This window comes from Bos indicus, chromosome 2 (genome assembly GCF_029378745.1).
Source record: "Bos indicus isolate NIAB-ARS_2022 breed Sahiwal x Tharparkar chromosome 2, NIAB-ARS_B.indTharparkar_mat_pri_1.0, whole genome shotgun sequence".
Classification (NCBI taxonomy): domain Eukaryota; kingdom Metazoa; phylum Chordata; class Mammalia; order Artiodactyla; family Bovidae; genus Bos; species Bos indicus.
Genome location: NC_091761.1, coordinates 57090955 through 57163043, shown reverse-complemented (window position 1 = coordinate 57163043; position 72089 = coordinate 57090955).

The following is a 72089-nucleotide window of genomic DNA, read 5'->3' as shown; positions in this document are numbered from 1 at the left end:
ACCAGAGATAAAAATCCTTGATCAGAAATTGTTTCATCCATAGGGAAAAAAAAATTTCAAAGACAGCCTAAGAAGAATCTTGATTCAGGCATTTTTAATATACGTCTCCTTTTTTATTTGTAATCTCAATGTCATTATTATGTTTATGTACATATACATATGGAAAACATTAATTTTCATTCCAATCCCAAAGAAGTCAAATGCCAAAGAATGTTCCAACCACTGCACAATCTCACTCATTTCACGTACTAGCAAGGTAATGCTCAAAATTCTCCAAGGTAGACTTCAACAGTAAGTGAACTGTGAACTTCCAGATGTTTAAGCTGGATTTAGAAAAAGCAGAGGAACCAGAGACCAAATTGCCAACATCCATTGGATCACAGAAAAAGCAAGAGAGTTCCAGCAAAACATCTACTTCTGCTTTATAGACTGTGTCAAAGCCTTTGACTGTTTGCATCATAACAAAATGTGGAAAATTCTTCAAGAAATGGGAATACCAGACCACTTGACCTGCCTCCTGAGAAATCTGTATGCAGGTCAAGAAGCAACAGTTAGAACTGGACATGGAACAACAGACTGGTTCCAAACCGGGAAAGGAGCACCTCAAGGCTGTATATTGTCACTCTGCATATTTAACTTATATGCAGAGTACATAATGAAAAATGCTGGGCTGGATGAAGCACAAATGGAATCAAGATTGCTGAGAGAAGTATCAATAGCCTCAGATATGCAGATGACAGCACCCTTACGGCAGAAAGTGAAGTAGAAATAAAGAGCCTCTTGATGAAAGTGAAAGAGAGTGAAAAAGTTGGCTTAAAACCATTTTGATATATGACAAAACCAATACAATATTGTAAAGTTAAAAAATAAAATTAAAAAAAAAAAACAAAACTCAACATTCAGAAAACTAAGACTATGGCAGGCAGTCCCATCACTTCATGGACAATAGATTGGGAGACAATGGAAACAGTGAGAGATTTTATTTTCTTGGGTTCCAAAATCACTGCAGATGGTGATGGCAGCCATGAAATTTAAAGACACTTGCTCCTTGGAAGAAAAGCTATGACCAACCTAGACAGCATATTAAAAAGCAGAGACATTACTCTGCCACCAAAGGTCCGTCTAGTCAAAGCTATGTTTTTTTTCCCAGTAGTCAAATATAGATGTGAGAGTTGGACTATAAATAAAGTTGAGCACTGAAGAATTGATGCTTTTGAACTGTGGTGTTGAAGAAGACTCTTGAGAGTCCCTTGGACTGCAAGGAGATCAAACCAGTCAATCCTCAAGGAAATCAGTCCTGACTATTCATTGGAAGGACTGCTGCTGAAGCTGAAACTCGAATACATTGGCCACCTGATATGAAGAACTGACTCCTTGGAAAAGACCCTGAAGCTGGGCAAGACTGAAACTGGGAGAAGGGGACGACAGAGGATGAGTTCGTTGGATGGCATCACTGACTCAATGAACATGAGTTTGAGCAAGTTCTGGGAGTTGGTGATGGACAGGGAAGCCTCGCATGCTGCAGTCCATGGGATCGCAGAGTCGTACATGACTAAGTGACTGAACTAAACTGTAGCCAGTGAGATTAAAGGCCTGTATATACATGAATGAGAAAGGCTGGGAGATGAAGACAGCTGAAATTCATACTAGGGAACCTGGACTTAGCGTATCTTTCTGCACAGTATTTATAGCTCTGCACATGCATGCATGCATGCTGTCACTTCAGTCATGTCTGACTCTGTGGAACCCTATGGACTGTAGCCTGCCAGGCTCCTCTGTCCAGGGGATTCTCCAGGCAAGAATACTGGAGTGGGTTGCCATGCTCTCCTTCACAGGATCTTCCTGAACCAGTGAATGGACCCACACCTTTTATGCTTTCTGCACTGGCAGGCAGGTTCTTTACCACTAGTGCCACCTGGGAAGCTCATACTCACTTCTCTACTCTTATTTTAGTTGGGCAAGAGGCAATCTAGACTAGCTACAGGCATATTTTCTTCAGAGTGGAAAGCTATAGAAACACTCCTTCCCCAACTGTCCATGGTGTTTTCTGACAGAGATGAGACCAGCTTATGTGATCTGTCTAAAGAACTGGTGGAAGCTTTCCCTTTTGAAAGTATAAGCACTCATTCATATGCATTATCTTCTTGAACGTATTTTTTATATTATAATTTTTATCATCATTATTAAAAACACTTCTTACAAATTTTTCCTATTCAAAGTAATATGCTGGAAGATGTATTTCTTGTCCTCTAGGGATATTTAGCAATTGATTAAAACTGTATGTCCTTACAGAACAGAAAAACCTCTTTTCTTCAAGTATACCAGTGGCCACTTTGAATATAGTCAAATATAAACTGTGAAAAACCAGATCAGAAGGCCTGTATACCATCTTACTATATCTGGTGGGTTTTGTCAATAGCACTCAGTGAGTCAGGAAATAATTTAATGTTTTCTGTAGTAGTATAGTGTAATTCTGTACAGCTCCTATTGAAGTTTGTCTGCCTTCTCAGTCCAAAGCAAGGATGACCCTAGTGCAGAATATTAAACACACACACACACAGAACATTTATTGGGCCATTTTGTCTCCTCTGGATTTGTACAAAACCAGCTTATTCAACAAGATAAGATCTTAAATCTACTGACTTAAAGTAGTTACAAACAAAGCTCCCTCATGAACATTTTCTATAGTTAATATACTGTATTGATGGCCACACAGGGTTCCATTTTCTATATCATATTGCTAGATAAAAGAGGTTTTGCAAATTCACACAGCTGGTTTTCAAACAGCCCCCTGTTTTGTCAAGTTCAATTTACAGAAGTAAACTCCAAGCATGGACTAGAACCGAACAACATTTTTTTGGAACCAACTTCAGCAATAAACGTAAAGGCAAACAGCATGCGCATATACATCTACAAAGGAAAGAAGCACCTGCTCTCCACCTGCAAAACAGAGCACTTTAAACCCAGGTCAGGGATACACCATATGATTTACAACTGACTGCATCAATTTAATGTATTTTTTCCTTCAGGAAAGAGGAGAATACAGTGCAGTTAAAATAACAGTTTTTTAGTGTTTCTAGAACTAAAACTCCAAAGGTCTCTTTAGCAATGTCTATCATACTGTTCCAAAATTAATCAGACCATCAACAAAGATGTATTAGCATTAATAAGTTTATTATTAATATTCTAATGTATCAACTGAATATTCATATACTAGGCATTGAACGGGAGAAGGGATATACCATCCCAAAATATGTCACATGGACAAAAGAATTATTGTGAGCCAAAGGTATTTAAGTTCCTAAAATCTCTTATTTTCCTAAAAACAGAACCTCCCCAAAGAATTCAGTTTTCATAAATGTCACCAGCAATTCTCTCCTTGGACATAAGAATCAGCACTAAAGCTAAACAGATGTTGTTAAAAAAAAAACTATTATAGCACCTATCTATTTTCCTAACAGACCATTATCTTTCAAAATATTTGCTTTTATTCCTGTAAGTGCCCTTCCCCCACCCTTCTAGGTTATTTTTTCTCATGGAAGTGCCCTCTGCCTGGCCGTCTCCCCAGTTAGATGACATAAAGACTCTCCAAACTCAGTCCTTTTGCCTATTCACTTCTATCTGTGATACCTCCATGCACATAAAATTTAAAATTAATAGATGTATATGCTTTTCCTTCTGTTAACCTGTCTGTTGACCTTTTAATTCATAGCATCCCTCTTCTTCCCCCAACTGTGGAGCCTAAAAGAGTAGTGAAGTCTTTTCTTTCCCTACAGTTTGTAACTATACTATATTCAACTACTATGGTCAGTTAACAGTATTCCAGTAAAAAAAAATTCTTTTCTGATTCTTACATGATTCACTTTCTCAGAGCTAGTTGGGTGAATAAAAAGCAAAAGAAACTGCTATGTAATTGAGTTTAACAACTAAACACACACACACACACACCCCTCAGATTTATTGCCTACTACACCCTTGTATAATTCTCTTAATTCAATAAGTTCTCAGTTTTCTCTCTCTAAAGGAAGTTATCACCCAAAATCAATGCATTCTTAATGATGTTAATTGTTATTCTGTAAAGTAAATAATTAAGTAAATATAGGAGATGTATGGACCTTAGAAAGCATCACTACGAGCAAAGCTAGTGGAGGTGATGGAATTCCAGTGGAGCTATTCCAAATCCTGAAAGATGATGCTATGAAACTGCTGCACTCAATATGCCAGCAAATTTGGAAAACTCAGCAGTGGCCACAGGACTGGAAAAGGGCAGTTTTCATTCCAATCCCAAAGAAAGGCAATGCCAAAGAGTGCTCAAACTACCGCACAATTGCACTCATCTCACACGCTAGTAAAGCAATGCTCAAAATTCTCCAAGCCAGACTTCAGCAATATGTGAACCGTACACTTCCTGATGTTCAAGCTGGTTTTAGAAAAGGCAGAGGAACAAGAGATCAAATTGCCAACATCCGCTGGATCATGGAAAAAGCAAGAGTTCCAGAAAAGCATCTATTTCTGCTTTATTGACTATGCCAAAGCCTTTGACTGTGTGGATCACAATAAACTGTGGAAAATTCTGAAAGAGATGGGAATACCAGACCACCTGATCTGCCTCTTGAGAAACCTGTATGCAGGTCAGGAAGCAACAGTTCAACTGGACATGGAACAACAGACTGGTTCCAAATAGGAAAAGGAGTTCGTCAAGGCTGTATATTGTCACCCTGTTTATTTAACTTATATGCAGAGTACATCATGAGAAACACTGGACTGGAAGAAGCACAAGCTGGAATCAAGATTGCCAGGAGAAGTATCAATAACCTCAGATATGCAGATGACAACACCCTTATGGCAGAAAGTGAAGAGGAACTCAAAAGCCTCTTGATGAAAGTGAAAGTGGAGAGTGAAAAAGTTGGCTTAAAGCTCAACATTCAGAAAACGAAGATCATGGCATACGGTCCCACCATTTCATGGGAAATAGATGGGGAAACAGTGGAAACAGTGTCAGACTTTATTTTTCTGAGCTCCAAAATCACTACAGATGGTGACTTCAGCCATGAAATTAAAAGACGCTTACTCCTTGGAAGGAAAGTTATGACCAACCTAGATAGCATATTCAAAAGCAGAGACATTACTTTGCCAAGAAAGGTCTGTCTAGTCAAGGCTATGGTTTTTCCAGTGATCATGTATGGATGTGAGAGTTGGACTGTGAAGAAAGCTGAGCGCTGAAGAACTGATGCTTTTGAACTGTGGTGTTGGAGAAGACTCTTGAGAGTCCCTTGGACTTCAAGGAGATCTAACCAGTCCATTCTGAAGGAGATCAGCCCTGGGATTTCTTTGGAAGGAATGATGTTAAAGCTGAAACTCCAATACTTTGGCCACCTCATGCGAAGAGTTGACTCATTGGAAAAGACTCTGATGCTGGGAGGGATTGGGGGCAGGAGGAGAAGGGGACGACAGAGGATGAGATGGCTGGATGGCATCACTGACTCAATGGACGTGAGTCTCAGTGAACTCCAGGAGTTGGTGATTGACAGGGAGGCCTGGTGTCCTGCGATTCATGGGGTCACAAAGAGTTGGACACAACTGAGCGACTGATCTGATCTGATGGAATTATAGTTAAATGTGGGAAACAGTGGGGAAGTGAAGTTGAATGTATTCATTACAATATGATATTCCAGCAACTGAAATATGTTAATAATATGTGTTTTGACTCTCTTAGATATGTTTAGTTTCCAAATTACTCCAAGGAACAATCCATATTGATCAAGAGTCTTTTAGCTTTTGCCAACTCCAAATTGGCACTTGCCATCTACCTGTACAAGGGATAAAGCCAATATAGTTGATGATCTTTGATATCTCCTGAAAGAAGTTCAGGGCAAAGATCGGGAACAAGGCTTTCTAAGCTCTAGGAAATACTAGTAGAAGAGGCCTTCAAATAATTAGACATTTTCAAGGGCTGATTTTATGACTCAGTTCCTGAATCTCCTCATATATAGAAAAGCACTAAAATCATCAATGGTGAAATCTGCCCCTTGTGGTCAGCAGCAAACTTCTGCAAAAATGTGTGCTTGACTGCATATAACCCCTTTCACTAAAATCATACAGAATACTGACCTTCACCTCTACCTCTCTGGAGCAGTTTTGCAGAGCTACCTGAATGCTGTCTCCCAGGTTATAGTCTTCATTTTGTCCCAAATAAAACTTTACTCACAACTGTCATGTTGTATAATTGTTTCAACTGACACTTTAAAAATGCAAAATTTTATAAAATTCCAAACCACTAACTTAGCTTCATGGGAACTTGGTTGACCTGCTTTCTGAAAGTAATTAATCATGACTTACATCAAGGTGAATGCAAGAAAAATGGAATGACCAACTGATGAACTGAAAATATTAGCACATTCTCAGAAAATTCTACCCAATTTTGTTTATTTGAATTAAAATATAAATAAGGACTTCCCTGGTGGCTCAGTGGTAAAGAATCTGCCTGCCAGTGCAGGAGACATGGGTTCAGTCCCTGATCTGGGAAGATTCCACATGCCCCACAGGAACAAAGATCCAGCACAGTCAAAAATAAATAAATAAATAAATGACATCATTAAAAAATAAATAGGCTATAAATAAGTTTAATTTTTAACTTAAAATGTATTATTTTACAATATTCTATCAATGACAAATTATTTCTTAGCTTAAACTCTAATATATAAAAAATATGTTTAAAAAAAAGATATACAGTCCATTTTTTTTTTTAACACAGTATAGACATCTACAATAGTAAGACCAATGAGTGGGCTAACCTAGCCTGATTTTGCAGTAGAGCAAACTGTTTTCACCACATTAATCTAATAATGATCATATCATTATTGAGCTTTATCAGTTAGGTACTGTGTTAAAAGTTTTGGATGTATTATAATTTTGAAACCAAGTTCCCATAAAATTGAGTTCCCCTACCTAATTTATGGTTAACCTCTCTATACAAAGCTTTTTTTCCCTTTCTTGTACAGTCCCTGTTCCCCTCAGGATTGAAGAGTATCAAACAAAAGGGGGAACTGAAACTGAGCAGGACCCTGTGATCCTTCTCAAGGACAAAAGGGTACATGTACCCTGTTTTTTATTTGTAGAAAATAGCTTTAGTCTCTGAGGCATTCCTTGAGTTCCAAAGAGCAGATTCAAGCAGTCAGAGAAGTCAAGAAATGCATAAACAAAGGAAAAGAAGTCAAGCAAGAAAAGTAATGATAGATTAAACAATAGTTCACCAATAAGACAGAGTCACAGAGTCCTATTCCTCCTCAGACATATACATAACAATATGACACATATGTCTGATTTATTTCACAGAAGCTATGATACCCACTCAGTAAAGAATATTGACTGTATGATGACCACAACATAGCAGACAGACCCCAGACTGGCTGGAATCAGGAGGGTGATGATTAAGATTCTTGAATCACCATTTTAACATCTCACCACCAACCAGTGTAGGATGGCCATGAGCTGATCATGTGAGTCCCTGTGAGACCTCTAATGTTGCCTGTTCCATCCCCTTGCCTGAAAGCCATCAGGAAGTTGGGTCTTTGTGGCATGAGCTGCCTGTTCTCCTTGCTTGGCACCCTGCAATAAATGCTGTACTTTCCTTCACTACAACCAGGTATCAGTAGATTAACTTTGCTGCACATCAGGAGAGCTGACTTGAGTTTGGTTTAATAACAATTTTAATTATTACACATGCCCTAAGAGATAGATAAAAAATTATTCTAATAAAAAAGCTAAGTTTCAGAAATGTGAAGGTACAAAAAGGGAGGAAAGAAAACTCTTCCCCTATCCTTCTAATTTCAATGACTGTGACATCAAACTGATAAAAACAGATAACAAAACAGAAAAAAAAAAATTAACTATGTGCATACACATAGGGATTCACAGTAGTAGTAGTAGTAGTAGTAGTAGTAGTAGTAGTAGTGTTAGTTGCTCAGTCACATCCAACTCTTTGCAACCCCACAGACTGTAGCCCACCAGGCTCCTCTGTCCATGGGATTCTTCAGACAAGAAGACTGGAGTAGATTGCCATTCCCTTCTCTATGGGATCTTCCCAACCCAGGTATCGAATCCAGGTCTCCTGCATTACAAATAGATTCTTTAATGTCTGAGCTACAGGGAAGATTAGAAATTCACAAGGTAATGTGATTCAAGAATAAAGTCAGAATTTGAGGGATGTATATGTTGGAAGAAGAGAGAACCCTGTCCAGGGCTCAAAATGGGCTCTTCTCTAACCCTTGGAAATCAACTATCTGAGGAAACACATGAGCTGACAAAGCAAGAGACTTTACTGGGAAGGGCCTGAGAAGAGACCAATAGGGTAAGGGAAACCAGAAGAACTGTTTCACCTCATGGCTTACAGTCTCAGGTTTTATGGTGATGGGATTCGTTTCCAGATTGTCTTTGGGCCAATCATTCTGACCTGGGGTCCTTTCTGGTGGTGTGCACATAACTCAGTCAAGATGGATTCCACAGAGATGGATTCTGGGAGGTTGGTAGGCCATATGGACTGGCCTCTCCTCTCTTCTTTTGACCTTTCCCAAGTTATTCCAATTGGTGGTAGCTTGTTAGTTTCACATTCCTTACCAGGACTTCCTGCTGAAAGACAAGTCTTGCAAGTGGTTACAATCCTGCCTGGCCAAGGTGGGCAGTTTCAGTCAGTGGTTTTCCTAATATATATATAGCATCTCAGGGCAGACAAATAAAAAGGGGGTTTGGGTTTCTGAGAAAAGGGAGCTAAGTTATGGAAAGGAGATCAGAGAATTTATAAAATATTGACTCAGAAGTTATTTAGTAAGGTTTGTAATGCAGATTTAAACCAGTGCCATTTTTAAAGGTTGTTAAGAGTCCTCCCCCACTCTGTTAGAGGAGCCAGAGACACCTTTTATGAATGGAAAATGCCTTTATAAACATACATTTTCTTTACAAAAGGGAATCTTATTTTCACCTGTTAGTTTTCCCTTCACCTGATGATTTTCAATTGCCTTCAGCTCAAAATAATGCTTATACCAAAGAAGCATAGTTTGGGCTGACATAGTCTTATCCTCATCATTTCTTTACCAAAGTCAGATAGGTAATAAGTTGTGGCACAATGATTTGACATCTGATAAGCTGTTTTATAATTAAGGATATTGTACTGTAAGCCAAGTCTATGCCCCAAACACTAATGCTGAAGAAGCTGAGGAGTCCTATGAAGACTTATAAGACCTTCTAGAACTAACACCAAAAAAAAAAAGATGTCCTTTTCATCATAGGGGACTGGAATACAAAAGTAGGAAGTCAACAGATACCTGGAGTAACAGGCAGCTTGGCCTTGAAGTACAAAATAAGGTGGGAAAATGGTTAACAGAGTTTTTCCAAGAGAATGCACTGGCCATAGAAAACACAATCTTCCAACAACCTAAGAGACAACTCTACACATAGACATCACCAGATGCTCAACACCGAAATCAGATCGATTATATTCTTTGTAGCCAAAGATGGAGAAGCTCTATACAGTCAGCAAAAACAAGACTGGGAGCTGATTGTGGCTCAAATATTGAACTCTTTATTGCAAAATTCAGACCGAAATTGAAGAATGTAGGGAAAACCACTAAGCCATTCAGGTATGACCTAAATCAAGTCCCTTATGATACAGTGGAAGTGAGAAATAGATTCATGGGATTAGATCTGATAGGCAGAGTGCCTGAAGAACTATGGATGGAGGCTCATAACACTGTACGGGAGGCAGTGATCAAAACCATCCCCAAGAAAAAGAAATATTAAAAGGCAAAATGGATGTCTGAGGAGGTCGTACAAATATCTGAGAAAAGAAGAGAGGCAAAAGAGAAAATGAAAGATATACCCATCTGAATGCAGAGTTCCAGAGAATAGCAAGGAGAGATAAGAAAGCCTTCCTCAGTGATCAATGCAAAGAAATAGAGGAAAACAACAGAAAGACTATAGATCTCTGCAAGAAAATTATAGAGATACCAAGGGAACATTTCATGCAAAGATAGGCAAAATAAAGTACAGAAACAGTATGGAACTAACAGAAACAGAAGATATTAAGAAGAAGTGGCAGGAATACACAGAAGAACTATACAAAAAAGATCTTAATGACCCAGATAATCACAATGGGGTGGTCATTCAACTAGAGCCAGACAGCCTGGAGTGTGAAGTCAAGTGGGCCTTAGGAAGCATCACTATGAACAAAGCTAGTGGAGATAATGGAATTCCAGTTGAGCTATTTCAAATCCTAAAAGATGATGCTGTTAAAGTGCTGCACTCAATATGCCAGCAAATTTGGAAAACTCAGCATTGGCTACAGGACTGGAAAAGGTCAGTTTCCCTTCCAATCTCAATGAAGGGCAATGCAAAAGAACATTGAAAGTACGGCACAGTTGCATTCATTCCACATGCTAGCAAAGTTATACTCTAAATGCTTAAGCAAGGTTTCAACAGTATGTGAACTGAGAACTTCCAGGTGTACAAGCTGGACTTAGAAAAGGCAGAGGAACCAGAGAACAAATTGTTAATATCATTGGATCATAGAAAAAGCAAGAAAATTCCAGAAACACATTTAGCTTTATTGACAACACTAAAGCTTTTGACTATGTGGATCACAACAAACTGGAAAATTCATAAAGAGATGGGAATATCAGACCATATTACCTGCTTCCTGAGAAATCTGTATGCAGGTCAAGAAGCAACAGTTAGAACTGGACATGGGACAACAGACTTATTCCAAATCAAGAAACGAGTACATCGAGACTGTATATTGTGACCCTGCTTACTTAACTTATATGCAGAGTACATCATGTGAAATGCTGGGCTGGATGAAGCACAAACTGGAATCAAGATTGCCAGGAGAAATATCAATAACCTCAGATAGGCAGATGATACCACCCTAATGGCAGAAAGGAAAGAGGAAGTAAAGAGCCTCTTGATGGAAGTGAAAGAGGAGAGTGAAAAAGTTGGCTTAAAACTCAACATTCAAAAAATGAAGGTCATGGCATCTGGTCCCATCACTTCATGGCAAACAGATGGGGAAACAATGGAAATAATGACAGATTTTATTTTCTTGGGCTCCAAAATCACTGTGGATGGTGACTGCAGCCATGAAATCAAAAGATGTTTGCCTTTGGAAGTAAAGCAATGACAAACCTAAACAGCATATTAAAAACCACAGACTTCACTTTGCCAACAAAAGCCTATATAGTCAAAGCTATGGTTCTTCCAATAGTCATGTATGGATCTGAGAGCTGGACAATAGAAATGGCTGAGCACCAAAGAATTGATGCCTTCAAAGTCTGGTGTTGGAAGACTCTTGAGAGTCCCTTTGACTGCAAGAAGATCAAATCAGTTAGTCCTAAAGGAAATCAACCCTGAATATTCACTGGAAGGACTGATGTTGAAGCTGATATTTTGGTCACATGATGCAAAGAGCTGACTCATTTGAAAATGCCCTGATGCTGGGAAAGATAGAAGGCAGGAGGGGAAGGCGACAACAGAGGATGCGATGGTTGAATGGCATCACCAACTCAACGGACATGAGTTTAAGCAAAGTCTGAGAGATGGTGAAGGACAGGGAAGCCTAGTGTGCTGCAGTCCACGGTGTCACAAAGAGTCAGACATGACTGAGCAATTGGAAAACAACAACACTGCAAGCATACACAATAATCTGACACATTTAGCAATACAGATTCTCACTATGATGTTTTGTGGCTTTGAGGCATAAAGAGCAAAGCACTTTCTCCAAGTAGCTATAAATTGGAATCATATTTATAAAGTTGAATCTCAACCTCACTCAATTTGATAAATTTGCTGCAAGCAAAGTCCTTGTCTAGTTTCTGCACTAATTCCCTGAGACTCATATAGTTAAGTCAATTAAAGACTTGGATAGAAGTCTTACAATTTTCCTTTTTGATCTCTTCATGGCCTGTAAACATTTTCAGCTGGGTCTCAGGTATTCTGGGTTTCAGAAGATTAAAGGCAACCAGACTCTGATTATAGGAGGGAAGGATAAGCTGTTTCTCCTAGTAACTCTACCAGAACAAGGCAGATTTCAGGAATAAAATTGTAATGATAAGAACTGACTAATCTGTCCTCATCTCTTCTCTGAACCTGCTTTTGAGGAGCCCCATCCAACTCATCTATAGCCTACTGACTCCAAGAACGACTGGCATTGGTTTAAAAAAAAAAAAAAAAAGGAGAAAGATCCTGACAATGCTATTTGAATGGATCACTCATAGTACAACTTGTGTACCAGAATACTGTTAAATAGATTTTAATTTTGGATTAAACAGCAGGGTGAGAATTTTTGTCCAGCTCTATGCTAGTGCTTAAATTTATTTTAATAAAAATATCAAATCCTCATATTTTATAGTTAGTGAGAAAGTACAGAAAAGAAAATACCTAAATGTAAAGACAACACAATGACTTAATTTTTAACCTAAAAAACTAAAGGCATCAGCAATTTTTAAGTGCAAATGATGCAACAGATCTCTTGAGAAGTAGCACACAGTCAAACTAGAGATATAGTCATACACTTAAGTACCTTGATAATTTACCCATAGATACAGTCAGTCAGTCAGTTCAGTTACTCAGTCATGTCCGACTTTTTGTGACCTCATGGACTGCAGTTCGCCAGGCTTCCCTGTCCATCACCAACTCCCGGAGTCCACTCATACTCATGTCCATCAAGTTGGTGATGCCATCCAACCATCTTATCCTCTGTTGTCAACCTGCTCCTCCCACTTTCAATCTTTCCCAGCATTAGGGTCTTTTCAAACGAGTCAGTTCTTCACATCAGGTGGCCAACGTACTGGAGTTTCAGCTTCAATATCAGTCCTTCCAATTAGCAGTCAGGACAGATTTCCTTTAGGATGGACTGGTTGGATTTCCTTGTAGTCCAAGGGACTCTCAAGAGTCTTCTTCAACAACACAGTTCAAAAGCATCAACTCTTTGGCACTCAGCTTTCTTTATAGTTCAACTCTCACATCCATACATGACTGCTGGAAAAACCATAACTTTGACTAGATAGAACTTCGTTGGTAAAGCAATGTCTCTGCTTTTTAATATGCTGTCTGGGTTGGTCATAGCTTTTCTTCCAAGGAGCAAATGTCTTAATTTCATGGCTGCAATCACCATCTGCAGTGATTTTGGAGCCCCCCAAAATAAAGTTTCCCACTGTTTCCATTATTTCCCCATCTATTTGCCATGAAGTGATGGGGCTGGATGCCATGATCTTTGTTTTCTGAATGCTGAGTTTTAAGCCAATTTTTTCACTCTCTTCTTTCACTTTCATCAGTTCTTCTTCACTTTCTGTCATTAGGGTGGTGTCATCTATATATTTGAGGTTATTGATATTTCTCCCAGCAGTCTTGATTCCAGCTTGTGCTTCATCCAGTCTGGCATTTCTCATGATGTACTCTGCATATAAGCTAAATATTCAGGGTGACAATATACAGCTTTGAGTTGCTCCTTTCCTGATTAGGAACCAGTCTGTTGTTCCATGTCCAGTTCTAACTGCTGCTTCTTGACCTGCATACTGATTTCTCAGGAGGCAGATAAGGTGGTCTGGCATCCCCATTTCTTGAAGAATTTTTCACATTTTGTTGTGATCCACACAGTCAAAGGATTCGGCACAGTCAATAAAGCAGAAGTAGATGTTTTTCTGGAACTCTCTTGCCTTTTTGATGATCCAAAGGATGCTGGCAATTTGATCTCTGGCTTCTCTGCCTTTTCTAAATCCCATAGATAAATTTTTATTCAAACACAGAATTTGTATAGTATGGTGATCCTTCGGGGTGCAGTGTTATTAAAACTTTTCCTGAGACTGCCATCATCAGTTTTTCATTATTCCCTTAAAATCTCAAAACTAGAATCGTGAAATATCTGAGGATTTTTCTCCAACCCCTTGGGCTCACATCCTGATTCACAGCTTTAAACTTTGCTGAAAAGATTTCAGCTATCAGAGAAGATTATATATAGTGTTTCTGAAATCTGAAGTGTCTAAAATTCACCTCGGAAGCTTATTAAAATGCAGGTTCCAAGGTCTGATCTTGGACATGATGAGTGATATTATTGGGTCTTGAGGGATACCTAATAACAAGCATTTTAAATGAGCATTACAGCTGAGACAGTCTAAAACATATATGAGCCACATACCACACTGTGAGAAGCAATACAGTTCTAGAGATACAGAAAGAAAATACAGAGGACAGCTTTAGCTTTTGTACTATTTGGGAAAACTACCACTGATCATCAACCCAGACTAGATAAAGAACAGGGGTAACACTAATGACACTAAAACTTCTGCGGTGGTTCTCCTGGGTGTCTGAGTGCCTTTTATTTACCTCAGGTAATCCAGTTATTGTCTTGAAGTGCTCTGAACTTGGAATTTAGCTTGGATTAAGTTAAACAACCTTCTCTTCTCCCTCTAAGCACATTGTTAAATTCAGCATGTTTCATGTAACTTAAATAACAAAGCAATTTAAAGGATAAAAGCCAACACCATTTCTGAGTGAAGGAAAAACTGTAAAGAGTTTTTTTAAGGAGCTGAAATAAACAAGCAGGTAAGAAGCTCTAGCAGATACAATACATTTTGAACTTTTTCAAAGGACTTTTGAACATCTAATACCAAAAGCGATGAAAATAAGGACACTTTTATAGTGCTAGACGGAACTCCTATAACACACAGAACACTGGATTAAGAGGAAACAAAACCATAGTGGTGACTGAGAAGTGTGTGAAAAGAGATGAAAACATACGAATTTTACTGGTTTTTCTTTATATTATCTAGCAAAGAGAGTATATAGTGAAATGTCAAGTTAAAAAAAGGAAACACACTTTTACCCTTTAATATCTTATCAAATTATGTTTCCCCCTTTGTAGGGTAGGTAATATAGATTGGTTAGCATTTTCAAATAAATGTCTCTAGAAAAAATTGCTGCCAATAAAATAGACAAAGCCAAAATGGATGTTTATAAACCCCTGACTATATCTTTTCATATTTATCATTGCTTCTCAAAATAAATCCCTATATGTAATAAATCTATGTTACAAATGATGAACATCCAGCGATTTAGATGACTAAAAGATTTACTCAAAAGTTTAACATGTAATCAGAACCAACCTGATAATTAATTATGTAGGAAATAATAATTGTTTGCAATCTATATAGACACTAAATAGAAACAGACCATTACCATAATAACCTTTATTTCACAAAATAAATAGCATGAAAATTAGATGAACTTAAGGAATACAATACTGAATTGATTTTTTTCATGTATGAAGACCTCACCGGCTCTATATAAAGTCTAAAACATCTTAAATTATTAAGTGAGTCATGAACATTGAGAAATTACTTTCTCATGAATTATTGACACTTGATTATACTAGTAACAAATTCACTTTACTGTTGTAATTCAAACCCAACTTTAACTAAATCTATGGTGCAGAGATAGACCTGCTGCAGTTCCAGATTTATTGATAGAGATTTAAGAGGTCTCTGCTGTATTCAAATGACTTTGTATCCATTTAACACATTTGCTCTAATTAAAAAGTAAGGCTTCACTTTATTGCTGATCTCCTTGTGTGTATGCTGGGTCCATTTAGCTCAAAGAAAGATCAAGTGACAGATCAAATGAAAATGTTAAAATATAAACTATATATATATTAGCTGTTTTCTCTCTATTTAGAAATGCAATCTGATAAAAAGTTTAAATTTTATTGAATGAATCCTGATTTTCTGTATATTCATTTCCCAAGTCAATAATACCTTACGTATAGGAAAATGTTGAGGACAAATTAAGAGGTACATGGGTTTTCAACTAGTTCTAATGAAAGGGAACGACCCCCCATTATCAAGCTACTCAACTGATTCGTAGAGTCAATTTGAGACTGTGGAATGTAAGTTCAGTGCTTTATTTCAAATTAATTTGTTTCTGAATTTAAACCTAAAGTTTCCCAGTGTGAGAGAAGATAACACAAACTCGTCATCTCATCTTTGAAAACTGGAAGGATAGGCTTGGATTTTGACCTACTCATTTAGGATTAACACAGGATTACCTAACTAGTAGATTTCACTTTTATGGTTTTTCTAGCAAATTGGTTCTGATCTACGTCAAGGGCCATGAACTTATAATTCTCTAAGTAGCTACTCAAAGGAGATTCTGTTGCCATACAGAGAGCTAAGAAACTTTAATCACATTAAATTTTATCCTAAAATCCCAACTGCTCTGGAGTATGCAACCACAGCTACAGATTCTCAGCTCACTGATAACATTTAGTTAATGAGAACAAAGATCTAGCCAGTTGCCTTTATTCTATTTCACAGTCACTGATTTCTCTAATTTTTTCATTAATTTATTCTTTCACTGAGGTTCCCTGATGTGCCTGGCACACTGGGATGGACTTTGGAGTCATCATCATATATAAAAGAAAAACACCTATCAGGGAGTACTAGAAAGTTTACTTCATCATTTTGCAGATGCATCATCAATTTGAGCAGTACATTAGCACCCAAAGAAGTGTATTAAGTCAAGGATTTTAGATATATAGTGATAATGAAACTAGTCAAAAACATAAAATTCACAAACCTATGGGTGCCAGGTAGATCATGAAAATGAGTAAAGGGATCAATAAACATTGTGATGGTCTTGGTTCAGGTTCAGCCTGCCTTGCAGAATTTCAGTCTACTGTTGCCAAATCTAATTTTTAAGAGAGACTGGTAATTTTTTTTTTTTTTCCTTTGTCTTGCAATGCGAGAGAGACCAGGATTAGATCCCTGGGTTGGGAAAATCCCCTGAAGAATGAAATGGCTACCCACTCCAGTATTCTTGCCTAGAGAATTCCATGGACAAAGGAGGCTACAGTCCATGGAGTCACAAAGAGTTGAATCTGACTGAGCGACTAACATCACTGTGCTTTATTTAATAATTGTCCAATTTAAAAAAGCAAACAAATCAATGTGATGGCCAAAATTTATTTGGCCTCCAGATATGAACCAATATCCACCATTTATCAAATTCTATCATAAGACCCAAACTAGCAAAATTATCTTTCTTTAGACAGTAACAGTTTAGTGAGTACTTTGAGCAGAGCAAATGTTTCTTACACAGATGAACAAATTTCTGGTCATATTTCAAAAAATGGATGATTTTGTGGTTAAGATTTTTAAAAGTTCCTCTTCTACAGTTACTAATATGTTTGGAGATTATTTTATGTTAGTATATGAAGAAGTATATTTGTTATACTAACTATGATTTACATTCCTTCCTATAGATATACATTGTTTTGCCAATTCCCCTTTTTTAAAACTGAGGTATAGTTGATCTATAATATTATGTAAGTTTCAGGTATATAACACAGTGATTCAGTTTTTAAGATTATACTCCATATATAGTTATTATAAAATAATTATAATTCCCTGTGCCATACAGTATATCTTTGTATTTAATTTATACAGAGTAGTTTGTATCTCTTAATTCCGTTTCTCTTATCTAGTCCCTCCCCTCTACCATCTCCCCACTAGTTACCATTAGTTTTTCAATATCTGTAAACTGGTTTTTTGCTATATTCCCTAGCTTGTTTTTAGATTCTGAATATAAGTGATATCATACTGTATTTGTCTTTCTCTGACTTATTTCACTAATAATACCTTCCAAGTTCATCCATGTTGTTGCAAATGACAAAATTTCGTTCTTTTTAATGACTGAGTAGTATTCCATTGCGCATATATACCACTTCTTCATCTATTTATCTGTTGATGAACACAGAGGTTGCTTCCATATCTGGGCTATTATAAATAATGCTCCTTATGCCATGGAATGCCTGTTTCTTTTCAAATTAATTTTTTTCCATTTTATTTGGTTATATAAACAGAATTGGAATTGCTGGAACATGTGGTAATTTTATTTTCAGTTTTTGTGGAAACTCCATACTATTTTCTATAATGGCTACACCAATTTACACTCCCATCAACACCAATTTATACTACCATCAATAGTGAGTAAGGGTTCCCTTTTCTCCACATCCTTACCAATATCGGTTATTTGTGTTCTTTTTGATGACAGTCATTCTGACAAGTGTGAGGTGAAATCTCACTGTGGTTTTATTTTCCTTTCTCTGATGACTGGAGATTCTAAGCATTTTTCAAATGCCTGTTGGCCATTTGTATGCCTTATATGGAAAAAATGTCTTTTCAGGTTTTCTACCCATCTTATAGTCAGGTTGTGTTTTCTTTTGTTTTTTAGTTGAGTTGTATGAGCTGTTCATATATTTTGGAGATTTATCCTTTACTGGTCATATTATTTGCAAATATTTTGTCCCATTCAGTAGGTTGTCTTTTCATTTTATTGATGGTTACCTTTGTTGTGATAAAGCTTTTAAGTTTGATTAGGCCCCATTTATTTATTTTTATTTTTGTTTCCTTTGCCTTAGGAGACATATCTAATACATTATTGCCATAATTTGTGGCAGTGTTCTGCCTGTTTCTTCTACAAGGTTTATGGCTTCAGGTCTTACATTTAGATCTTTAATCCATTTTGAGTTTTTTTGTATATGGTATATGTACATGAGACAATATTCCAATTTCATTCTTTTGCAGGTAGCTATCCAGTTTTTGCAGACCACTTATTGAAGAGACTGCCACCAATATTTTTAATGAATATTTAAATAACTTTCAAATATTATTACTAAAAGACATGCTGCCATGAAATAGCTCTGTATGTACTTCGTTGTACAGTTGTGTGTGTACGTGGGGAATGGCTGATTAAACTACTCTGCATTTTGATAAATAATAATAAATTTTCTCCCAAAATCCCATACCAATTTTCAGCCTTACTGAAAGTATGTGAATACCTATTCCCTACATTCTAACCATTACTGAATCTTAACAAGCTTACTTGTTATTTCGCCTATCTGATGGTGACAAAATTATATACCATAATTTTTATTACTCTGATAGAATTTGAGTATTCCATGTTTGTTTCTGCTTTGAGTTTATTTTTATGTTTATTAGAAACCCATTTTTCTCATCTTCTATTGATTTTTTCTCATTTCCCACTGAGCATTTATTATACATTTTGGATATTAATCCTCTTTCTGTTACATATACTTCAAATACTTTATACCAGTATATTATTTCTGTCTTTTGTTTAGGAAAATTGTTGAATCTGCAATGAATGTTTATGATGGCATCTAGATTTTTGTTATACTCTGGAATACCTTATCATAATATTCTCATATTTTAACATTTAATATCTTTATCACAATTACATTTGAGATTTATTTTCATACATCATGTAAAACAAAAATAAAGATTTAATTTTTACTTCCAAATGCATTTTACTTGCCAGTAATTCTAAGACCATTTATTGAATAGCATCCTTTCTCCATCATTCTGAAGTGCTTCCTTTATCATATAATATACTATTTATTTTCCCGTCTGCTTTCCAGTGCCTTGTGTTCCATTTGCCTATTTGTCAGTTCCCATGGCAACACTATTCTCTTTAAATCACAATAGCTTAATAGTATATTTTGATAATTGACGGGGCCAGGATTAAGTTTGCCCCTGGAGAGTCATATTTTCACTGAGTATTCATTAACTTACCAACTTCAATTTTATTTTTGCCAAAGCTAGTCTCATCACTGATAATTTCCCTTTCTTAGATGAGGTGGCTTACTTGGGACACCTTCCACTTAACAATGTCTCTACCTCTGCTGTTACTATTACTGGTTACATATTATTGGACACTTACTCAACTAACTTTCTGTGTATTTTGAATACATTTTCTTGTGAACTTTGTACAAAAACTTTTTGAATGAGTCCAGCGTTCTTACCTGGAGAACCCCAAGGACGGAGGAGCTTGGTAGGCTGCCGTCTACGGAGTCACAAAGAGTCGGACACGACTGAAGTGACTTAGCAGCAGCAGCAGCAGCAGATATCAAGCACTCTAAATGTACCACGTTGGATTCTCTTACCATTTTCTTACATTGCACTGCCTTCCCTGTGATTATTACCAACAGTCAATCTTTGTGTCTCTTTGTGACAGAACCACCTTCATGATGCCAGCCTACTTTGCATGAACACAGGGAGAGGGAAGTTCTTGGGACATTCCCCTAGGACAGCCTTAGCTCAGACATTCCCCTAGGATAGCCTTAGCTCATGACAATAATACAGAGTATAACTTCCCCAGTTCCCTTGTTCCCCTGTCAGCTCTGAGATGAAGCCTCCATTATCATCAGAGTTCCCTTGTGGGACTGAAGCAAACCCTTCTCTCTTTACTACTGATATATTGCTAACTTACGTGGGTCTGATTTCCTTTCCTTTCCCCCTTCTCTGCTTCCTTGCCAGGTTTTCCTGGGACTGCTGCTGCTGTTTAGTTGCTGTGTCCCTACATGTGTCTCACTCTTTGTGACCTTATGGACTGCAGCCCGCCAGGCTCCTCTGACCATGGGATTTCCCAGGCAAACATACTGGAATGGGTTGCTATTTCCTCCTCCAGGCGATCTTCCCAACTCAGGGATCAAGCACAAGTTTCCTGCATTGGCAGGGGGGTTCTTTACCACTGAGTCACCTGGGAAGCCCTTTCTTGGGTCTATCTCCTAATAAATCACTTTTGCACAAACACTCACCTCAATATCTACTCCTGGGTACCCATCCCAAGACAGATAGTTTTAAAAGTAAGTCCATTTTAAAATAGAAAAAGGGAGAGTCAGAGAGTTTATAGGTTAACTCAATATAACACAGAAAGTAAGTTGCAAAGCTGACTAAATCCCTTAATGAAATTGTTAATAAATTCAAGCTATTTAAGTGCAATTTACTTTTGTCTCTAAAAGCATTCAAGGGTTCAATTTCTCCTGATGTCCTTCTAGTCAACCCCATGGCCTGTGAGTGTCTGCTGTTACACCCCTCCATGGGTACTCTCTAGTCAAAAAGTACTAGGGGATGAGAGTGAGGTGTGCAGGATGCTTCTGTTTTAACCTATGAAACAGAGAACCATTTCTCCTGGACTCCCCTTTCCTTTGTGCTCTGGTTAACATTAGGGGAAAGAGAAATTTGCATAAGTTTTAGAAGACCGAAGAGAGGCAGCAGTCATGATTCTTGGAAGGTCTTTTCAGTCAGATGTCATTACAGATGAATGCAGAAGCGCCCAGTGGGCTCCACCTTTTCTTGTCTTTCCCATCTGTCTCTCCCTCCTGCTGGTGGGCAGTGGCTCCAGGCTCACTCCACATGCTTGGCTGATGACCTGTGGAGGCTGAATACCTCACAGAGGAAACATTCCCAAAGACCTCTGCACAAGTTTACCTTTCGTTATCCCCCTTTGGCAGCAGGGTGTGCTTGGCTCCTTGACTTTTGCTGAAAGGTCAGGCTCACTCACCTGCACTGGTTGTTCACCCTTTCTCTCATTCTCTGTAATTCTAGCACCCACATTTTTTACCTTTCTGGCTTCTTCTATTTTATGTAATATCGTATCTGTTTCACATGTCACATATGCATGCTCAGTAGCCATGCTTACCTGACTAAACTCTTATAGACGTTCATGTGTTAAACATGGATTAATGTCTAATTGAGACTGTCTCCCAAAACACTTAAAATACTATCAAAAAGAGAAAATCTTTAAACAGGTAACTGATGCTCACAGTTTATTTTCTTTATTCATGAGCATTTTTAGAAGCATCTCCTCTGAATATGCAAGTTTCTTTTCCCAACAAGAGAGTTGCTGTTTTCCTTTCTCTCCCTCTTCATTTTTGATAGGGATGGCTCGTTATGTCGACCTTGCAAATGAAGAATAAAATCAGAGTGATCTGTGAGACTGATCAAATTGCCCAAATGGCATCCTGTTATCTCATTGGCACTTATCTTCTAAAAGGTGTAAGACCACCAGGTTCCAGACCTCCAGCTCTGTGACCATCCCTTCAGAGAATTTTTTATTGGTGGAGTAAAAGAAGGACTCTGTCAGAAAGGGAGAACGCTGGTTCTCTTAAGAGCCAGTCACCCTCTCTTTTCCCTCTAATCAGTTCAGTTCAGTTCAGTCGCTCAGTCGTTTCAGACACTTTGCGACCCTATGAATCGCAGCACGCCAGGCCTCCCTGTCCATCACCAACTACCAGAGTTCACCCAGACTCAAATCCATCGAGTCAGTGATGTCATCCAGCCATCTCATCCTCTGTCATCCCCTTCTCCTCCTGTCCCCAATCCCTCCCAGAATCAGAGTCTTTTCCAATGAGTCAACTCTTCGCATGAGGTGGCCAGAGTATTGGAGTTTCAGCCTTAGCATCAGTCCTTCCAATGAACACCCAGGACTAGTCTCCTTTAGGATGGACTGGTTGTATCTTCTTGCAGTCCAAGGGACTCGGAAGAGTCTTCTCAAGCACCACAGTTCAAAAGCATCAATTCTTCAGTGCTCAGCTTTCTTCACAGTTGAACTCTCACTCCATACATGACCACTGGATAAACCATAGCCTTGACTAGACTTCCCTCTAATAAATTTCATTTTTCTTGTCTGACTGCCTGGCTCGCTCTTCTTCTCTGCACTCACCATATAATATTATTCCCTTTCTTTTTTCTTTCTTTCTTTTTGTATCTGTAAAAATATGTAAGAGGTTCTTTTGAAGACAGAGCATGCTACATGCCCCTTTTCACATCTAGATTATTTAGGAAACTTGTTGTTTTAATATTATTTAAAAATGGATAAGACCAGAAAAATAAGAGTCTATAAAATCAGGTCATGGTAAGTTCATGAGCATAAAGCTTCATATTCAAACAAGTCAAATGAAAATCAAAAAAAAATGAAGTTCAGATATCGCTAAGAGTCAGATAGGACTGAGCGACTTCACTTTCACTTTTCACTTTCATGCATTGGAGAAGGAAATGGCAACCCACTCCAGTGTTCTTGCCTGGAGAATCCCAAGGATGGGGGATCCTGGTGGGTTGCCATCCATAGGATCACATAGAGTCGGACACGACTGAAGCGACTTAGCAGCAGCAGCAGCAATACATAATTTTGTTTTTATTTATGAAGATATCTCACCATTTTCACAGCAATTATGTAATTAACTTATGATATTTAATGTTTGAGTAAAATCGAAAACAATTTCAAGTTCCTGAGAGGAGGCGTATTTAAAGGATTTAAATAAGATGTAAATAGTGAATAATTGACATATTTCTGTGATAATAAAAATCATCAAAATAATCCTGAAATTAAAAAAAAATAAGCTACTCACCTTACAGTACTAATTGACCTAAATAAAAGTATCTAATTTTATCACAATAAAAAAATGAACTAACATAAAACTTAAGAAGTCATGACCCTGAGGAAAATCTTAGAGACAGTCCTATTGACACCTTGATTTTAACCCAGTAAGATACACATCAGACTTCTGAACTACAAAACCATAAAATAAAAACCTTATTTTGTTTTAAGCCATTAAGTTTGTGTTGATTTGGTGCAGTAGCAATGAAAGTGAAAGTGAAAGTCACTCAGTTGCGTCTGACTCTTTGCGACCCCTTGGACTGTCCATGAAATTCTCCAGGCCAGAATACTGGAGTGGGTAGCCTTTCCCTTTTCCAGGGGATCTTCCCAACCCAGGGATCAAACCCAGGTCTCCAGCATTGCCTTGCAGATGGATTCTTTACCAGCTGAGCCACAAGGGAAGCCCGAGAACAATAGAAAGCTAATATGAGAACCAAGTAATACATTACAATTCCTCAAAGGTAATGCAACCCTTTCACTTTGTCTCCCAACACAATTTTGGTGTCAAATTAAGGCAAGGGAAGTTGATAACATGCACAAAATCTAAAGTGATCACAATCAAAAGTCTAAATCCAAAAGACAAATTGCAAAATCAGAAACTTTTTAAGGTAAACTTTTTTAAGAAGGCTTCACTTCCTATACATTTCAGAGAATTGGTTAATTTTGGATAAAGAGAAAGACAACATTTCAACTGAGGGACCACTCCTAGGTAAAAACAGAAGGCTGGGAACTGAGTATTTAAGTGACAGTGAAAGAATATGCAGATCTGAGGAAGACACATATGAAGAATGACAAGACAGATGATGTCTATGTACAGTGTTGAGTGGAGAAGGAAATGGCAACCCACTCCAGTGTTCTTGCCTGGAGAACTCCTTGGGCAGAGGAGCCTAGCAGGCTACAGTCCATAGGGTCCCCAAAAGTCAGACACAACTGAAGTGACTTGGCATGCACTGTGTGTGAGAGACACTGTCCCTTTGTCTGTCAAATCATCATACACTGAATACCTATTAAATGCTAGGAATCATTCAAATAATGGAGATACAGTGGTAAACAAGACAGACAAGGCACCTGACCACCTATCGACTAAATTCTAGCAGCTGTATTTTATAGAAAGTACTTTGTTGGTTATTAATTCATTTCATCTTACTGTTATAACCATCATATAAGGTGATAAGAACAAGGACATTCTCATTTTACAGGTGAGCACAAAAGGGTTTAAGAATTTCTTCAGCTATCATCAAAAAGTCTACAAAAAATAAATGCTGGAAAGAATGTGGAGAGAGGAACCTTATTTACACTTTTAGTGGGGATGTAAATTGGTATAGCCATTAGGGAGACTAGTACAGAGGTTCCTTAAAAAACTAAAAATGGAGTTACCATATGATCTTGCAAGCACACTCCAGGGCATATATCCAGGGAAAACTAATCATAAATAAATAAATAAATGCACCCCAGCTTTCACTGAAGCACTATTTACAACAGCCAAGACATGGAAGCAATGTAAATGTTCATCAACAGAGAAATGAATAAAGGAGATGTGGTAAATATATATAATAGAATATTACTCAGCCATAAGTAAGAATGAAATAATGCCATTTTCAGCAACATGGATGGACCTAGAGATTCTTATACTAAGTGAAATAAGCCAGACAAAGACAAATATCCTAGGATATCATTATTTGTAGAGTCTAAAAAAGTAAGATACAAATGAGCTCATTTACAAAACAGAAATAAACTCATAGATAAAGAAAACAAACTTATGGTTACCAAAGGGGAAACAGTGGAAGGAGGAGGAACAAATTAGGACACTGGGGTTAACACATATATACTACTGTATATAAAGTAGATAACCAACAAGGACCTACTGTATAGCACAGGGAACTATACTCAATATTTTTAATAACCAGTAAGGAAAAATAATCTGCAAAAGTATGTGTGTGTGTGTGTGTGTGTGTGTATATATATATATATATATACACAGTAGTGTATATGACTGAATGACTGTGCTTTACACGTGAAACTAATATGACATTATAAATCAACTCTACTTTGACTTAAAATTTTTTTTTTTCAAGATCACATAACAGTACGTGGTAGAACCAAGATCTGAATTCAGACCATGAAGTCAGAGCTGACATGCTTAATCACTATGCTAACTGCTACTATGCTACCTAACAAGTGGAGAAAAATTTGGGTGGGTGAAATGACCTCGAGAGTAGATGACTTTGATATATTAAATACTTTTTAAAAAAATATACCACCACAAATACTGATAAAAACTGCCCTCAGTGAAGTAATCTTTGGTATTTATTATACATTGTGCTAAGTATAAATTTTCTATTGTCCACAAGGCAATCCTGCAAGATAAGTACTATACCCATTTTAAATACAGAGAAACTAAACCTCAAAGATCATAAGTGACTGCCCAAGGCCACCCAGCAAGTAAGTGCCAGAGTTAAAATCAAAACCATATTTGTGTGTGAGGAGAAACAAAGATATTCCTGATGGAACTTCAAACACTTTCTTAAAACCGAAACTAGAATAGTGAAAGACCATTTATTTTAACTATACTATATTTATATTCCATGACATATATTTATATTCCATGATAGCATGATATGATTCTCACAGATAGAAGGGCTATACTCATACAGCCCCCAGCCTCTCCCCTTACACATGTGCATTCTTCCATCTACCCATGAGAGTAAAAAAGGTTTGGAAACAGTTGAAGTATGGAAGAAAGAAATTAAATGAAAGATGCCTTATTGGAGCAATCTAACTTATGCAAACTTGGAAGCTAATAGCCAGACTTCTCTGTCTTTAGAACTACTTCACAGATAAAAGCACTTGCTATCTTCTTATAGGGGACTGGAATGCAAAAATAGGAAGTCAAAAAACACCTGGAGTAACAGGCAAATTTGGCCTTGGAATACAGAATGAGGCAGGGCAAAGTCTAACAGAGTTTTGCCAAGAAAATGCACTGGTCATAACAAACACCCTCTTCCAAAAACACAAGAGAAGACTCTATACATGGACATCACCAGATGGTCAACACCGAAATCAGATTGATTATATTCTTTGCAGCCAAAGATGGAGAAACTCTATACAGTCAGCAAAAACAAGACCAGGAGCTGACTGTGGCTCAAACATGAACTCCTTATTGCCAAATTCAGACTGAAATTGAAGAAAGTAGGGAAAACCACTAGACCATTCAGGTATGACCTAAATCAAATCCCTTATGATTATACAGTGGAAGTGAGAAATAGATCTAAGGGCCTAGATCTGATAGATAGAGTACCTGATGAACTATGGAATGAGGTTCGTGACATTGTACAGGAGACAGGGATCAAGACCATCCCCATGGAAAAGAAATGCAGAAAAGCACAATGGCTGTCTGGGGAGGCCTTACAAATAGCTGTGAAAAGAAGAGAAGCAAAAAGCAAAGGAGAAAAGGAAATATATAAACATCTTAATGCAGAGTTCCAAAGAATAGCAAGAAGAGATAAGAAAATCTTCTTCAGTGATCAATGCAAAGAAATAGAGGAAAACAACAGAATGGGAAAGACTAGAGATCTCTTCAAGAAAATCAGAGATACTAAAGGAACATTTCATGCAAAGATGGGCTCGATAAAGGGCAGAAATGGTATGGACCTAACAGAAGCAGAAGATATTAAGAAGAGATGGCAAGAATACACAGAAGAATGGTACAAAAAAGATCTTCACGACCCAGATAATCGCGATGGTGTGATCACTGACCTAGAGCCAGACATCCTGGAATGTGAAGTCAAGAGGGCCTTAGGAAGCATCACTATGAACAAAAGTTAGTGGAGGTGATGGGATTCCAGTTGAGCTATTCCAAATCCTGAAAGATAATGCTGTGAAAGTGCTGCACTCAATATGCCAGCAAATTTGGAAAACTCAACAGTGGCCACAGGACTGGAAAAGGTCAGTTTTCATTCCAATCCCAAAGAAAGGCAATGCCAAAGAATGCTCAAACTACCGCACAATTGCACTCATCACACATTAGTTAAGTAATGCTCAAAATTCTCCAAGCCAGGCTTCAGCAATATGTGAACTGTGAACCTCCTGATGTTCAAACTGGTTTTAGAAAAGGCAGAGGAACCAGAGATCAAATTGCCAACATCTGCTGGATCATGGGAAAAGCAAGAGAGTTCCAGAAAAGCATCTATTTCTGCTTTATTGACTATGCCAAAGCCTTTGACTGTGTGGATCACAATAAACTGTGGAAAATTCTGAAAGAGATGGGAATACCAGACCACCTGATCTGCCTCTTGAGAAATTTGTACGCAGGTCAGGAAGCAACAGTTAGAACTGGACATGGAACAACAAACTGGTTCCAAATAGGAAAAGGAGTTCATCAAGGCTGTATATTGTCACCCTGTTTATTTAACTTATATGCAGAGTACATCATGAGAAACGTTGAACTGGAAGAAGCACAAGCTGGAATCAAGATTGCCGGGAGAAACATCAATAACCTCAGATATGCAGATGACACCACCCTTATGGCAGAAAGTGAAGAGGAACTCAAAAGCCTCTTGATGAAAGTGAAAGTGGAGAGTGAAAAAGTTGGCTTAAAGCTCAACATTCAGAAAACAAAGATCATGGCATCCGGTCCCATCACTTCATGGGAAATAGATGGGGAAACAGTGGAAACAGTGTCAGACTTTATTTTTCTGGGCTCCAAAATCACTACAGATGGTGACTTCAGCCATGAAATTAAAAGACGCTTACTCCTTGGAAGGAAAGTTATGACCAACCTAGATAGCATATTCAAAAGCAGAGACATTACTTTGCCAAGAAAGGTCCGTCTAGTCAAGGCTATGGTTTTTCCTGTGGTCATGTATGGATGTGAGAGTTGGACTGTGAAGAAGGCTGAGCACCAAAGAATTGATGCTTTTGAACTGTGGTGTTGGAGAAGACTCTTGAGAGTCCCTTGGACTGCAAGGAGATCCAACCAGTCCATTCTGAAGGAGATCAGCCCTGGGATATCTTTGGAAGGAATGATGCTAAAGCTGAAACTCCAGTACTTCGGCCACCTCATGTGAAGAGTTGACTCATTGGAAAAGACTCTGATGCTGGGAGAGATTGGGGGCAAGAGGAGAATGGGACGACAGAGGATGAGATGGCTGGATGGCATCACTGACTCGATGGATGTGAGTCTCAGTGAACTTCGGGAGTTGGTGATGGTCAGGGAGGCCTGGTGTGCTGCGATTCATGGGGTCGCAAAGAGTTGGACACGACTGAGTGACTGAGCTGATCTGATCTGATCTTCTATCTGATGGCACAGCAGGCTCCCAGAAGTTTCAGAAAAGAAAGATTCAAACACAAGCTCACTTACACTTCTGAATTGTTTAAATTTAGAAACTGATACAGAATTGGAAACATAATGACAGAAATATTTTTTTTTCTATTTAAAAAAAATAAAAACATACATTTTAATGCTTTATTTAGACAATATTCCTTCTCTCGGCAATCAGAGAAAAATGGTTCTTCCATAAAACTTTTAGCAAAAAAATTTTTCATAGTGTATTCTGTTAGCATATGATTAACTTAATTGCTATACATATGACTTCACACTATATAGTCCTTATCCTCTTATTTTCTTTCTGATTGACACATGTTTCTATTACAATGGGTTAAGAAAAACCACCAATTTTCAGTCCCCAGTCTCTTGCACGATTCTGTTTAGCTATGCCCAACCATCAGTTTAATTGGGAGACTTCTTTGTGAAAATACAATGTATGTATGTCTTATTCAGGTTTTGTTTTTCCCCTTTCTCTTTTCAGTAAAGTAGAATTTGGAAAAGGAAAATATTTGTATTATACTTGTCTCCAGTTTCTTAATTCAGTGATATATTTTCCTTGGGGTATATAATGTCAAACCAAGCATACCAAAAAAAAAAAAAAAAACTGGAAGAAAATCAGTAATTGTGACTTTGGAGAATGTTAGGGTGCAAATTCAATGCATTTGTTGATAATACATTTTTTAATATCTGTTATGGTAGCCATCAAATAGAAAGTTATTTCTTAAAATACAAGAGTTCAGGGATAAACGTGCCAATGACCATAAAATTCTGTAAGGTTAATCACGGTGTTTCATTCCCCAGCATGTGTACATAGCCCCTCCTAGAAAGACACTGTATAGTTCTCATAATCCACGCCTCTAGCTCACTCTTGCCCTAGTGACATGGGATAGACTCACACTAGGAAATTCCATTCTCAGGTTCTTTCATATAAAGTTCATTGAACTCCCTCTAGCACTCATTTATTAAGTTGCTCCTCAATTGGTCTCTGGCAGCCCCAGATGTGACTGATCCTTAGGTGAGGAGCTGGTTTATCTACATCACACAGAGCTAGTTTGGTCTTAGAAATTGGAATATTTTTCTTTTACCAACATAGTATTTATTTATCAGGCCATCAACACTATAGTTGTCCTTCTTTTTTCCAGGTAAACTAAAATTACAAATACAAGACTACAGCCACAACATCATCATTGATATTAACTTTTAAAACAAGTCAAAAATAAATCATTTTTTAAAACTGCAGCACTTATACAGAGGTCTCAATGGCTTCAGCTTTTATTAAGAATTTGAAGGTGTCACAACTGATAAGAAAGCAATAATTTCATTAAAAAAGCCTGATTTCCAAATGGCATTTAAGGAAAGAGAGATGGAGATAAAACCAAGCAAAACTGAATAGGGGAGCTGGTTTCATGGATTATAAATGTACCTGTTAGCAGAGTTATAAAACAAGAAAATAAGGTAATTGAACTGACTGCAGGAAGGGAAAAGTTATGTAAATGAAGAGAGCTTTATTAAAATAATGAAGACAAAGAGATTCACTGATTTAGAAGGCAGCAGTTTTTCAATAGATGGTATAATTAATACTTTTCTTTTGCAAACTATTCTTTCAAAGGGGAAGTTCCACTTGAAACAAATTAAGGTGGATTTGTTATCAATATTAACACAGGTTGAAGTTTCAAAGCAATATTATAAGTAGCACTAGTTCTAGAAAGATACTCTAAAAATACATGTTGCAAATTCTCAGAGAATATAAAATAATATTACTCCTGTCTTCCCCCCAACTACCAAGTTTTAGAAAGTACTCTAACTGATAATACAGAGTTGGTAGACCTCACTACCTCCCTGTCTGGAAATGCTGCTTACAGCTAAGGTCTCTTATGTATGGATTAAGGTTTTATTAATTGGTATGAGCCCTTTGTATGGAGCACTCTGTGTTCATCAGCTAGGTTCAATGGACATTCTAGGGAACTAGAATGTGTAGTGTATGGTGTAGGAAAAAGTTCTAGCCTCAAGGAGTGTATATGTTATATAAGACTGTTTAAAAACTAAGAAGCGAAAAGCAAAAGTAATGTCTCCCACTTCCATGTACCTGAAAGCATATATATGTATATTGACACAACTACAGGTATTTCACATCTAATCTATGAAATTCTAGAAAAGATAATGAGTTCATTTTCATTTTGACAAAATTAACTGAATTTATACATGGCATAACATGAATGTCCTCTTCCAAAGAACTTAACTTTTTCTCATGATGCACTTTCCAGTATATTTCTTTTTTTATATAATTTTCTTTATTTTTTATTTTTTGGCTAGGCTGGGTCTTTGTTGCTGTGCAGGCTTTTCTGCAGTTGTAGTGAGCAGGGGCTACTCTCTAGTTACTCTCTAGTTGCTACTTTCTGCTGTCTAGTGTGAGGGCCTCTCATTGAGGTGGCTTCTCTTGTTGAGAACAGGCTCTAGGACACATGGGCTTCAGTAGTTGCGGCTTCTGGGCTCTGGAGCAAAGGTTAGTTGCTCCAAGGCATGTGGGATCTCCCCATGTCAGGGATGGAACCATGTCTCCTGCATTGGCAGATGAATTATCTACCACTGAGCCACCGGGGAAGCCCCACTTTTCAAGTGTATTTCAATATTCCTTCACTTATGGAATCAAAAAAAAAAAAAAAAGTCTTTGGCTTTTACTGTGACCTCATTTGTAGAGAATGAACTCATCTGCACACATCATTTCTGCCTGGGGGGTGGGATGTTAAAAGTAAAAACTCTTGAGTAGATTACTGACCTCGAGCAACTGAGGCCAAGAGATGTTAGATAACTAGGCACCCAGAGTAACTTCCTGGAGGAGCTTGACTTTGAACTCTGCTTTTAGTCACTGCACTGTATTACTTCTCCAATAACTTTTCAAACAAGATATTTAATGTGATCTTTAGTGATCAAGGAGTTAGCTGTTTAATCATACGTACTTTTTCAGTCACTTAATCCCCACTTACTCTGCATGAACATGATTTGTTTGAAGATACAACATGCTTTTTAATCCTGATTTTCCATGTATATACTTATTTATGTATCTTGGAAAAAAGACAGTTTGGGTATTCATGCCAAATTAATGAGTTACAGCTCAGATGCTTTATTCTGTGGATATAGACTTTCTAGTTATAGCCATGAGTTTAAGTACACTTTCGTTTTTTTCCACTGAGTCAATTACTGTAACTGAATAAATTGGATCTCATCTAGGGAAAGTCACAATTAATGCTACATTTCATTCCAAAGTTATTTATTGAAGTGAGAAGAGACAAGGACAGAAAGTCAAAAAGTCATAGCTAGATTAGTTAAATTTTAAATGCAAATATTCCGTACAGTTTAGTACAACCCAGAAAAATTGTAACCATGCTAAATTTATCACTCTCTTTTAGACTTTTGTTAATGAAACTGAAAGGTGATAAAGAGATAGATCAAAATATACATTTTTTTTTCTGTTTCTTTTTCCTCCTGTGCTATACAGTAGGATCTTGTTGTTTATCTGTTTTATATATAGTAGTTTGTATCTGCTAATCTCAAACTCCTTATTTATTTCTCTCTCATATCCTTTCTTACTGGTAACCACAAATTTGTTTTCTATGTCTCTGATTTTGTTTCATAAATAATTTCATTTGGGTCATATTTAAAATTTCACATATAAGTGATATTGTATGGTATTTGGCTTTCTCTTTCTGACTTACTTCACTTAGTATGATAAGCTCTAAATCCATCTACGTTGCTGTAAATGGCATTATTTCATTCTTTTTTATAGCTGAGTAGTATTCCATTGTATGGGTGTGTGTATGTGTGTGTATATATATGTGTGTATATATATTTGTGTGTATATATATACACACACACACACCCCACATCTTTATCTGTTCACCTGCTGATAGATATTTAGGCTGCTTCCATATTTTGTCTATTATTAAAAAGAACTGCAATAAACATTGGAGTGCTTGAATCTTTTTCAATTAGAGATTTCCATGGATATATACCCAGGAGCAAGATTTCTAGCTCAGATAGCAACTCTATATTTAGTTTCTTAAGCAATCTCCATACTGTTTCCATAGTGTCTGCACCAGTTTACATTCTCACCAACAGTGTAGGAAGGTTCTCTTTTCTCCATGCCCTCAACAGTATTTGTTATTTGTAGACCTTTTAATGATGATCACTCCGATCAGTATGAGGTGGTAATTCAGGGTAGTTTTGATTTGCAGTTCTCTAATAATAGCAATATTGAGTATCATTTCAAGTACCTACTGGCCATCTGGATATCTCCTTTGGAGAAATGTCTATTTAGGTCTTCTGCTTATTTTCTTGATTGCTTTGTTTTTTCATATATTCTTTTTATCCAAATGTTAGACTGTAAAAATGCAGAGTTTACTATTTAAAACAACTAGGAACTCATAATGAGATAAACGTTAAGACTCAAATAGATAAATGGGTGAGTATGCAATTCATGGAAGACAAAACTGTGAATATAATTTAAAGTATATTTGATCTTACCTGTAAGCACAGAGATGCAAATTAAGGCCTCACCTCCTCTTTTTTGTATTTGCAAACCAACAGAAACTAATAGATAACACTCAATAATGGTGAATGTATAATAAGATGGAAATTCTAAAGCATAGCAGGTATGTTATAAATATCTATAGTTTCTCAGAAATTAATTCATGACACTGACTTAAAAATGTTTGTGATTTTTTATTCCAGTATTTTAATTTTTAGGATGGCATTCCAAGAGACAATCAGGAACATAATAAGCATACTTACAAATAGTTTAAATATTTTTCAAATGGAATTTTTATAAACATTTAAAAACAGAGGAAACTTAATTCCACAAAACAAGGGAATGGTTCAATGTAACAATGAATTATGTTACAGTTATGGAATAGTATATTATAAAGTCATTAACAGTCATTAAAATTATGTTTATAAATGCTTAACATAAGAGAAAATCTTTTAACATTGTTTTAAAAAGTATTAGAAAGATATAATCTCAATTCTATAAAATACATACATTATGTGGGAAATCAGTATTGTAATAGTGCAGGTAAGAGTAAATCTCTCTCATTGGTGGAATCTGTAGGTTATTTTTACTACATTATTTATCTTTTTAAAATTTGGGAATGAATATATACTACTTTCAGAATGAAATATTTTATGTATGTCTATGCATATGTATACACATATATACAAATACAAATATATATTTATATTTCACAAACCTTCACTATTTCATCATGAGACTCCTCTTTGGTTAACTTTTTTTTGTCTTTGACACTGACATTTTTATCTAGTTTCAGTTCAAAAGAACAGTGCATTAATAAATACTTCAAAAGCATACCATTGTTCTCTAGATTTCTCAGGCTACAAAGCAGCTTTTGCTTATCAAATATTAATAAATGATTGGTCAATGCTTCCCTTTTAAAAATTTATAAGTTCTTTTTAATCTATGCTGTTTTGGTCTCACCAGATAACTTCAGTTTTGAAAAATGTCATCCCTCCAATTTGGAATAGATTTCAGTTTATAAGCATTGATTTTCTAAGACAATAACTTTATCTACTCTCAAGTTCATTGACAAAACATATGGCTCCGTTCTTAATTGTCAACAAAACTTCTTACTTTACCATAAACAACAACTTTAAATTTTCTACTTTTTATTTACATTGAAAAAAGAAACTGACTTCTGCAAAAAATTAAGCATGATTCTCTGAAAGCTTTGTAGTCCAGCATTTCTGTAGACAGTGATTTTTCAAATATTTTTTAGGAGAGTAAAATCAGCTCTTAAAATTGTACACTGAATCCAACCAGTTTGTGCTTGTATTGCTTCCACTTCAATTAGCCCCATGCTTCATCTTTCTGAAGGAAGCCTGTATACAACACTTTCAAGGATCTCTTGGAATCTACAGAACATCATCTGAAAAATGTTGCTCTGGACCATTTAATTTATCAAACAGCATAACTCACAGTGCAAATGGACCAAATTTCAAGCAAATTAGGTTTGCTATACTGCCTATGTCATATTCACTATAAAAAATAACACATAAAATGTCTTATTCTATCCAGAATGACCATGTTTCAAGTGAGAAACCTTAAATAGGGTTAGGTTTCTCAGGTCTAAGTTTCAGGAAAAATGTACTTTCCTCTGAACAGACAGTTCACTCTAAGGACACTGTGAATCCAGGTCATAACTTCTCTCACATCATTGGCGATAAAAATGAAGGCATATAGAAATGAACACTATACTGGATGTCATGGTATAAACCCTAGTTTTAGTGAGATATAATTGATGATAACACTATATTACAGTGTACACTATAAACATTTGATATATGTACATATTGTGTCCTTGTGGCTCAGCTGGTAAAGAATCCACCTGCAATGAGGGAGACCTGGGTTTGATCCCTGGGTTGGGAAGATCCCCTGGAGAAGGGAAAGGCTATCACCCACTCCAGTATTCTGGCCTAGAGAATTCCACGGACTATACAGTCCATGCAAAGAATGGGACACGACTGAGCGACCTTCACTTTCACTTTTTTCACATATTGTGAAATTATTACTACAGTAAGTTTAGAAAATATCCATCACCTCAAAGAAGTTACAATTTTTTTTCTAGTGATTAGAAGTTTTAAGATTTATCCTGTTAGCAATATTCAAATATAGGCATACCTCATTTTCTTGTGTTTCCCTTTACTGTGCTTCACAAATCCTAGGCATTTTGCAAATTGAAGACTTGTAGCAACCCTGCATAGTCAGATGACCATTAGTATTTTTTAGCAATAAAGTATTTTTTAATTAAGGTATATAATGTTTTTAGACCTAATGCTCTTACACACAGCAGGCTACAGTATCGTGTAAATGTAACTTCTCTATGGACTGGAAAACCAAAAAATTCCTGTGACTCACTTTATTACAATACATATTTTATTTCAGTAATCTGCAACTGAACTTACATATCTCCAAGATATGACTGTATACAATACGATTTTGTTAACTACAGTCATTATGATCTACATCTTAGAACTTATTTATCTTATAATTGGAAGTTTGTACCTTTTGATCACTTTCACATGTTTCCTTCAACCCCCGGCTCCTGTCTCTGGCAAGCATAAACCTGTTCTCTGTATGAATTTGTGTGGTTTTTCATATTTCACGTGTAATTTTAGATTATAGAGTATTTGTCTTTGTCTGGCATACTTTACTTAGCATAATGCCTCAAGGTCCATCCATGTTGTCACAAATGGTAGGATTTCCTTCTTTTGTATGGCTGAAGCACATTTTCTGTCACATCACATTTTCTGTATCCATTCAACGTCAATGGATACTGAGATTGCTTCCATGTCTTGTGCTAAGCTGCTTCAGTCATGACCAACTCTGTGTGATACTATGGACTGTAGCCTGCCAGGCTCCTCTGTATATGGGATTCTCCAGGCAAAAATACTGGAGTGGGTTGCCATGCCCTCCTCCAAGGGATGTTCCTGATCCAGGGATCAAACCTGAGTCTCCTACATCTCCTGCATTGGCAGGCAGTTTCTCTATCACTAGCACCACCTGGGAAACCCTTCCAAGTCTGAGCTTTCCTAACTGCAGTAAACATAGGTGTGCAGATATCTCTTTAAGATAATGATTTTGTTTCTTTCCAATATATATCAAGAAGTAGGATGGCTGGATCATATAGTAATTCTATTTTTTATTTTATGAGAAACCTTCATAATGTTTTAAAAAATGATTGTACTAAAATACATTTTCATCAACAGTATACAAGGGTTCCCTTTTCTCCACATCCTCACCAACACTCCTTTTGTCTTTTAAACAACAGTAATTTTAATAGGTGTGAGATGATATCTCATTGGGGTTTTGATTTGTATTTCTGTGATGATCAACATAGTTGAGCAAGTTTTCATGCACCTGTTGTTCATTTCTGTGTATTCTTTGGATTTATGTTTATTCAGTACCTTTGTGCATTTTTAAATAGGATTATTTGGACTTGTTTGCTAGTGAACTGTATGAGTTATGAGTTCTCTGTGTATCTTAGATATTAACCATTCATAACATATGTGTTTGAAAATATTTTCTCCCACTTGGTAGGTTGGCTTTTCATACTTTTGATGGTTTCCTTTGTTGTGCAGAAGCTTTTTATTTAACATAGTCTTACTATATCAGCTTTTGATGTCAAATTTAAAAAATCATTGCCAAGACCTATGTCAAGGAGCTTATCTATTGTGATTTCTTCTATGAGTTTTATGGCTACATTCTTCTCTAATTCATTTTAATTTTTGTGTATACTTTAAGATACAGGTCCAGATATGTTTGCAAGTGCTTATCCAGTTTCACTAACTCGTTTATTAAAGAGATTAATCAATTCTCCATTTTTCCTTGGCTTATTTATTGAAAATTAGTTGATCTTATATGTACAGACTTTTCTAGGCTCTCTATTCTGTTCCATTGATTTATGTGTATGTTTATATGCCAATACCATATTATTTTGATTACTATAGCTTTGTACTATAGTTTGAAAACAGGAAGTGTGATGCCTCTGGCTTTATTCTTCTTTCCCAGGTTTTCTCTAGCTGTTTGGGGTCTTTTGTGCTTTCACAAAAATTTTGGATTTTTTTTTTCTCTATTTCTGTGAAAAATGCTATTGGAATTTTGGTAAGGACTACACTGAATCTGTAGATTTGTTTTGGATAGTATGGTATGATCATCTTAACATCTATAAGTACAGAATATCTTTCCATTTTTTTCATCAATTCTTTTTTCAGTTCTAAGTGTACAGATATTTCACTTTCTTGGGCTAATTTACTTCTAGGTGTTTTGTTAATTTAGATGTAACTCATTTCTTCATATAAGCTTTCTGCCCCTTTCTTTCTCTCTTCTCCTTCTGAAACCCCTATTATATAAACATTAGTCTACTAGATGCTGTCTCATGAATCCCTTAAACTTTCTTCACTCTTTTTCATTTTTTTTTCTCCTTTGAGATTGGATGAACTCTACTGCCTTATCTTTATGGATTAAAAAAAAATGCTATCTGCCACTTCAGTGAACAATGATCAGTTGCCTGCCATCAAGCTATCAGCCACTGCAGCCATCCTGATGCTGGGCCCTGAGGGAAATTCAGGATGGAGAAAAACAGAACACTGAGCGTAGATAAGATACATATCAAAGAAATAATTTCAATCATCCAAATTTCTTATCAGAAAAGCCCTTTTGTGATTATCAGTAATCTTTTAAAGTTGTTTTCTTTCCAGCAAAAAATGATATATGCTGGTACCTTCTCTTAGAACAGTTCCTCAGAACTATCTCGGCTGTCTTCTGGGCTATAGTCCTCAGTAATGTCCCCAGATAAAAAGAAGTATCAACTTTTAGACTGTATGGACTGTATGTTTTATTTTATTTTCAGTTGACATCTTTGAGTTTGATGTTTTCTTTTGCTTATTCTAGTTTTCTGGGCTTCCCTGGTGGCTCAGATGGTAAAGAATCTGCCTGCAATGCAGGAGACCTGGGTTCAATCCTTGGGTCAGAAAGATCTCCTGGAGAAGGGAATGGCTGCCCACTCCAATATTCTTGCCTGGAGAACTCCATGGATAGAGGAGCCTGGTGGGCTATAGTCCATGGGTTCGTAGAGTCGGACATGACTGAGCAAATAACACAGTTTGCTGCTGAACCCCTCTACTGAATTTATAAGTGTAGTTATTGTATTCTTCAGTTCTGTTTGGTGCTTTCTAATTTTTTTCTGTGTCTGTTGAAATTCTCACTTTGTTTACAAATTGTTCTCCTGACCTCAGTGAACATTTTTATGACCATCATTTTGCACTCTTTATAAGGAAAAGCAACTATGTTCTTTTTATTTTATTAAGGTCTGTTTCTGAAGTTTTATTGTGTTCTTTTGTTTGGAATATAATCTTCTTTTCTTTATTTTCCTTGGCTTCCTGCGCTGGTTTCTGCACATTGATTTAACAGGCAATATTCCAATTCCTAATGGAGTGGTCTTGTGTTGGAGATGAAACTTATTGTTCAACCATGCCCTAGCTCTTGGTTTTCTCTCAAACTTTTTTGATTGTTCAAGCAATCCATTCTGTTTTCAATGGCTCCCACTAGTATTGAGGTTGTGCTAAAACCTGTCACTGTCCCAAATGGAAGGCTCTCAGTCAGCCTCAAGATGTAGGTTGACTAGAAGCTGATATTGACACAGTCAATTTTGAAGTATTTAATAGACCTCTCGCAAAGAAAGACTAGGCAATGGGCCTTTCTATCTTTTCTCTCTGTGCTGTGCCCTGGAGGAAGGGTATACGGTTAAGAACTGTTTTTGGTGTTATTGTTAATAGTGCTGTGGGACCTGCAAGTGCAAGCCTCATAATACACCCATTGTTGTTGTTCAGTTGCTCGGTCATTCCAGCTCTTTGCAACCTCATGGACTGCAGCACACCAGGCTTCACTGTCCTTCACCATCTCTCGGGGTTTTCTCGAGCTCACATCGATTGAGTCAGTGATACCATCCAACCATCTTGTCCTCTGTTGTCCCCTTCTCCTCCTGCCATCTATCTTTCCCAGCATCAAGGTCTTTTCCAATGAGTCAGCTCATCACATCAGGTGGCCAAAGGATTGGATTTTCAGCTTCAGTATCAGTCCTTCCAGTGAAAATTCAGGGTTGATTTCCTTTAGGATTGAGTGGTTTGATCTCCCAACAGTCCGAGGGACTTGCAAAATCTTCTCCAACACCACAGTTCAAAAGCATCAATTCTTCAGTGCTCAGCCTTTTTACGGCCTGACTCTCACATCCTTACATGACTACTGGAAAAACCATAGCTTTGACTATACAAACCTTTGTTGGCTAGAGCAAGGCAATTAATGGGTGCATCCTCTGGACAGAAATTGCAAAAGTTGGGAAACAGATATGTGCCCAACCTCCTTCCAGAGAAGCATGGGCTAAATGGAGAATGTGGAGATTGCATCTGCCATCCTTTTTTGTCTCCAGGGGAACTGCAGTCAACTCTTAGATATGTGCTAAGTCAGAAGTCTGACCATAAAGTAGCAACTTTTACAATACACAAATAGGCCTCCTTCAGGTAAAAACTGTAAGAAGGGTATTTCTGTTTGCTCCCTCAAGGCTAAACCCTGGGCGGAAAGCCACACAAGTCCTAAAAAAACTGTTCAGAACCATTTTTTGTTTGTTTGTTTACTATAGTCTTATGGGTTTCACAGATGCAAGCTCTATTAATTTTCAGAGCTAGATTTTTGTGGGCTCATCCCTTGGGTGGGAGTCATAAAGGTTATGGTGCTAGATGTCAAGTTCAAACACTTTGTGCCTCAGCAAGAAGCTGAGGCTTGTAAATTACTTCTCAATTGTATATCACTGTGCCAAGGATGCGGCTTATGATGGAAGTGTGTCTCAAGACATTCCTACCTGTTTTGATGTGGGTACTTTCTCATTCATCTATGTATACATGTTGCTCAGGTATTTTATGGATTTCTGTCAGAGGAATTGCCCCATATGTAGCTTTAAGTTTGGTGTGTCCATTGGAGGGATAGTTCAGGAGCCTCCTCTGTCATCTCTTTGGAACTTAACAAGATTGATTCTCAGCTTTTTAAAAATGTGTGTGTATATATAAATATGTGAATTTTTTTAGACTGTTCTTATAAAATTTAAAGCTACCTTTACTGCCAGTATGTCTCTGAATGTATTAGCATTCATCCATTCATTCATATATTTGTTCAGAAAACCATCAGGGAATGCCTAGACATGTCCAGCTCTTTGTGTGAGTGGGTTTACAACAGTGAACCAGACTCAGCTCTTAATCTAACAGATTCAAGGGAGCCCACTTACTACAACTACCAAACATTACTCTACTCCTATTTTACCCATATCCCACAGCCTTTCAACAGTTCTCTTTAATAAATTTTAAGGCCTTCAATGACTTAAAATCAAAATTGAAATCTATTTAACTCAGATAAGCAAAATGAAACCAATGTAATTTTAAATCAATAAAGCTTATGTGCTTCCTCATTAGCCTTTTAAATATACTGTATGATTTCATTTTCTTTAATACATTTTGTTAAAAACCATTCAATGAGATATACTGCCACCAAAATTAGCCTTGAAAGAAAACTTCAGCTTCTTTTAAAGAAAAAAATAATTTATCTTTTCCCAAGCCATATATGTGTTCATTGTATGACTGGATCAGAATATCAATAGCAATAAGCCACAGAAATAAATTTGCTTGTTTAGGAAAGTTATTAACATCTTTAAAAATAATTATAAACCATTTACTACATGACTTCCAACCTGGTTTTAAATTAAAAGAAAATGATTAATAAATTAAAATTTTCTTTTAAAAAAATATGTAATTTTTTCCACAGTCAGTTCCCCAATTTAAGTCTTCGGTACTGTTCATTGTTTGAGACTTTAAAGAGAAGAATAAAGATTTATATTTTACATAGTGATGATATGATTGCAAATGTAAAGATACAAACAAGATAAAAAATTAAATCATGTAGATTTTAAAATTAACACATTCTTCAAATAAATTTTCCCCTTTAAAACATAATCATTCATCCTGAGACATCTTGTATTTTAACAATGATGTAAGAATGCATATTGTAACCGATCAAGGTCCTTTGTAAAATTAATTTTAACATAAATTTAAATTTACTGTCCCTAAGAATCTCTATATAGAAGAAAAATATGAACAAAAGATTTTTTTCTATTTATAAATCAATAATATAATAAACTCTCTCTCCATTATATTTTTCCTAAGAACAAAATTCTCCTAACTGTAAAGTCTAAAAAGCTAGTGGAACAGGGTAAAATACAGAGATTACTATTCCTTAATGACATTTACACTATTAATATTACTCACTTGACTTCACTTCAGTTGACTCCTATATTTTATAAAGATGTTTACAAAAGTGATGATACTTCTTATACTGCAAAATTGAAATGGGTTGCCCACATCATTTACCAGATACAGAAGCTCAGATTGTACCACTTTTCAACAGATTCATTTTTGAGAGTCTAAGGGCTGACATGAATTACTCAAAATTTAGTAGCATGATTTGGCACGATCCAACAGGGGGTTGAACAAGTCGAAAACTGATAAAAATATGTCCCTGTAATTATATATGGCAGAATGAAAAAATGCTTTGTTAACTATGTCCTTCTACTCTAACTTGTCGAAATAAAAAACTGCTCTGTTCATAGGAATAAACAGAAATTACTGCAAATAATGAGACTATAGTAGCTGCAGTAAAATGACTGTTCATATGTATTCTTATTTGCTTCTAGTAAATGAGTGTGATTTGAGCAAATAAATCTTAAAAAAATTAGCAGTCGTTGAAAATATAAATTGTATTGTTAATATACTTCACAAACTAAGGATAATAAAGCTAATTTTTTGTATTGCTATAAAGCCAACTCATCTGTTATATAATCACATCAACCCAAATAAAGCTGAACTATACATGAATCAAAAGTAAATATAGCTCAAAAGAACAAAAATACTTTTGATATTGGTTGATTGTTTATGCACACACCAACTGATCAAATAAAGAGATATCTTGAGGATTATCCTGGGATGCTACACTCAGCCTTGTCCTTTTCAAAGGTGAATCAATGAAGTAGTGATAAATGTAGTAGAACATTAATAAAATGAATGCTTGACTCAAAAATAGAAGAGAATCTATACAGATTACAGAATAAAAATCTAAAAAAGACAGAGAGAGATGTGCTTAACTATAGTAATGATTAATCTAACAAAATGCATTTTAATAAATTGTTAATAATAGCTACCAGTCATTGATCTATTATTATATACTAAATATTATACCTAACACTTTAAATGTGTTATATTTTTTAATTTTTACAAAACCCCTTCAGGGTAGTTAATATCTGCTCAACAAATTAAAAAAATAAAGCTCAGAATTTTTTTTTAACAACTTGCTCCAGTTCAGACAGATCAAAAGCCAACATTTAAAGCTATATGGGCCCACAAAGCCAGTATTTTATTCCCTATGGTACACTGTATCTCATCTAAGTCCTGGAGATCTCTCAGTTCAGAAAAGGATAGAAAAGACAGATATATGAAAACAGGACAGAGATTTTAGTTTATAGTATGGTAAATATAAGTATCATATACTTGCAGAAAAGAGTTGAAGCATCCTAGGCTTCAATTATCAAGTATTAAGAACAAAGAATGAAATAGTCCTTAATTGATGATGTCAATGCACTTTGTTTGGAATTCTATATTAATTTCTAGGAGGTGCATTTTCAGAGGAACACTGACAAAATGAAGAGCTACCATAAAGCATAGACGATGAGAATATGGTAACCGTTATTATAATAGATACCTTTCATTTAACCTGCTATGTACCTGGTGCTGTCTTTGTACTTTGTACAGTTTTCTCATTTAATCCATGCAATATTCCTGGAAGTTTGGTATGATTATCCTTATTTCCTATGAAAGGAAACTGGAGCTAACAAAGATTATGTAATTCACCTGAAACAATATAATGTTGAAAAGATGAGGAAGCTTAATATTAAAGACAACAAATATTAGAAGCACTAAGCTTATATTATTGTACAGTCCCAAAGGTAAACTGAAAGCAACTGGAACGCACTAAGACAGTTTCTTACAATAAGAATTTTTCTATTGACCAGGCAAGTTGGAATATGTAATTGTAAGCCATAGTAAGATGATGATTTCCCTGTTGATGCTATCCTTACCCTCATTGTCTCATTTCTGACTCAAGGAGTTGTTTTTACCCAATGGTCTCAGCCTGGAGTGCTCTCCCTTTACATCTTCTCTCCAAGGATGTAGCATTTGAACTGAATCTTAGTGATAAGGAGTATCGCCTTTGATTATTCTTGGGAAAATAATTGTGATCTCATCATCACATTCAGTTCAGTTCAATTCAGTTTCTCAGTCGTGTCCAACTCTTTGCGACCCCATGAACCTCAGCACACCAGGCCTCCCTGTACATCACCAACTCCCAGAGTCCACCCAAACCCATGTTTATGGAGTTGGTGATGCCATCCAACCATCTCATCCTCTGTCTCCCCCTTCTTCTCCTGCCATAAATCTTTCCCAGCATCAGTGTCTTTTCAAATGAGTCAGCTCTTACATCATGTGGCCAATGTGTTGGAGGTTTGGCTTTAATATCAGTCCTTCCAACGAACACCCAGGACTGATCTCCTTTAGGATGGACTGGTTGGATCTCCTTGCAGTCCAAGGGACTCTAAAGAGCCTCCTCCAAGACCACAGTTCAAAGGCATCAATTTTCTGCACTCAGCTTTCTTTATAGTCCAACTCTCACATCCATACATGGCCACTGGAAAAACCATAGCCTTGACTAGACAGACCTTTGTTGGCAAAGTAAAGTCTCTGCTTTTTAATATGCTGTCTAGGGTGGTCATAACTTTCCTTCCAAGGAGTAAGCATCTTTTAATTTCATGGCTGAAGTCACCATCTGCAGTGATTTTGGAACCCAGAAAAATAAAATCAGCCACTGTTTCCCCATCTATTTGCCATGAAGTGATGGGACCAGACACCATGATCTTAGTTTTCTGAAGGTTGAGCTTTAAGCCAACTTTTTCACTCTCCTCTTTCACTTTCATCAAGAGGCTTTTGAGTTCTTCTTCACTTTTGCCATAAGGGTGGTGTCATCTGCATATCTGAGGTTATTGATATTTCTCCCGGTAGTCTTGATTCCAGCTTGTGCTTCATCCAGTCCAGTGTCTCTCATGATGTACTCTGCATATAAGTTAATAAGTAGGGTGACAATATACAGCCTTGATGTACTCCTTGTCCTATTTGTTACCAGTCTGTTGTTCCATGTCCAGTTCTAACTGTTGCTTCCTGACCTGCATACAGGTTTCTCAAGAGGCAGGTTAGGTGGTGTGGTATTCCCATCTCCTTCAGAATTTTCCACACTTTATTGTGATCCACACAGTCAAAGGCTTTGGCATAGTCAATAAAGCAGAAATAGATGTTTTTCTGGAACTCTCTTGCGTTTTTGATGATCCAGCAGATGTTGGCAATTTGATCTCTTGTTCCTCTGCCTTTTCTAAAACCAGCTTGAACATCTGGAAGTTCATGGTTCACGTACTGCTGAAGCCTGGCTTGGAGAATTTTGAGCATTACTTTACTACCGTGTGAGATGAGTGCAATTGTGTGGTAGTTTGAGCATTGTTTGGCATTGCCTTTCTTTGGGATTGGAATGAAAACTGCCCTTTTCCAGTCCTGTGGCCACTGCTGAGTTTTCCAAATTTGCTGGCATATTGAGTGCAGCACTTTCACAGCATCATCTTTTAGGATTTGAAATAGCTCAACTGGAAATCCATCACCTCCACTAGCTTTGTTTGCACTGATGTTTCCTAAGGCCCATTTGACTTCACATTCCAGGATGTCTGGCTCTAGGTGAGTGTGAATGATCCATTAGGACAGTCTTAATAAAAGTTAATTGTTAACTGAATATAATATAACTTCAAAATCCACACACCATTATCTTATGTGACCACGTTTAGGCAACATGGCAGTAAGATGACATTTTAAGTACATATCTATGAAAAATATAAGCATGTGTTAGGACTATGAGAAATCTCAATTTCCTAATATTTCTCATGTGTTTGGGAGAGCACAGAATGTTACACATGTATTGTCTCTTTTAATTCTCAAGACACGCCTATGAGCTAGTTCAGTTTAGTTCAGTCACTCAGTCATGTTGGACTCTTTGTGACCCCATGAACCACACAGCATGCCAGGCCTCCCTGTCCACCATCAACTCCCAGAGTCCACCCAAACCCATGTCTATTGAATCAGTGATGCCATCCAACCATCTCATCCTCTGTCATCCCCTTCTCCTGCCCTCAATCTTTCCCAGCATCAGGGTCTTTTCAAATGAGTCAGCTCTTCACATCAGGTGGCCAAAGTATTGCAGTTTCAGCTTCAACATCAGTCCTTCCAATGAACACCCAGGACTGATCTCCTTTAGGATGGACTGGTTGGATCTCCTTGCAGTCCAAGGGACTCTCAAGAGTCTTCTCCAACACCACAGTTCAAAAGCATCTAGTACTTGTAAGTAATAATTCTCCCATTAGACAAACAAGGAAAGTGAGACACACTGGACTTAAAATTACCTGGAGTTACATAGTTTATAGGGCTTCCCAGATGGCACTAGTGGTAAAGCATCTGCCTGCTATGCGGGAGACATAAGAGATACCAGTTTGATTCCTAGGTTATTAAGATCCTCTGGAGGAGGGCACAGCAACCCATTCCAGTATTCTTGCCTAGAGAACCCCATGGACAGAGGAGCCTGGAGGGCTACAGTCCATACATTTGCAGAGTCAGACATGACTGAAGTGACTTAGCATGCATGCACATAGTTTGTAAGTAACAAAGTCATATTTAGACTTTAGGTCATTCTGATCCCACAGTCTCACTACTAAATGCTAATCATTATACAATCTCATTCTTAATGTCACTAAAGTAAAAGGAAATACATCCAACGTCTCTCAGAGCAGAAGCATAAAACTGTATATATTTTTTTTATGAATTTGAGATTTATACTTGAAGAACTCACTTTTGAGGTCAACTTGAACTAGGTTTTTCTTTTTAAGGTTCTAACAAATGTGTTAGGAATTATTATAAGGGAAAGAGAGCAAACTGTACCTCTTGGCAGTGAATGAGTGCTATATCTATTTCATTTTCCTCTTTTCAAAAGTTCTCCAATGTTTAAGAGGCTGCTCTGTTGAAAAGGAAACATCTTATGCTATGAGGTTACAGGGCAAGCAGTAGGATCAATGGACAGATGTTACAGAGAAAGAAATTTTGGCTTAATGTGTAAAAGAAATTTCTATCGGATTAGAAAATGAGCTGCCTTGAAAACTGTGACTGCCATACTAATGAAGAAATACTTTTAAACACAGGGAAACTATTATCACAGTTATGAAAAAGATCAGTAAGGTTTTTCTGAGAAGATGTGTGTGCACGTGTTAAGCTGCCTCAGTAGTGTCCAACTCTTGGTGACCCTATAGACTTATAGTCCACCAGGCTCCTCTGTCCATGGGATTCTCCAGGCAAGAATACTATAGTGGGTTGCTATGCCCTCCTCCAGGGGATCTTAACAACCCAGGAATCAAACTGGTGTCTCTAATGTCTCCTGCATTGGCAGGTGGATTCTTTAGCACTAGCACCACCTGGGAAGCCCCCAGTGTCACCTGACTGTGTCCAAATAAATTTTTATTTACACAAACAGGCTATGGCCTGCTTTGGCTTAGGGATAAAGTTTGCCAGCCCCAGTTATAGAACGTGTTCATCTGAATGCATTAACTGCTGTAACAAAAACCTTTACATTTCAGTAGCTTAATACAGGGAATTGCAAATCATGACCACAGCCCTACCTGTCCCAAAGCCTGTTTTAATATGAATACTTTTTTGCATGTTCTTGAAGATATTTGAGAAGAAGGAAGAGAAGGAGTAGAAGAGACAGAGACTGGGTCCCACAAAGCCTAAAATACAAAGTGGGTCATTTACAGAAAAAAAATGTGCCAGCTTTAACAGATGTGCTTTGTTTGATAGCTTTCCTTCAAGGAGACTCAAGGATTCAGACTCTGCACATTTGTAATGCTGAAGTCTTCCACAGGGGCCCACAAGTTCTCCATGGTATGGGGAGGAAATCATGAGAAAGACACACAGCATGCACAACTCTTACTGAAGAAGTGATATTCATTTTGCTCACACTTTGTTAGCCATGATTAATCATGCATCTGCTTAGATACATACAGGACTGGAAAATACACACTTGTCTGAAAAGCTTTCTCCCAGCACCTACTTCATATTACGGAAAAAGACCATGAATCCTCCGTGGTCACAGAGTTGCTTTTACCACATAGAAGGAATATGCAGTGCAGATTGAGGCTTAAAATAGATATACAGCACTAGGCATTTCAGTGATAAGATATAACCTTATTTCTACATTCCCCAATGTTGTAGAAATAAAAAATCTATCAGTTAGACAAAGACTAATTCTTCCTAACACAATCCCCCATAACTTTTCTTTGATCAGAAATGGTATGAGAGATTCCAAAACACAGTATCTAATAAGTTTTGTCTCATAAAGCTTTTCATGTACTTATGCCTATAAGGAAGACTCTCAGTACTATGCACTTGTATGAGAAAACTACAAGTCTGAGTCTCATAATATGTTAAATGAATCAGAAATGATACAATCATATATTTTTTGGTCTGGATTTTTAAAAAGCATTTGGTTTTAGAATATTTTAATTTAGCCTCTCATTTCTATTTTTTCACCTCACTGTCCATACTCTAACTCATGCTTTAGTGATTAATTCCCAGTTATTATGTTTCTAAAGTACCAGCAACAAAAGATAGAACCACAATTTTTCAAATTATATTTTTTATCACACTATTGTTTCAGCCCTCCTTCTCACAGATTCTTACAAGGAAAGAAAGAGACAGAAGTGGAGAGAGAGAGAGAGAATTCTGAAATAAATCTTGCTTCTTGCTGTAGTAAACATCATTAAAGGTGTGAGAGACTAATTGACAGGACTTTAAAAATGAACCTCTATTTTAAGGGAAAATGGTGTAATCACTCAAATAATTAAGTGAAAAGAAGAGCATGGGTAATAGAACCTGCAGACAAGTGATCAACAAAACAGCCATTAAATCAGACAAAACTAAGGGATAACAGAAAGGACCAAATGGTCTATTGAGAAAATGAAAGAAACTTAAAATTAATCTCCAGGATTTATCAAGACAACTTAAGTAATAACAAGTATACTACGTGATTTAATACTACTGACTGAAGTTACTTGAAAGAAGACTTCGCTTTAAGTCACCAACACCATATCTGTACTGTGCAATAGCAAAGTTGTTAAATGGCAGTATTCCAGAGTTAGTGCAAAAACTCTCTGAAGTGCAAAAAGGAGGTAGAGCCAAGGTAAGAAATACCTTGTGACTGGAAATAGTCACAAGGAAGCCATTGCTATATTTCTTAACTGCTTTAATAAGTATAAAGTACTACAGCATTTCAGGTATCTACATTAAAGACATTTTACCATTCAGATCAGATCAGATCAGTCGATCAGATCAGTCACTCAGTCGTGTCCAACTCTTTGCAACCCCATGAATCACAGCACGCCAGGCCTCCCCGTCCATCACCAACTCCCGGAGTTCACTCAGACTCACATCCATCGAGTCTGTGATGCCATCCAGCCATCTCATCCTCTGTCGTCCCCTTCTCCTCCTGCCCTCAATCCCTCCCAGCATCAGAGTCTTTTCCAATGAGTCAACTCTTCACATGAGGTGGCCAAAGTACTGGAGTTTCAGCTTTAGCATCATTCCCTCCAAAGAAATCCCAGGGCTGATCTCCTTCAGAATGGACTGGTTGGATCTCCTTGCAGTCCAAGGCACTCTCAAGAGTCTTCTCCAACACCACAGTTCAAAAGCATCAATTCTTCGGCGCTCAGCCTTCTTCACAGTCCAACTCTCACATCCATACATGACCACAGGAAAAACCATAGCCTTGACTAGATGAACCTTTGTTGGCAAAGTAATGTCTCTGCTTTTGAATATGCTATCTAGGTTGGTCATAACTTTTCTTCATTAGGTTTATAATACCTTTTAGGTGAGAATAATCCTCAAGAAAACCTTTCTTGAACTTGGTTTTCTTAGCATTTTTTTTTTTTAATGTTTCATGTGAGAAACCTCAGAGATAATCACCAGGCAAATAGATCCTTGGAAGACTGATCATTTTGTTATAATGCTATAAATATCGGTTTGAATGTTGAATTAGTGGATTTATTTGTTGGAATGAAGTGAAGAGTCAAACAGCTGGGCACATCTAGAGTCAACAAATCAGAACCTTAGCTCCATTCAACTGAACTAAAGGAAAATTACTGTTTTTTATTTTTATTTTTTTCCTTAGTGGTACCTTGAAATAAAGAAGGTACTTTCTAGCAAAGCTGTCACTGTTGTACTCACTGGTGCCTGCTGATTGAAAAGCTGCCTCTTTCTCTATTGGGAAGAACTACCCAGGGTTTCTGGGACTCAGGCTGCTTAAGATACTCTCTTCCTCCTAAATTAGTGTGGAGTGACTACCTCTAGACTCTGCAGACCATGGATTACATCCTCTGGCTGGGAATGTGGCTTTCCTCTATTTGTCATGGTAGGAGAGAGAGATACAGTGATTTGTGTTCCTTTCAATATGTTATATTAGCACAATTAAAAATGAAAAGAACTTAGGATCAGTACAAGATCCATAATCTTTTTTATAATGCTTGATAACCCTGTGATAACTCTGGGCCATTCCACTCACCGGCACCGTCTCCTCCTTAGACAGCAGCACCTTCTCCAGTACATATTTATTCCTTCTCTCAGAAAGAATTCTGCCCTTCTTTACCAAGAAAAAACAAACAAAAAATGTTTCAGTTTAAGCATAAAGGTAGACACAAGAGAACCAAGTATCTGAGATAGATTGACCTTGTGTGTGTGTTAGTTGCTCAGTCGTATCCAACTCTTGTAACACTATGGACTATATAGTCCACCAGGCTCCTCTGCCCATGGAATTCTCCAGGCAAGAATACTGGAGTGGGTAGCCATTCCGTTCTCCAGGATATCTTCCAGACCCTGGAATTGAACCTAGGTCTCCCAGGTTGCAGGCAGGTTCTTTACTGTCTGAACCACCAACGAAGCCCTAGATGGACCTTGAAAGTGAAAGTGAAGTCGCTCAGTCATGTCTGACTCTTTGGGACCCCATAGACTGTAGCCTACCAGGCTCGTCTGTCCATGGGATTTTCCAGGCAAGAGTACTGGAGTGGGGTGCCATTGCCTTCTCCAGGAGATCTTACCAACCCAGCCAACCCAGGGATCGAACTCAGGTCTCCTGCATTGTACACAGACACTTTACCATCTGAGCCACCAGGGAAGTGGACCTTAGGTCCTTCTTATTCCTTGGAGTTCCTTTCTATTTCCTAGATGGGATGCTGCACAATTCATAAATTATTGAACAAAACCAATTAGATCTTCAAATTCATTCAGTTGAATTTTGTTATATTTTGTTTATAATAGATTTGATAGCAGTGGTGGGATCCAAAATGAACTTCTGATGGCTGCAGGGATGATGAGCAACACATATGTAGTACACCATGAACTCTCTTGAGTTCCCTACTTGTTTCTGTTTCCAAAGGCCATGGGTAAGTTCCTCTTGGTTCTGAGCTCCACTCTTTTTGTTCAGTTCCCAATCTAATTGGCTTTCCATAGTTTTCCACTAGGTTGGAAGCCCTTGGTTCTGCCCCTACTTTTCAAGTTGGGAACTGCTGGTAGAAGCTGCAATTCCCCATTCATTTGGAATTAGTGCACAGATCCTGTTCTCTGCATCTGCTGGTTCTGTCCTTTCCCCACTTTCCAAACACCTGGATAGAAATTGCTGGTGGTTACTGGGCAGAATCAAACTGAGTTCAACTTGAAAAAAACAAAAAAAAAAAAAAACAGAACAGAACAGAACTGGGTCCAGAACTGGACTGGATCTGGAGTCTGACTAGGTCTGACTTAAGTTGAATTGGGTCCAGTGTGTTTTATGCAAATAAAGGCTACTGTTAATGAGAATCTCAGAAGACCAAAAAAAAAAAAAAAAAAGTGGTAAGATTGGTGAGAACATATCAAGCATTTTAAAACTGTTATAGTGTTTGCTACCTAATTCAAAGACTCCTGTACTAGGATAAGTTAGTCACTAGAAGAGGTTAGATTAATGCTAGATCATCCACCAACCTCCAGAAAATTTTTGCACAATGGAGCATGCTATAAGATATCATACAATTTCCAACCCAGCTGTATATTCCCTTGAGGTATTATTTTATCTCTAAGAGACCCAAAGGCTTAGTTAAATAAATAAGTAAATAAACAAAGAAATAAATAAAATGGGACATTTTATTAAATTATTTAAATCCAAAGAGTTAAGTGTGTCACCTTCCAACACACCTGCTTAAGAATTATGGTTCAAGAAGCTACAGACATTTATGATACTGGCTGGAATCTTACCAAAGACAGCCTAGAATTTTGTGTCCTGAGAACTTCGCTTGGTAACCATCAGAATGTATGCATCCTTAGTGGCTCAGTTATGTCTGACCCCATGGGGTTGCAAAAAAAATCCCTCTGTACATGGGATGTTTTCCAGGCAAGAATACTGGACTGGGTTGCCATTTCCTCCTCCAGGGGATCTTCCCAAACCAGGGATCCAATCTGAGTCTCCTGTATCTCCTGCACTGCAGGCAGATTCTTTATCTCTGAGCCACTGGGCTTTTCAGAACCATCAGGTTAGGAGCCTCAAAATATGACCAGACAGAAGTGGATGTACCCCATTTGGGACTAAAGGCCCTACCAAACTGCTGCTAATCCTCTGGGAAATGATAATGACCATTATGAGGAGTATTCCAATTAAATAAGATCATTTAAGAAATATATACAAAAGTGAGGGCTCCTTAATTAATCAAACAGATTAAGATATCAATTTCAACTGTCACACAGTAGACTCTAAAGGCGCTTCCCAAGTTGCCCTAGTGTAAAGAACCCATTTGCCAATGCAGGTAGACTTAGGAGACACAGGTTTGATCCCTAAGCCAGGAAGATCCCCTGGAGGCGGCCATGGCAACCTACTCCAGTATGCTTGCCTGGAGAATCCCATGGAAAGAGGAACCTGGTGGGCTATGGTCCGTAGGGTGACAAAGAGTCGGACATAACTGACCCAATGTCGTATGTGCAGAGACTCCAAAAGGCTTCAAGATTCCAAAATAGTTTCACAAAAGAATTGTCTGCAAACACTAATAAAAAATGAAAGACAGAAAAAGCATCCAAAACAAAAGATAAAAGACGGACACCTCCTACTGCTCCCCTCCCTCCCGCTTTACTTTTCATTTTACTAATCTGTCAAATTACCTTTCCACTCTGAAGAGACTACCATAAACAAAAATCCAGAAAGTCAATGGTGTTAAAGAAATCCCTAAATCTACTTGTGAAGGAGGCCCATATAGGGCCCCTCCCAGAGTTGCTGAGACTCTGTGGGATTTTCTAGAAAACTGCTACATTATTTCCTCAAATTGATAATGTGAAACAAAAATTAAAACTAATAAAAGCCTTGCTAAATTCTGATAGATACCATACTGCTAACTGCTAAGTCACTTCAGTCGTGTCCAACTCTGTGTGACCCCACAGACGGCAGCCCACCACGCTCTCCCATCCCTGGGATTCTCCAGGCAAGAACACTGGAGTGGGTTGCCATTTCCTTCTCCAATAGATACCATAGCCATACTTTAAATCCCACTTGGAAACTGTAGATGGTATCCTGGAAAAACTAACAGAAGCCAGTGAAGGGTGAGAATTCCAAGTCAGCTCTCCTGACTCTCTCTCTATAAACCTGGTAGAAAGAGGAAAATAAAACATCTTTGATGTCCTCTTTGGAGACGCCTCTTAAGCCCAGTGTGTTGTTTAATCATACCAGAAATATTTACTGTTTGTGCTGGCTGAAACCTAACAAAATATTCAAACAAGTTTCATAACTTTATGATCAGAAATTTGACAGAACTAAAAGCTGATATTCAGAAACTGATAGGAAATGTTATACCTTCTCCCCTAAGGTGAAATAAAACTATGCAGGGGGCTGAGGGGTGGGGGCTGGGGACCTTCCAAAGCCTTTGTAAAATAATTTATGGATAGATTATCCTATGATGTCATTTAAACTGCAACCCAGTTTCCAGGAATTAAGGGCAACTGTCCTTATTTTACCGGAGAAGGCAATGGCACCCCACTCCAGTACTCTTGCCTGGAAAATCCCATGGATGGATGAGCCTGGAAGGCTGCAGTCCATGGAGTCGCTGAGGGTCGGACATGACTGAACTACTTCACTTTCACTTTTCACTTTCATGCATTGGAGAAGGAAATGGCATCCCACTCCAGTGTTCTTGCCTGGAGAATCCCAGGAACGAGGGAGCCTTGTGGGCTGCTGTCTATGGGGTCGCACAGAGTTAGACACAACTGAAGTGACTTAGCAGTCCTTATTTTACAGATCTTTGGAAAAACAGATTTGTGGCTGCTTAGACAATTTAAAGTCCTACCTTGTGTTCTTGTTATACCCTGTGCCTCTGAGACACCAATATTAATAAAAAGCTTCAGCCATCTGAGCAGTTAACTTTAACTTTTTCATCTGCTAAAAAAAAAAACAACTTCATTTCAACTTCTTTTAAAACCGGTGAGATTTGTATTATTGTACTTATTTCCTGGCAGTAATTTTAAATTGGAAGCAGTTCAAAAGCATCAGTTCTTCGATACTAAGCTTTCTTTATGGTCCAACTCTCACATCCATACAAAACTACTGGAAAAACCATTGTTTTGACAAGATGGACCTTTGATGGCAAAATAATGTCTCTGTTTTTTAATATGCTGTCTAGGTTGGTCATAACTTTTCTTCCAAGGAGCAAGTGTCTTTTAATTTCATGACTGCAGTCATCATCTGCAGTGATTTGGGAGCCCTCCCAAAACAAAGTCTCTCACTGTTTTCACTGTTTTCCCATCTATGTGCCATGAAGTGATGGGACGAGATGCCATGATCTTAGTTTTCTGAATGTTGAGTTTTAAGCCAAGTTTTTCACTCTCCTCTTTCACTTTCATCAAGAGGCTCTTTAGTTCTTCTTAGTTTTCTACCATAATGGTGGTGTCATCTGTATATCTGAGGTTATTGATATTTCTCCCTGCAATCTTGATTCCAGCTTGGGCTTCATCCAGTCTAGCATTTCTAATGATGTGCTCTGCATATAATTTACGTAAGCAGGGTGACAATATACAACCTTGATGTACTCCTTTCTCAATTTCTAACCAGTCTGTTGTTCCATGTACAGTTCTAACTGTTGCTTCTTGACTTTACTAGCATGTGAGATGAGTGCAATAGTAGTTTGCGCATTCTTTGGTATTGCCTTTTTTTGGGATTGGAATGAAAACTGACCTTGTCCAGTCCTGTGGCCACTGCTGAGTTTTCAAATCTGCTGGCATATTGAGTGTAACACTTTCACAGCATCATCTTTTAGGATTTGAAATAGCTCAACTGGAATTCCATCACCACTAGCTTTGTTTGTAGTGATGCTTCCTAAGGCACACTTGACTTCACATCCCAGGATGTCTGGATCTAGGTGAGTGATCACACCATCATGATTATCTGGGTCATGAAGATCTTTTTTGTGTAGTTCTTCTGTGTATTTTTGCCTAGTTCTGTGTATTTTTGCCACCTCTTCTGAATATCTTCTGCCTCTGTTAGGTCCATACCCTTTCTGTTCTTTATTTTGCCCATCTTTGCATGAAATGCTTCCTTGGTATCTCTAACTTTCTTGAAGAAATCTCTAGTCTTTCCCATTCCATTGTCTTCCTCTATTTCTTTGCATTGATTGCTGAGGAAGGCTTTCTTATCTCTCCTTGCTATGCTTTGGAACTCTGCATTCAAATGGTCTTGCTCCCTGGAAGAAAAGCTATGACCACCTAGACAGCGTATTAAAAAGCAGAGACATTACTTTGCCAACAAAAGTCCATCTAGTCAAAGCTATGGTTTTTCCAGTAGTCACGTATGTGAAAGTTGGACTACAAAAAAAACTCAGTGCCAAAGAATTGATGCTTTTAAACTGTGGTGTTGGAAAAGACTCTTGAGAGTCCCTTGGAATGCAAGGAGATCCAACCAGTCCACCCTAAAGGAGATCAGTCCTGGATGTTCATTGGAAGGACTGATGTTGAAGCTGAAACTCCAATATTTTGCCCACCTGACGCGAAGAACTGACTCATTTGAAAAGAGCCTAATGCTGTGAAAGATTGAAGGCAGGAGGAGAAGGGGACAGCAGAGGGTGAGATGGTTGGATGGCATCACTGACTCAATGGACATGAGTTTGAGTAAGCTCTGGGAGTTGGTGATAGATAGGGAAGCCTGATGTGCTGCATGCAGTCCACGGGGTCACAAAGAGTCGGACATGATTGAGTGACTGAACTGAACTGAAGATTAAAATAATTTATTTTTTAAACATTGATAACTATAATTGTTAATATCAAAATTAAACTGGTGTGATATTAGAATTCAGTTTTCTCTGTAAGAAGAAGTTTTATTGGATTTTTGATCTGTTCTTAATAGGAAATTATAAACAAAAGTGTTTTTTAGGTTTTTACCTTTTAAAGGACCTGTCTAGAAAACAAAGATTAAGTGTTTTACCAAAATAAGTTTTCTCTTTTTTTGTATTTATCTTTTATTACTTAATAAAACTGAGCCTTCCCTATTAAAATAGCTGTTTCTTTCCTTTTTTCTTTTTACAATTTAACTTTCTGTATTTCCCCTTGAAGGTCTTAATTGCCATTATGATTAAATGGATATCTAAGTATTGTTTCACAGTTAATGTATGATACTATTTGAACAAGTGTTTTTAAACTTTTTAATGTTTTTGAGAAACTTCCTACAAAGAAAATTCCAAATGGAGTATTTCTGACCCTGAACCAACACTGAGATTTTTCAGAGGGTTCCTGGAACATGTCAAAAAACCTGTTTTGTTTCCTTATGAAAAGGGAATGATTAAACTAATTGGACTCATTTGCTATGTTAAATTGCATGGGAAGCTCTGTCAAATAAAAACGAATACTAATATTTTACACTATATTTGTTTAGGTATGTTTCAGAAGTTCTTGGAAATCCAAAGTGTCCTGGTATAACATTATTAGTCATAATTTCAGTTATTTAAAAATATATATCACAGAAATAACTACTGTTTCTTATTAAATGAACTCTCATCAGAACTTTAATAATGGGCATTTTTCTTTGTCATTTACAGAGAATCATTGCCTTATTCTTTGCAAAAGTGTTCCTATAAAACTGCTCCATCTTCAAAAAGGTTCATGGAAAAGATTTTGACAAACACAGATTTCTGATAACTACAAGACAATAAAATTGAACTATATTCAAGCAAAACAAGTGTTAATTATGTAGAACTGGACAAACGTAGAGGAATGATTGCAATTATTTTATGATTTTTTGTTTGTTTGTTTGAAACATTGCTGGTTCCTGGATGTTTTGCTTTTCCAGATTTAAAACAGTTTTTTTTTTTTTTTTTCTTTTCTCTTATTATGGCTTACGGCAACTTGGTAAAGTATACCTTTGGAAACAAAGATGAAACACTTATTTTTTTCTTCCTACCTGACCTGTCTGGAAATCAGAAATACTTGAGTATTTTTTTCATGGCAATACAGTTAGTTATTTGCATGAGTTCTTGCTATAATTATTAAAATAATAAGGCCAAATTTAATTCAAATAAATTGGTTTTACTATGATTACCTGTGGGGGGAAAATGAGGATAATCATAGAAAAAAATTATGCATAAACCTTTGTAAAGATTAGATTCTAATCCCACTGTCTTAGAGGTTTTATTATATACTTGTAAACTGGACTGGATGTGAGAGAGTTGGACTGTAAAGAAAGCTGAGCGCTGAAGAATTGATGGTTTTCAACTGTGGTGTTGGCAAAGACTCTTGAGAGTCCCCTGGACTGCAAGGAGATCCAACCAGTCCATCCTAAAGGAGATCAGTCCTGAGTGTTCACTGGAAGGACTGATGTTGAAGCTGAAGCTCCAATACTTTTGGCCACCTGATGCAAAGAGCTGACTCATTTGAAAAGACCCTGATGCTGGAAAAGATTGAAGTCAGGAGGAGAAGGGGGACAACAGAGGATGAGATGGTTGGATGGTATCACTGACTCAATGGACATGAGTCTGGGTGAACTCCAGGAGTTGGTGATGGACAGGGAGGCCTTGTGTGCTGAAGTGCATGGGGTCGCAGAGTTGGACATCACTGAGCAACTGAACTGTGCTAAAACTGGACTAGATCTTTAGTTTCCTTAAATATTTGATTATGGCTCTCCAAACAAATGCTTCCAATTTTCTCCCACTCTTACGATTTGAATGTTTAATAACAGGACTCCACTTGAATCTCCTTGGAAGGGGCTGTACCAAGTCCTCCTTACTATCCATATGGCAGCTCAACTCCAGGGACTTGACCCTTGAACACACATCTCACAACTGAAAAGGATTCATCTGACATCTGGTCCTGCCCAGATGCTAGAGATCTCCAAATTAAACTGACAAAGAATAGAAGCAGCTAACATCAATGTTCACTGCTTTCTCCCAAGGCGCCAAATCAAGACTCAGTAATTTAAACCTAAAACATTTTAAACTTAAAACTTTTTTTTTCTTGACTTTGGCATTGGCCTGGAAAGATAGCATTATCTCTGTATCTCCCAGGCCACTGCCAAGGATGGTAAACTTTCAAACTGCTAGATTTGTCATCAAAAACTTCAATCTGAGCATGACACCAGCGTTCATTAACAGTGCTCCCTTACAGACAATGGTTTGTGCCCCAAGAGTATTTATCTTTTTTCTGGGATGGTTATCATGCCTAGATGACTGATACATAACTGGAAAATGCTTCTCAGGTCATCTTACTGGGTCCCTAACTGTTCACAAAAAAACCGAGACACCTTATTGGTCAGCTCCCCTTAACTTACAGCGTAAATTAGAAAAGACTTACTACGAGGCATTCAGAATTCAGGATCTGCTTCCTTCGGCAGAACCCAGCTTCCCTGGTGAGAAGTAAATACAGGTCAGTGGGCAGGGCTGACACAGGAGCCGGCACAGGTCCCAGTCACAGGCATCAGCGTCAGTGGGCCGACACTAACAGCAGGAGCAGAAAGACGTCCACTGCCCTGGACAAGGCAGGACAGCACTTAAACTGACCCACCCAAGGCACCTGCACAGTGTTACAGGGTCCCAGGATTCCAGGAGCTGCCCTTAGCTCTGCCCCTAACGCAGCCCTTTGGCACCTTGGTGACAAGTAAGGGGAGACCAGGCATGTGCATCTGAGTAAGGAGCCATAAGTGCTCGGCGCCTTCTCTGCTAGCTACTCCTGCCCTGTGAGCTCCTGGCCTTGGTGATTTGCAACAGGACTTCCTGCCCGATCTCAGAGAAGGCAGGTCTGATGTCCAGAGCCATTTAATCTGGAGTCTCCAGAGTAAAACTAAAGTAGTCCATCCCTGAGCTCGGCACTCTTCTCATCCCCACCATCCAGCTAGACTGGAGCAGGCCCATACTATGAGAAGAATAGTTTGGGTTTCTTCCTGCCCTTCCAGGAGCCCTGGCTCATTCCACTGGGCTCTAGTGCTAAGGGAGGGGCCGGGCAGACTCTGCCCTGGGTCTGGGGGAGGCATGCCACCTGGGAGAGAAAAAGCTGGCTTAACTCAGCATTCCAAAAACAAAGATCATGGCATCCAGTCCCATCACTTCATGGCAAATAAGTGGGGAAACAATGAAAACAGTGACAGACTTTATTTTCTTGGGCTCCAAAATCAGATGGTGACTGCAACCATGAAAATAAAAGATGCTTGCTCCTTGGAAGAAAAGCTATGACCAACATAGATATCATTTTAAAAAACAGAGACATTACTTTGCTGGCAAAGGTTCATCTTGTCAAAGCTATGATTTTTCTAGTAGTCATGTATGGCTGTGAGAGTTGGAACATAAAGAAGGCTGAGCGCTGAAGAATTGATGCTTTAGAACTGTGGTGTTAGAGAACAGTCTTCAGAGTCCGTTGGACTGGAAGATCAGTCAATCCTCAAGGAAATCAATCTTGAATATTCACTGGAAGAACTGATGCTGAATCTCCAATAGTTTGGCCACCTGATGCCTAGACCCGATTCATTCAAAAAAGACTTTGATGCTGGGAAAGATTGAAGGCAGGAGCAGAAGGGGATGACAGAGGATGAGATAGATAGATGGCATCACCAACTCAATGGACATGTGCCGAGGTCCAGCCCCGGCTGATCCAGAGTATTCAAAGGAGAGACGGCCTAGGCGACTATTTATATGCTAATTAGAGATATAAAGAGTAATAGAATGAGGATAGCTCAGTAGGAAAATTCAGTGGAGAAAAGAGGCTGAGTAGCTTGGTTTACGAGGGAGACCAATAAAACTTTAAGACAAGAAGTTTGCACCACTTACGTAGGCCGCAGGCACCCTCTCGAATAGCGGAAGGTGCCCCACCCTAGACACCTTCTCGAGTGGGTCTTAGAAGCCCAGGCATAATTAGTAAGCATGGTGGGTTCCGCGCTCCAGATGGAGACTTCAGCCAGAATGTGAAAAGAATGACATGGGGAGACCAAGCGCTGGTGAGCAAGGCCCGTAGCTTTATTTTTAACTGGGGCTTATATACCCTAAGTTACACATAGAGGATAATACGGGATGCAAAGTCAGCAGTCTTTGATTCTTATCAAAAACCAGGGTTTCTTAAAAAAAAAAAAAAAAAAAAAAAAAAACCAGGGTTTCTTTCCTGCAAATTTATCGTATACAAATGGTTTAGGTGATTTACATCATCTTCTGGCCAGAAGGCCTACTAACATTTTATGACTCTTGACAAGGACTTATCAACAAAGACTTATTTCTCTAAGAGTAATTATTTTAAGGTTTGGCGCCATCTTCCGAAGATAAAATTGCATTCCTATAGGGCGGATGTGTAATGGGTTTACAACAAAGGAAAGAATTTATTACCTTAAGGGTCTAAAGTTACTAACACCAAGGCCAGTACTTATTTTTTCTACATACCAACTATATTAATTAATACACATTCAAGGATACAATTCAGGGGATGTGAAAACTTGGCAACAATCATTGGCTCATCAATGAAATCCTTTACTAGTTTATTCTGACAGTTTCTAACTCTCTGAGAGGTTCTAAGCTATTTAAATATCTTAAGCTTCCCATGCCTCTTGAGGCTGGGAGACTGTAAACAATCATATGCATAGCTGTAGGAATCTGGGTAAACTTGTCAGGCGAGTTAGAGAGCCATCTGAGGGGTTTGGATTTAAACACTCCTAATTGCCCAGGAACTTTATTAATTGGAGCTGTAAGTTAACTCTTTGACAGAGAGAGCAAGATGGTGGTAGGGGACAGCCCCCAGTAAAGTCAGAGGTGAGAGCACAAAGCAATAAAGTAGGCAGACTCTGGTTTTTTGGGGGGTAGATGCTCGAGAATATCCGGGTGGACTCCTGAGGCTCGATCCCGCCTTTGCGTATGCCGAGCCTCCTTCCTCATGACCTTTGTCACGAGTCATGCCTCGTGAGGAATGCCTCACCGGCTCCTGGCAGACATGAGTTTGAGCAAGCTCCAGGAGATGGTGAAGGACAGGGATGCCTGGCATGCTAAAGTCCATGGGATTGCAAATAGTTGGACACAACTGAGTGACTGAACAACTGAATACTGATGTGTCAGTGTCCTCTGACTGCATGTCATCAGTGCCTCTTCTGGAAAGCATGTCACTGTGGTTCTGGGTGCTCCAGGGCCCCCTCCCCTCTGCATTCCTTCTTGCCTCCCTGTGCTCAGGGCACAGTGCCCAAGACTCATTTCACCCTTCACACTGTGGCCCTTAGCCCTCAGCTCCTTCCAGTGGGACTGTCTCTACTGCATGTGAGCTGGAAAGCAGTCTCATTAAATTAAGAGGGAAAACAAAAAGTACAAGTGATGTTATGATCATGAACCTCTCCTTAACTCTTGAAAATATTGTAGAATCTGTTGCTAAGGCAATGGTTACACAAAAATCCTTAGACTCTATGGTCAATGTTCATTTTGATTATGGGACAGCCATTGGTTATCTTTTAGCTGAGCAAGGAAGTGTTTATGCTTTGGCCAGCACCACCTGCTACCCCATGGTTACTTCTGAGGAAGCTGAAACTCAGTTACATAAAGATCATGGAGCAAGTTTCTGCTGCTAAGTCACTTCAGTCGTGTCTGACTCTGTGTGACCCCATAGACGGCAGCCTACCAGGCTCCCCCGTCCCTGGGATTCTCCAGGCAAGAACACTGGAATGGGTTGCCATTTCCTTCTCCAATGCATGAAAGTGAAAAGTGAAAGGGAAGTCGTTCAGTCGTGTGCAACCCTCAGCGACCCCATGGACTGCAGCCTACCAGGCTCCTCCGTCCATGGGATTTTCCAGGCAAGAGTACTGGAGTGGGGTGCCATCACCTTCATGGAGGAAGTTACTTGGCTTAAAAAGTGACTCTTTCAATGCGGTCTTTCTTTCTTTGACTTACTACATGCTTTTGATTGTTTTGGGTCTTGGGAACCATGGCTTTGAAGTACATCTCAGACACTGGGAATTATTTTACTTATAACAATCATGGCAGTCTCCCTGGTGTGTTCTATGCTCTCAAACACTTTAAGTGCATGTTTGCAGCCACTAATCATCAAGCAAATGATCTCTCTAAGACTGGAACATCAAAGAAGAAATGAAGTTAATGACCAACTAAAAAACTGTGAATCTGAAGTCATGACCTGTAAACAAAATAGTCAGCAAAAAATGTTATGACCTGTAAATAACAAACAGAGGGTCAATAAAAGCTGTGAGAACTGCAGAGATATGACTGAGAGCAGCCTGCAGGCCTTAAAATTTGATCACACCTCTCAAGCTGGGAGTCATGAGCAAAAGGGAAGAATTGTTAAAAGACAGATCAAAAAATAATAGGCCCAAAATGGAGTCACTTGTGCTAAGCCCCAAGTCAGCAAACCAAGACTTAATTATAGTTTCAGCCTCTCTCAGAAATGGAATCTTTAATGAGTCAGTCTGGAATTACCTAGTCGGCCCTAGTGACGTAATCTGCCTGGACAGACCCTTTTTGTCCCTCAAAGAATGATGAAGTACTTTGCTCTTTTTTTGTTTCTCCCTATTTTCTGCTTATAAAAGCCTTCCATTTTGTACATCTCAGAGTTCCTTTCTGTTTGCTAGATGGATGCTGTCCAATTCATGAATTACTGGATAAATCCAATTATATCTTCAAATTTACTCAGTTGAATTTTGTTTTTTTAACCATATAAAATTAAATTTGTTTTTCCCTGGTTAATCTGTCTGTGTCAATTTAACTGTTAGATCAGTCAAAGAACCTAGAAGAGTGGAAGAAAAAAATATTTCCTGCCCTACAGCTGCAAGCAGAAGTACCATGTAAAAAAGCCTAATACATACATCACCGGGCGAAATTTCCCCAGTTTGTAGGAAAATTGTAAATCTAATATGTACAAATACTTCTATGGCCCTGGCCCATGCACGTCAGACCTAGGGCACTGCTGCTTGTCATTAATAAAATGAAAGTAGCACAAATTCAAAACAATTCAAGTCTCTTTATTTAACTTACACTTCTTGAGACACCATGAAGGTGACAAACAGTCCAGAGCAATGGTTTTTAAATTTCTTTTTTTCTTTGTCTTTGAAAAACTTCCTATATCCCAATACATCCTTCATTTCTCATTTCAAAAGATTCTAGATTCTTCTTAAAAACCTCTATCTACAAACTCCAGCCTTCATGTCTTATATTCACATATTTCTTGTCTTGATTTTGGTTTTTGGTGTTTAGAATTTGACTAACTATCTTTTGCTAGGGCTGGAAATTTTGATCTGGATAAACTCAATGCATATTAAGATCACATGATATTTGGCACTTATTTAACACACTTAGCGAAGACTGTATGTGTTACCGTTTAACTGCTCACCTTCATAAAATCTGAAATCTTTTTGTGGTTTCAAGATGGAGCAAAATTAGTCACCCTAAAATATGCCACCCTATATGTTATCTTGAACTGATTATTTTAAGCAGAAGGAGACAAGAGAAAAGCTCTGAAAAATCAAGTCTAAGTTGTATTTTTACAAGAGAAATTTACTTTTAAAAGGAAAATCTCCATGTTTAAGAGTCTGTCCCTCTCTGTATTGGAAAGAGAACCACTAAATCTCTGTGAACTCTTATCAATGGAGACAGCAAAGATTTAACTCTGCATAACTAACATAGCTTTGTTTACTATGCTTTACCTGATAACCTTCCATATCTGGCACTGCCCCACCCTTACCTTCAACATTTTCTTTCTTTAGGTGAAGATGGTATTTAAAGTAGTGGCTTGGATCATTTTGAAGAGTTACTCTGTTTCCCTAGGTATGTCTCATATATACAGGAGAGGCATACATTTTATTAAATTTCTGTTTTTCTCCTGTTGATTTGTCTTTTATTAAAGAGTGATCTCAGCCAGGAACTTAGAGCGTAGAAGAAAAATTACTTTTCCTCCCCTATAATTTCCCCATAAGATTATAAATTAATAAATAATTTCACTACTTTACCAGTGGTCCTAGATACCAATAAGGCAACAAGTGGAAAGTGAAAGTGAAAGTTGCTCAGTCCTGTCCAACTCTTTGCAACCACATGGACTTAGTCCATGGAATTCTCCAGGCCAGAATACTGGAGTGGGTCACTTTTCCCTTCTCCAGGGGATCTTCCCAACCCAGGGGTCAAACCCAGGTCTCCCACATTGCAGGCAGATTCTTCTTCTTTTTTTTTTTAATTTTATTTTATTTTTAAACTTTGCAATATTGTATTGGTTTTGCCAAATATCAAAATGAATCCACCACAGGAATACATGTGTTCCCCATCCTGAACCCTCCTCCCTCTCCCTCCCCATACCATCCCTCTGGGTCATCCCAGTGCACCAGCCCCAAGCATCCAGTATCATGCATCGAACCTGGACTGGCGACTCGTTCCATATATGATATTATACGTATTTCAATGCCATTCTCCCAAATCATCCCACCCTCTCCCTCCCCCAAAGAGTTCAAAAGACTGTTCTATACATCAGTGTCTCTTTTGCTGTCTCGTATACAGGGTTATTGTTATCATCTTTCTAAATTCCATATATATGCATTAGTATACTGTATTGGTGTTTTTCTTTCTGGCTTACTTCACTCTGTATAATAGGCTCCAGTTTCATCCACCTCATTAGAACTGATTCACATGTATTCTTTTTAATGGCTGAGTAATACTCCATTGTGTATATGTACCACTGCTTTCTTATCCATTCATCTGCTGATGGACATCTAGGTTGCTTCCATGTCCTGGCTACTATAAACAGTGCTGCGATGAACATTGGGGTACACGTGTCTCTTTCCCTTCTGGTTTCCTCAGTGTGTATGCCCAGCAGTGGGTTTGCTGGATCATAAGGCAGTTCTATTTCCAGTTGTTTAAGGAATCTCCACACTGTTCTCCATAGTGACTATACTAGTTTGCATTCCCACCAACAGTGTAAGAGGGTTCCCTTTTCTCCACACCCTCTCCAGCATTTATTGCTTGTAGACTTTTGGATCGCAGCCATTCTGACTGGTGTGAAATGGTACCTCATAGTGGTCTTGATTTGCATTTCTCTGATAATGAGTGATGTTGAGCATCTTTTCATGTGTTTGTTAGCCATCTGTATGTCTTCTTTGGAGAAATGTCTATTTAGTTCTTTGGCCCATTTTCTGATTGGGTCATTTATTTTTCTGGAATTGAGCTGTAGGTGTTGCTTGTATATTTTTGAGATTAGTTGTTTGTCAGTTGCTTCATTTGCTATTATTTTCTCCCATTCTGAAGGCTGTCTTTTCACCTTGATGATAGTTTCCTTTGTTGTGCAGAAGCTTTTAAGTTTAATTAGGTCCCATTTGTTTATTTTTGCTTTTATTTCCAATATTCTGGGAGGTGGGTCATAGAGGATCCTGCTGTGATGTATGTCAGAGAGTGTTTTGCCTATGTTCTCCTCTAGGAGTTTTATAGTTTCTGGTCTTACGTTGAGATCTTTAATCCATTTTGAGTTTATTTTTGTGTATGGTGTTAGAAAGTGTTCTAGTTTCATTCTTTTACAAGTGGTTGACCAGTTTTCCCAGCACCACGTGTTAAAGAGATTGTCTTTAATCCATTGTATATTCTTGCCTCCTTTGTCAAAGATAAGGTGTCCATATGTGCGTGGATTTATCTCTGGGCTTTCTATTTTGTTCCATTGATCTATATTTCTGTCTTTGTTTCAGGCAGATTCTTTACCAGCTGAGCCACAAGGGAATAAGGCAACAAAAATATATACAAATTATTAAGTATGAAAAGGAAGAAATATGTGTGGTTATTTACCAAAGACATGATTATATGCTTCGTTTGTGAAGTCGCTCAGTCATGTCCAGCTCTTTGCGACCCCATGGACTGTATAGCCTATCAGGCACTTCCGTCCATGGGATTTTCCAGGCAAGAGTGCTGGAGTGGATTATATGCTTAAAAAATCTAAAGATAAACTATTAGAAAACAACTTTAATAATTATTAGATATAATATATAAACTCAATTTAAGTTTCTTTCCATGTACCAGGAACAATTAGAAAAGAAATTTGAGAAATGATGTAACTATTGTATCAAGAACCCTCAAATACTTAGGAATACATCTAATGAAAGATGAGCAAAACCTATAAAATATTGTTGAGAGATGTTTTAAAATATTTCAATAAACTTCTGAGGCAATTCTATTTTCTCAGTTTGGAAGCATCAATATTTTAAAGATGTTTGTTCTTCCAGACTAAATTACAGATTCAGAGTAGTCTTAGACAACTTTTTTTCTTTCTCCCTGCCCTTACCAGCCCTTGCCTCCAAATTCTAGAAATTAAAAATTTGTATCTAATGTTTATATGGGAATGGATACGTCCAATAATAACTAAGTCTTAAAGGGAAACAAACGATATCACATAAAAGGACTTAAAAAGTACAAAATTAAGATGTAGTTTTTGCATCGCTGCTGCTGCTGCTAAGTCGCATCAGTCATGTCCAACTCTGCACGACCCCATAGACGGCGTCCCGCCAGGCTCCCGCATCCCTGGGATTCTCCAGGCAAGAACATTGGAGTGGGTTGCCATTTCCTTCTCCAATGCATGAAAGTGAAAAGTGAAAGTGAAGTTGCTCAGTTGTGGCCGACTCTTCGAGACCCCAGGAGCCTACCAGGCTCCTCCATCCATGGGATTTCCCAGGCAAGAGTACTGGAGTCGGGTGCCATTGCCTTCTCCAAATACAAAACAATGGAACAGAAAACAGAAGATAGAGCAGACCCACACACTTGCAGTCCCTTGATTTAACACAAGGTGACACTGCAGTATGTTAGGGAAATGGTGATCTCTGTAATAGATGGAGCTGGGTTAATTGGATACCTATGTAGGGTTAATTGGATACCTATGTAGGAAAAGAAAATAGAGTTTGATTGTTTGGGGACTATAGGACCGAAGATATTAACAGAGTAGCCAACCAACTAAACATTTTGATTTTTATTAATTTCCCTTAATATGTGGTTTGCTTTCAAAGGTATATTAGGTGACAGTGTAATCAAATATTTTGCTACCTTGTAATAAGTAAATTTTGCAATATCTATTTCCTAATATCTACCCTACTATTTGTTTCTTAAGTCAATTCTACATGGTAAGTTCTAGGCCCTAAGCATAGTTTGCTTAAACGTAAAGTTAACTGAAATAATAGAGCACCCTATTCCTCAAAAAATCAAACAAACAAAACTGCAGCTTAGATAAATTAAGGATTTTACTTTTTTATATATAAGCCACTACAGTATTAGTCACGCATGGAAACAATCTATTCTGGCAATATAGATGAGGAAAGGGTTTATTAAAAAATACTACACATTCTTTCATGCGTGGAATTATTAGATAGGCAAAAATTCTAGGAACAACTCCCAGATCACTATTGTAGAACTGGTCTGCTACGAAAGATGTTATAAGCCCGTCATTTAGACCACACAACCTCACTGTGATCCAAAAGCTCCCACATCAGGAAGCCACTGCCACCACTCCTAGCCTGAGACAATCCAAAATCCTCTGATGACATGCATTCCAAAAGTTCTGGTCTCCCCAGAGTCAGGGTGCTCACTTTCTGCTTCTAAGTTTTGTAACCAAGCAAAGGGTTCCTAAGCCTGTGGAACAGAAAGCCAACACTGACAGTAGGAGTTTGCTGCTAAGTAAGGATTTTGAATCCAAGTCTTGCATGATCAAGGCCTTAGACCTTCCCACAGTTTTGGTGCAACAGCTTATAGTACACTTTATAATCATGTTCCCAACCAGAAGTAGTAGTGGGACTGATAACCTGAACTTTAATAAACTTTGGAAAATAGATCTCATTCCCTGAGGAATTCCGGAGAATAAGCCTGAAAGTTAGTCTGGGGAGGCCTAGCATAGCCAGGTAGACAGTTGCCTAATTTTATGTAAGTAGGTTTTACCTTCTAGATCAGATCAGATCAGTCGCTCAGTCGTGTCTGACTCTTTGTGACCCCATGAATCGCAGCACGCCAGGCCTCCCTGTCCATCACCAACTCCCGGAGTTCACTCAGACTCACGTCCATCGAGTCAGTGATGCCATCCAGCCATCTCATCCTCTGTCGTCCCCTTCTCCTCCTGCCCCCAATCCCTCCCAGCATCAGAGTCTTTTCCAATGAGAACTCTTCGCATGAGGTGGCCAAAGGACCGGAGTTTCAGCTTTAGCATCATTTCTTCGAAAGAAATCCCAGGGCTGATCTCCTTCAGAATGGACTGGTTGGATCTCCTTGCGGTCCAAGGGACTCTCAAGAGTCTTCTCCAACACCACAATTCAAAAGCGTCAATTCTTCGGCGCTCAGCCTTCTTCACAGTCCAACTCTCTCGTCCATACATGACCACAGGAAAAACCATAGCCTTGACTAGAGGAACCATTGTTGGCAAAATGATGTCTCTGCTTTTGAATATGCTATCTAGGTTGGTCATAACTTTCCTTCCAAAGAGTAAGCGTCTTTTAATTTCATGGCTGCAGTCACCATCTGTAGTGATTTTGAAGCCCAGAAAAATAAAGTCTGACACTGTTTCCACTGTTTCCTCATCTATTTCCCATGAAGTGGTGGGACCGGATGCCATGATCTTCATTTTCTGAATGTTGAGCTTTAAGCCAACTTTTTCACTCTCCACTTTCACTTTCATCAAGAGGCTTTTGAGTTCCTCTTCACTTTCTGTCATAAGGGTGGTGTCACCTGCATATCTGAGGTTATTGAGATTTCTCCCAGCAATCTTGAGTCCAGCTTGTGTTTCTTCCAGTCCAGAGTTTCTCATGATGTACTCTGCATAGAAGTTAAATAAGCAGGGTGACAATATACAGCCTTGACAAACTCCTTTTCCTATTTGGAACCAGTCTGTTGTTCCATGTCCAGTTCTAACTGTTGCTTCCTGACCTGCATACAAATTTCTCAAGAGGCAGGTCAGGTGGTCTGGTATTCCCATGTCTTTCAGAATTTTCCACAGTTTATTGTGATCCACACAGTCAAAGGCTTTGGCATAGTCAATAAAGCAGGAATAGATGTTTTTCTGGAACTCTCTTGCTTTTTCTATGATCCAGCGGATGTTGGCAATTTGATCTCTGGTTCCTCTGCCTTTGCTAAAACCAGCTTGAACATCAGGAAGTTCACGGTTCACATATTGCTGTGGGCTTCCCTGGTAGCCCAGCTGGTAAAGAATCTGCCTGCAATGCAGGAGACCTCGGTTCAATTCCTGGGTCAGGAAGATCCTCTGGAGAAGGGATAGGCTACCCACTCCAGTATTCTTGGGCTTCCCTGCTGGCTCAGAGAGCAAAGAATCTGCTTGTATTACACAAGACTTGGGTTTGATCCCTGAGTTGGGAAGATCCTCTGGAGGAGGGCATAGCAACCCCCTCCAGTATTCTTGCCTGGAGAATCCCCATAGACAGAGGAGTCTGGTGAGCTACAGTCCATGCGGGTGTAAAGAGTTGGACTCAACTAAGCATAGCATAACAAGACCTACTGGTCTCTAAACATATGTTTCCTTTTTCTGCTAAATTCTAATCTGATACGTTTTCTAGTACTAGTCTGGCTAAAAAGTATAATGCCTCCTGTTGGAAGGCTATGTCTTGAGCTGTGTCATTTGCTACTATTGTTCCTAAAGTAAGAGACAGATTTAATGGTTTCAAGAGGAGATACTGAGAACAGAAGCCTGCAGTCGGCAGCTGCCTGCAGGTATTGTTTTGAGAATGCGTGGTAGTGTCCTTGAGTCTGATACAGTTCAGAAAGTTCAAGTTCTCAGTTATAAAGGAACATGTATAAAACCATGTCCACAATGAACACCCTGAAGTATTTTGGATGTCTGGACCACAGTAACTCTATTTTGATTTTTAAATATATTCTTTTCCATAAAGGTTAAAACAAAAGTACAATGCATGTTGAATAGGTCACAAAACAGGCTGTTTTGGTTAAAGTTGTATCACGTATGAGCCAGAATGATTTTCCATCACCTCAGCAAGGGTACATTTCTCCTATCATTTCACTTTAAGTTTGCAAACCTTTTAATAGAAAACCTTGATGCTCACGATGATCACCTGTCCCTTGATACCAGGATAGTTGACTGATATTGCTATTTAGTCACTAAGTCATGTCTGACTCTCTTGAGACCCCATGAAGCCTATCAGGCTCCACTGTCCATGGTATTTCCCAGGCAAGAATATTGGAGTGGGTTGCTATTTTCTTCTCCAGGGGATCTTCCTGACCCAGGAATCAAACCCAGGTCTCCTGCTTGGCAGGCAAATTCTTTACCACTGAGCCATATTGGAAGCCCTTTGTTTGCTATTGGGCCTCCTTTTATATATATAAAAAAAGTTAGTTTATATATAAAACTAGTTTTTATATGCCTAGTTATCCACGTTGAGGGAAAAGTCAGACATAGTTAAGAAGCTCAGAGTATAGTAACAGGGAAACATATACAGACTACGTGAAAGTGTTAGTTGCTCAGTCATATCTGACTCTTTGCAACCCGATGGACTGTAGCCCACCAGGCTCCTCTGTCTATGTAAGAACACTGGAGTGGGTGGTCTTTCCCTTCTCCAGGGGATCTACCTGACCCAGGGATCAGGGTCTGGAAGTCTGAGTCTCCTGCATTGCAGGCATAATCTTTACATTCTTTACCATCTGAGTTACCACGGAAGATGTTTTATCAATTACACTGAATTGTCACACAAACATTGCACACATGCTTTTAGCAGTATACTTAAAGCAAGCAGTGATTCATGCCATGAAGAGTTATAGTCTGTGACAACGTCACTAGAAAATTTTTTTTTCCATCCTAAACATTAGGGGAACTAGTATGGTTAGAAGTAAAAGTGACTTTCAGTTTTGAAAGGGAGATAAATGTTTGGTAAACAGTTCATTTGGATTGTTAGGATGAATCTTATGGGGCCTGTCCAAATTCTTGGGCCAGCTGTCTCCACTGCACTACAACACTGCTTTTGTCTTCTTCCCATCCTGGTGTGGGTGCTGTTTGTGGTCAGCATTTTTTTTTCTTTAGACCACTTTAGAGCAGAGGCTCTTCTCAAGTGGGAAATATATATTCAAGAGTAAACTCCCTTTAGTTTCACTGCAAATGAATACCTGATAAGGGCCTTTCCATCTAAGTGAGAGACAACCCTTGAAATAATGCCTTTTCTAGTATGCATAATCTCTTACAGGCCACAGGACAACTGATCTTCATCAAAAGATAGATTACAGTGATAGGCTTCTGAAACAAAAGTAGAGTGTCCTTTAATAATTCAACTAAGCCTTACAATAATGTAACATAGCAACAAAGAATTATCTGGAAGTGAGTCTTAGGCAGTAAATACAGAACACAATTAACAAAACTAGAATTTAATATCCACTGAAACATAATATTTTTCTCTCAAAAATTACTCTTGATTTCTATCAAACATAGCCAAATTAAGACTAATTTGTTTGTAATATAAGTCCAGTTTCAGTAAGCTTGGCCTGATTATTTATATACATGTAATTGATCATATAGGCTCTTTTAAGAAACTTCTTATAAGGAACCTTAGACTGAATTTACAAATGGTCTCTCATGGTCAGGAAAGCCACACCAAAGACTTTTCATCAGATTCTGTCAGTGATACCTATAAATTTTGGTGAATTCCTCTCTTTCAAGGTCTCTAAAATATGTTTGGGATTCCTGCACCAATCAGGACGTGGACTTCCTTACTCTCCTGATAAAATTGTTGGTAACCTAAGGATTTCCAATTTCTTGAGGGATCAGTTAGAGAGAAAATATAAGTGTTTCAAATCTGATTAAAAATACGTAATTTATCAAATTACCAAAGCATAATTAGCTTAAGGGGATAGGTTTTCCTTATATCTAGAAAATGAAGATTAAAAGTTAGTAACATTTCAGTCAAAAATATAACCCTATTCATTAGTTCACTCCGTTCTATGTAAATAATCCTTTTCATTAACAGTTTTATGAAGTCATCAGGTTTTCCATTAGAATTCTTCAATTTCTTACCCAGTTCAATGGTATAATCTGAAAGTTATAAAAAAACACCTGTATTTAAAGTGTTTTTATAAATCTTAAAGATGAAACATTTTCACAAAAGTATTAGAGTACCAAAATAACTGTCTATAAAGGACAAAGGACTTTAAAAGACATGGTTATGTTTATATATCAATCTTATATAGCACAGAGAGCTCAGTTTGGTGCTGTGTGAAAATCTAAATGAGTAGGTTGGGGG